Source organism: Myotis lucifugus, unplaced genomic scaffold (genome assembly GCF_000147115.1).
Source record: "Myotis lucifugus unplaced genomic scaffold, Myoluc2.0 scaffold_9, whole genome shotgun sequence".
Taxonomy (NCBI): domain Eukaryota; kingdom Metazoa; phylum Chordata; class Mammalia; order Chiroptera; family Vespertilionidae; genus Myotis; species Myotis lucifugus.
In genome coordinates this window covers 10,252,256-10,315,468 of record NW_005871057.1, presented here as the reverse complement: position 1 = coordinate 10,315,468, position 63,213 = coordinate 10,252,256, and the positions used below count along the sequence as shown (strand labels likewise).

The following is a 63,213-nucleotide window of genomic DNA, read 5'->3' as shown; positions in this document are numbered from 1 at the left end:
AGACATTGAAACCCTATTTGAGAAATAATGACAGGAAATTCCCCTACCTGTGAAAGAAATAGACTTACAAGTCCTGGAAGCGCAGAGAGTTCCAAACAAGAGGAACCCAAAGAGGCCCATACCAAGACACAACATAATTAAAATGCCAAAGGTTAAAGACAAAGATATAATCTTAAAAGCAGCAAGAGAAAAGCAGTTAGTTACTTACAAGGGAGCTCCCATATGATTTCCAGCTGATTTCTCAACAGAAACTTTGCAGGTCAGAAGAGAGTGGCAAGAACTATTCAAAGTATTGAATAGCAAGGACCTACCACCAAGATTATTTTACCCAGCAAAGCTATCATTTAGAATTGAAGGTCAGGTAAAGAACATCACAGACAAGGAAAAGCTAAAGGAGTTATCACCACCAAACCAGAATTACATGAAATGTTTAAGGGTATTCTTTAAGAAGAAGGGAAAAAAAAGATTAAAAATATGAATAATAATATGGCAATAAATATATAGTTATCAATAATTGAACCTAAAACTCAAAATAAATGAACAAGAAATCTAATGAACAAAATAAATTGATGAATAAAATAGAACCAGAGGTATAAAAACATGAAACAGACTGAGAAATCTCAGAGGGAAAGGGGTAGGGGGGTAGGGAAGAGATTAACCAAAGAACATATGCATATGTCCATTACCTATGGACACAAACAATAGGGTAATGAAGGCCTAGGGTTGGGAGGGAACTGGATGTGGGAGGGTAATGGGGGGGAAAAGGGATATATCTGTAATATTTTTACCAATCCTATCTAATAAAAGAGAAACATGGTAATTAGCAGTACGGCCGCTACCCTTCCATTTGGCTAATCAGGGCAATATGCAAATTAACTGCCAGCCAAGAGGGCGGCCGGCAGCCAGGCAGCTTAAAGCTAACAGGAGGCTTGCTTGCTTCAGTGACGGAGGACTCCAACGTTCCCCACCTGACGCTGCCGGCCTCTGAGCTTGCAGTTTGAAACATTGTAACAAATATAGAAGCTAAACAAAACCCCAGTAACCTGTTTTCAGTCAGCCGGGATCTCAGACCTGGAGTCGCAACAAAGTTTAAAATACAGAAGGTAAACAAAGGCCAGAAACTTGCTTTCAGCAGCTGAGCCTCAGAGAGAAAGCCGGCTCTCGGCTCCAGTGACAGCCATAGAAGGTAAATAAATGCCAGAATAAAAAAAAAAGAAAAAAAGGAGAGGTTTGGAGTTTCAGTCTCCCGCCAGCCTGAAAACAGCCCTCAGCCCCTCACCCAAACTGGTCAGGCACCCCAGTGGGGACCCCCACCCTGAAGCAACAAGATGGCCGCTAATTTGCATACTGAAGGCAGGCGACAGCAGGCAAGGCTATCTGCTGTCTGGGACCCGGATCTGTGACCCTGCCGGGCGGGGGCAGTGCTTGAGGCTGTCCGCAGTCTGGGACCTGAATCCATGTCCTTGCGGGCGGGGCGGTAGTGCTTGAGGCTGTCCGTGGTCTGGGACCTGGATCCATGTCCTCGCGGGTGGGGCGGCAGTGCTTGAGGCTGTCCATGGTCCCAGGACCTAGATCTGTGTCCCTGCCAGACGAGGGGCACTGCAGGAGGCTGTCTGCAGTCCAGGACTAGGATCTGGGACCCTGCCAGGCGGGGTGGCAGTGCTTGAGGCTGTCCGCTGTCCCGGGACCTGGATCCGTGACCCTGCCAGGCGGAGGGCAGTGCTTGAGGCTGTCCGCGGTCCCACGACCTGGATTTGTGACCCTGCCGGGTGGGGGGCAGTGCTTGAGGCTGTGCATGGTCCTGGGACTCTGATCCGTGACCCTTCACGGCGGGGAGGCAGCCATGAGCGCCCAGGAGTGACTGCACAAGATTCGCCTCCTGACCCAGAAGGTGCAGGATCACAGGAACAGTCACCGTGGTGGGCCAGACTGACGTCCCCCTGGCCGCACCACGGGGGTTTGCGGATCTGCAAAGCCAGAGGCCTCCGGTGTGCACATACCCCCCTGGCGTGCGAACATCCCCCAGCACACTGTCACCCTCCCACGACTGCTTCAGTTGCAAACCAAGGTGTGCACAAGTTCCCCCCGCCTCTCCACCACACTTCCATCAACCCGGCATGCCTAACACCCCCACAGGATGTGCACACATCCCCTCTGATGCGCTCATGTCCTTTGGAGAGTGTCTGGGTGTTCTGGGTGCTGAGAGTGGGCGCCTGTGAGATGACAGTGAGAGGGTGGAGTGGTGATGCCCTGTTCCCACGGAGGCCAGTGCAGCTACGAGATCACCTCTGGGGGGTTAATGCAGGTGCTGAGGCAGGAGCAGGTGCAGACAGACACACCTGGTAGGTTTGGGCGGCCCTCTTTGAGGTGCCTTCCGTCAGCATTCAAGATCAAGAGCCCAGAGGCAGAGAGGAATTCCGTCCTCTCAGTGAAACAGTGGGATAGTCGGGGTGACTGTAGAGGAGGAATGTGCATTTTGGGTGCCAGCACCCATGAGTGAAGGCTGCCCTGACTGAGCCTCGCTTGCTTGGGGCCTAGTGCACTCCTGCCGGGCAACGGGTGACAAAACGTGCTTTTCCGAATTAATGAGAGAAAACATTGATTCTCCTGCTGCCCACGAAGGTGGAAAGTGAAGTGGGGAGACATGTGGGGAATGAGCAAGGTTCCCTGTCTGGGGGTTCCAAATCTGCTGTTGGTTTCTTTCACCACTGACTAGAGATATACAGGGTGTCCCCCCAAAATGTATACACCAGGGGTGGGCAAACTTTTTGACTCGAGGGCCTCAATGGGTTCTTAAACTGGACCGGAGGGCCGGAACAAAAGCATGGATGGAGTGTTTGTGTGAACTAATATAAATTCAAAGTAAACATCAGTACATAAAAGGGTATGGTCTTTTTTTTTTTTTTAGTTTTATTCATTTCAAATGGGCCGGAATCCCGCCCGAGGGCCGTAGTTTGCCCACGGCTGGTATACATACTTTGAATACCTACTAATTCCAATGGTTTTAAGCATAAGAAAGGAATAACAATGGAGCTGTTATCTGTTAAAAGTGTGGGCATAAACAGGTAGTTGGACATTCCCTGAGGTGTCTCAGATTGGAGAGGGTGAAGGACAGACTGAGGGGCCCCTTCTCCCCGCCTACCCCAGTGCACGAATTTCGTGCACCGGGCTACTAGTCTATACTAATAATAGAGGAATATGCAAATTGTCTGGGACACCATCATGTAACAGCCAATCAGGATGGGGGCAGGGCTGCGGCAGAGAGCTCTCAGCATGCCTGCACTGGGGGTCCGAAGGGCACAGAGAGGAAAGGAGAGCAGATAGGCAGTTAGGGTGATCAGGCCAGGAGGGGAGAGCAGTTAGGCAGTTAGGGGGATCAGGCCAGGAGGGGAGAGCATATAGGGAGATCAGGCCAGGAGGGGAGGGCAGTTAGGGCCATCAGGCAGGCAGGCAGGTGAGTGGTTAGGAGCCAGTGGTTCCAGATTGTGAGAGGGATCCTGGATTGGCGAGGGTGCAGGCCGGGCTGAGGGACCCCCCCTCCCCTGCCCCATGCATGAATTTCATGCACTGGGCCTCTAGTAAATAAATAAAATGTCAAGGATAATTTTTCTATAAATAAATAAATAAATAGTCACATCTTACAATCTGCATATTACTAAGTCACATTTAGCTGAAATATTTGGTCTCTGGGAATGTGACAGTAGTTTCCTGATATTAGTGAAAATTATTTTCATTAATTAAGTTGTGCTTGCTAAGTTGGTTGTTATTATGTCAATTTATTCACGTTTCTACAATAATAGAATGAAAGTTCTGATGTAATATGAAAAATTAAATTACTCTTATAGTTCTGTCTCAAGGTTAATTTGGTTTTATAGCAAAGATCACTTCTGATGACAAAAGCCAAAAGACATAGTCTCCAACGACAGGTTGACTTATGATGATTACAATTGCTTTTCTGTTAAATAAATATTACATTCCAGAATTCACTCACTTTGGTTCTTATTCAAGGGAACACATATCTTTGAACTTCTCCTCTCAAAACAAGTACACAAAAGGATATTGGAAAAACTACAAGATTTTTCAACTACCCAAAGAAATGATACATTCCATCTTACTTAAAAGAGGATTGATAAATTTCCCATTTGCCCTATTAAATATATATTTTAAATATGAGTGAACAAAACATTCAAGGGAATTGCTACACTGTACCTAATTTTCATCAAGAAAGAACTTATTGCTGATAGATGAAAACCATGGTAGAAAGTGATATTGTAATTTCAGAGATAATAATAACCAAAGAAAAAAGTACACTGGACATGTCAGTGGAGTCTTAAATCATTGGCACCCACACAGGGTTGTTCCTCTAACCACTTGGGAGTATGTTGAAACATAGATCCTCAGGATCCTCTTCAGATGGACGGAAGTCAGAATCCTTGCAAATGAAGAAAAGGAAACTATATTTCCAGATTTCCCACAGATAATCCTGCTGGGGAATCAGGTTTCCCAAATAATTTTTTTTCTAGGAACTGGTAGGAATTTGTCTCCCAGATTAAAATGGTTTATTTTTAATCACCTGTACTCCAGCTCTGTTCAGCTTTCTAGGAGTTGCCCTGTTCCTTTTGTTATGTCAGAAATCAGGCTGGCGGGAAGTGACAAACCATATGCACTGGTAGGTTCAGAAAAGGACTGTTTATTTGCACCGGTGCCGGCCCAGCGGAGTCCCCTCCAGAGGCTGAGCCCTGAATGTGGCAGGGTTTTGCCTTATATACATCCCTAGGTTCTTTGTCTCCCATATATGACATACACATTCTAGACATTCTTTCTACCTTACATGATAAGCTTCCAGGTATTTCGCAGCTTTCTACACCCATTGGAGCTCTCGATGAAGGCCTGTTGCCTAGGCTACAGAGGGAGGACTCGGTTCCCTATCTGCGCCTAAGGGAAAGTCCCCTGACGGAGAGCAGAGTGTCCCATGCACCTCCCCTGCCTCTCACCTTCAATCTGCCAAGAAGCCAGTGAGATTATAAAAGCCAGGGGCGTGGTTACCGCGGTGCAGCCAAAAGGAGGGATTTATCTGCTCTGCACTTACCTTCTCACCTTCGATGCAGCAGAGGTTGTATTGAAAAGGATTTAAGGATCAGACTTTTGGCTATCTAAAAGCATCACACACCCCAAAATGAGATAGCTTCCCAATATTCTGCAGACTTTGGTCTTCAGTTTGTTGTTTTGTTTTGTTTTGTTTTTAAGGAGAATGACAGAGAGTGGAGAAGAAAATAAATCTCACCTTTTCTACTTTCAGGAAATCAGACAAGTGTAGCCCAGCACGGGGAGGCTCTGGGCTGTATTTCAATGCAGTTCTCTCAGGCTTTTACCTACAGAAAATCCTTCCCGCAGCTGGAAATTGGCTGACTGTCAGTCATAGTGTTTGCATTGGGAATTGTAAAATATTTCTGCCTTTTATGTGTATATTAGTGGAAGTTGGAAGAGGACCCATTCGAGACTACCAGCCTGATCTTATTTTACAACTAATCTCTGCCTCATTGATTCTATGTGACAGATACAATTGTTTCCCTTCCATTGTCTCTGTCTTGAAATGCCCTGTTGACCACGAGGAATTGAGAAAGAAAGGAACAGGACTGTGAATATGCTGTGTGTTTGTATAAATTTTGGTCTCTCTAACACATGTAAAATAAGATGTTACTGATTGCATTTTTGAGGCTTTATTTGGCTAAATGGAATCAACAAATACAATTGCCCTTTGTAGTCACCATCTCCTAAGTTTACATTTTGCATTGTTAACTTAAAATTTACAGAATGCCTTTACTTACATCATTTCATTTGATGACATTGATTATTCCCTTTAGTTCCCCCACCAAAAGGCAGATACGATGATACCTGGGTCCAGAGAAGTAAAATAACTTGCCCAAGTCCACACAGTGAATAACTCCATGTATATTTTTACCTGCCCAGAGAAGATTCTTCTTTGGTATTTGAGAGTAATTGAACCAAATACTCATTGCACAGATAAGATATATATAAAGGTAATATGCTAATTGTCCGATACGGTGTCCCAGTAATGACCAGTTTGCATATTGACAGACCAGCAGGTGCACACACAGCAGGGGGGCTTGTGTGAGGCTTGCTTTCCTGACCCCCGCACTGGAGTCCTCTTTTTCTCCTGGGTGCACATGCCCAACAAACACCCCTGCAACACCACACCTCATCCGAGAGCACTCTGCCTGGGGGCACCACCAACCCCCCCCCAGGTGGGGGGAGCCAAGGAGCAACAGAAGGCCGGTTCTCTGGGCGTGGTTGGCAGACGCCAACCGTGGGGTGTGTGCCTCAACAGTGACCCCTGGGAGGGGTCACACACACAAATCGAGAGGGTGTGGATCCAACACCACAAAGGAAGGGCCCAGGCACGACAATAGAGAGTGCACAGGCGACCCTCACACCACAGGGAAACCACCACGGCTTAATCCAGCAGTCCATTCATTCATCTGCCTGGTCCGACCTGGACGGGGGGAGGGGGGGGGCTTGCATCCTGGGCGGAACACTTCCCGAAGGACAAGCCAGGCCCAACCATACCTGCGCAAGCACCCTGTCACCTGCAAATTCAGGAGGGGAGTGGACAGAGAGCCGCGGGAGGCATGGGAGCAAGCATGCTGGGGGGCGGGAAAGGCCTCTGCGAACTCCCCCTCTTCAGCGCTCAGTGAATGCACACAGGCACACACGTAGCACAGCGGTCCCGCGATGGATGGTGGCCCGGGCCAGCTGGACCCTCCCCCAACTCAGAGGGGGGAGGCATGGGCCACTGTAGACAAGACACAGCTGCGTCATCGCTGACCCCTCAAAGCCAGTGTGAGAGGGGTCCGAGTGCCCAAACAGAGGAGGCTACAGGTCCCAGAGAGGAAAGCAGTCAGTACTAAGGACGAAAAGCATAGAATTTTTAGTTAGCCTGTAAAAAACAGTAAAAGAGTGAGGGAGGAGGGGGGAATATGGGGAAGATGGGGAAGAAGGGAAGGAGGGAGGGAAGAACTTTATAAAGAAGTCAGTAGAGAACAGAGTTAAAGAAGGAAAGAGGATTATGAGTGAACTGTAGGAGTTATAATGAAAATCAAGGATACTTGTGTACTGGGGACAGATTTTAAAACTATGAGTCATAAAAGAAAAAAGATAAATGATAGTGAATAATTAGGCAGGTAGATAGATATTAAAACAGTGGAAGTAAGTAGAGAAGAGTGTCTGGGAAAGGTAGGATGGGAGATAAAGAAGGAGGGAAGAAAATTTTTAAAGGGGAGCCAGTAGAACTTAAAAGGAGAATGGGAAGAAGAAGAAATGCGGCAGGCAGAGTGGTTAGGGCAGGCAGGCAGGTGAGCAGTTAGGAGCCAGAGATCCCAGATTGCGAGAAGGATGTCCAATTGCCTAAACTGGCAGTTGGACATCCCCCGAGAGCTCCCGCATTGGAGAAGGTACAGGTCAGGCTGAAGGACCACCCCCCCCCCATGCATGAATTTTGTGCACTGGGCCTCCCTCTCTCTCTCTCTCTCTCTCTCTCTCTCTATATATATATATATATATATATATATATGAGCTTTAAACAATTTTAAAAATCAGTTTTTATGAGTATAAATTTTTACAAATTAAATAGAAGTTTCTTAAACTTGAATGAATTCTGTCAAGGCTTTTTGAAGTCTTAGATGTCACTACAGAAAGACTATATCTTGTTTCTATCTTCTGACATCTGATGTATGTCTTTGGAAAAAAGTCAGATAACTGTGGGCTGTATGGATTGCAAACTTAATGGTATGTCAGTTTGAATACAGATTTCCACTGTATTGGATATAAATAATTGTATTATTCCTTTGTCAAAGTGTTATTTATGATAGCTGTGTGTACAATTGTTTTTTTTACCTATAATGGTAAAAGAACAATTTTCTATAAAAAACAAATAACAATTAAGTACTTCATATGTAGTGAAGTTGTTTTAAAAAAATGTCAAATAATAGTCAACATATATTAGTTTCACAGAAAGTAAAATTTTATTATTTATTGTCCGTTCTGGCCAGCCACTGTAAAAAAAGGACTGGACTTAAGTGATCTGCATTTTACATATAATTTTGCCATTTAACTCATTTTCTTACTTGGTCTTGGTTTTCTTTGTTTCTTTGTCCTTAAAATGCATGTTGAAGGTTAAGGAGAATTAGTACACTGGTCTTTTCATACTCTGCTCCCATAGGAACTGTTAGCCTGTGAGTTGCTTAAATTAAATGATAAGTGTTTTTGTCCAGTTTGCAGGGTATAGAGAAAAATATTAAAATTGAGATAAGATTTTTCTTGCTATAAAGCTTTCTTCCATAAATTTTTACTTAATTCCTTATCACTAGATACCTCTTGGTCTGCTAGGGAATACTCGAAGGTGATAAAATTAATGAGCAAGTAGTAAATTGATATTAAGTTAAACTGCAGAAAAGGGAAACACGAGAGAGCTCACTGTAACCTTATGTGTGTCATAATTTCTAGATTAAACTCCACGAGGAAATACACCATTACATTCATCACAAAACCACTAGCACCAACCTATTAACTACTACCGATTAGAGAATAGTAAGATAAATTGACTTACTAATAAGATAAATTGAGTGACTAACTATAGTGCATAAAAGTAGTATAGCAGATTTTCAGTGTCTGGATCTGCACGTAAGCAGTCTGGAAGTCACCACTCTGTCCTAAGAACAAGTACAAAGCTGAACATACAGAAAAATCAACAATTCTTTTTGGATCCATGTGAGAGGAGAGGATACAGAACAAATGACTACCCCCAAGATTAGAAAGTCAAATAAGTGAATGCAGGGAAGCATGGCTTACTGGAACAGAGAATCATGAGCAGAAACTTCTATGCAGTGGTTCTCAACCTTCCTAATGCCCCGACCCTTTAATACAGTTCCTCATGTTGTGGTGACCCCCAATTTCATTGTTACAAATTGAACATAATTAAAGCATAGTGATTAATTACAAAAATAATATGTAATTATATATGTGTTTTCCAATGGTCTTAGGCGACCCCTGTAAGAGGGTCATTCTACCCCCAAAAGGGTCTCGACCCACAGGTTGAGAACTGCTGCTCTATGGGAAAGAGTGCCTGGGTAGGAAAATCTGAACTTTAATTGCAGAATTCCTGGAGGTTCGGTATGGACAACTCTGAGAGTAAAAAACCTCTGGGGAACCTAGTCATCAGGGTGTACCCACAAAACCCAACTTAAAAACAAACACACATAAAGGTTAAAAGTAAAAGGAAGGAGATAATTATACCATGTTCACACTAATCAAGAGAAAGCAGAAATAGCTATTTTAATTTTAGAGAAAGCAAACTCCAAAGCAAGGAAATTTATCCAGGATAAAGAAGGGCATTACATAATGATGAAGGAGTCAACTCTCCAAGAAGATATAAAATTATTAATATGTAAGTGGCCAAGAAAAGAGTATCAAACAGTGTGGGAATGACTCAGCACAGGAGTCCAGGTAGCTGCCCTCTGAGCTCCATTTCCAGGGCTACCAGCCCTGGATCCTCCTCACACAGCTCTAGTCCACTCTGCCCTCCCTCTGCTGGAGCCTAAGATAAGTGGCTGTCTATGAAATTTTGTGCACTGGCCCTTTAAGATGGTGCCTGCATTTCTGATTGGTCATTTTTCAGTTTCTACATCTTTTCTCATGCTGTTGAGCATCCTTGTAACCATTACTTTGAACTCAGTATCTAATTATCTCCATTTCATTTAGCTTTTCTTCTGGAGAATTCTCTTATTCTTTCATTTAGGCCTCCCCATTTTGGTTGCCTGTTTGGAGTTTGTTTCGATGTGTTAGGTAGATCTGCTATGACTCCCAGTCTTTTTGGAGGGTCTCTGGTGCAGAGCAATATCAGACACTGTTTGTGACTGGCCCTGAGTACCCTGTTTGGAGCTATCAGCAATCCATAGCTTGTGGCTCCCTCTGCTGGGGCTGGGGCTGGGTGCATTGGGAAAGGACCAAGATGCACACCAAGGTCTGCTTTTCCTAGCCCTGGGTCCAGAAGCAGATCAGGCAGACTCAAAGCACCCGATATCTACCTCTGCCTGCAGGCTGATTATTATTCTTAGTCTCTTAGTGAGCCTCAGGCTGTAGATCACAGCAAGGCATAACCTCCACAGAGTGAGGCGAGAGGTTTTCCAATTGCTTCCCACCTGACTCCAGGCAAAAGCTGCCTGAATGATAAAGGTCTGCCTGAAAAAGGTGGTTGCTCTTCGAGCTCTGTCCCCAGAGCAACCAGCCCTGGATTCTCCTCCCACAGCTCTAGTCCACTCTGCCCTCCCCTGCCAGAGCCCAAGGTAAGTGGCTGCACACAAAATTTTGTGTGTTTGCCCTTTAAGATGGTGCCAGCATTTCCTGCAGTCTCCTCCGGGCAGGTGGAAACCCTGCTGCTTTTCACAGCCAGATGCTGTGTGGGCACTTTTCTCAGTTCTGGTGCTCTGGGCTGGGGAGCCAGCTTGGACTGTAGACCCCAGAGTTCTCAGTGGGAAACCCCCACAGCTGAGATATCCCTCCGGAACTTTAGCTGCTGTCTGTGGGATTCCAGCCAGCCCTCCACACTTCCTACCAATCTCTATCTGGTCTCCACTTTACACCTTGATTACCAGGGTTCTCTCCAGCTGGTCTTCAGTTGATTATTCAGGATGATTTTTCTATATTTTAGTTGTAATTCCAGTTTGTCCTGGGAGAGTGTCAGTGTAGCTTTCACTTAATCCACCACCATCTTGGAATTGCTGAACTATATACAAATGACTGCATTTTATTTTATGCTATACCTAAATGATTATAAAATATAGTTTCTAAGTTTGTAAGCAAATATACTTAAAATTTTTAACGATATGGATGAAATTATAAAAATATATAGATAGTAAAACTGGAAATTAAATTAAAATATGTTAATGAACCAAATGTCCCTGAAATTTAAATAAAATATTAATATTATTAATAATATATATACTTGTCCTGTTCTAGATGTTATTCACATGAGGTTTCATATCTCCTATCTGTCTATCTATCTAATTTTCTCCTCCCCAAAAAATGATTATAAGAGAAATCATGAGGGAGAGAGAGAGGGAGAAGTATGTGTCCAATGCTTTTTATGAATCTGTAATATTACTGATATTAAAACAGTGCAGGAAATAAACATTATGATCTAGTAATAACACAATAAACTGTTGACATTGCTAGTGGGAAAATTGGTAATCAAATTAACTGTGTATTTAAATATATGCAAACACATGTTTCATGATCAAGTTAGTTTTATCCCAGTGATGATACAAAGATGGTTCAAAATCAGAAACTATCAATGTAATTTACTGTAATAAAGAACTAATAAAATAAAATAAACTACTATAATCTCAGCATTTGCAGAGAAAGCATAACTTTGACACTTATTCATTATTATAAATGTTGGAAGGAAATATAAAATTTCCTTAACTAAAAGCCCACACACCAAGACCTACAAAAAACAGCATTCTCAAAACACAGACAATTGTTTGGTAACTTTTTACTGAAAGAATAACTTCTAATCGCATTAACTTTCAACATATTCTTAGGAAAGCTACCCAATATAGTAAAAGTTGAAAAATATAGGAGTAACCATTATAGGAAGATAAGGGAAATATAATGGCAATTTTTGTAGGTTATGTGATTATCATTGTAGAGAAGTACTACAATTACAGGGGAACCTTGGTTGTCAAACTTAATTTGCTCCGGAAGGCTCCTTGAGAAGTAATTTGTTTAAAAATCTAATCATTTTTTCCATTAGAAATAATGTAAATTGAATTAATCTTTCCCAGACCCCCAAATGATTCCCTGTTTTAACCTTTCTTATATACAGTACATGTCTAATGTACTGTTTAATTTATAAGTAACACTTCTTTCCTCAAATTTATTGAACCACCCCTACTAGCCTTAAATGTATCACTTCCAGCACTCATTTCAGGGGTGTCTTTCAGGAAGACAGCATGTGGAAATGATCTTCACATATCACTGCCTCCAAAATGCAGTCATCAGCTAACTGCTTTTCCTTTATCCAAATCAACAATAGTTTTTCCACCTATTCAATTGCCTGTAATCATTGTTTCTTTCACACCCTTAGCAGCACTAGCACTCTTGATGGCTTCTTTATATTTTAAAATTGTGCTAATTGTCCATTTTGCCAACAACAAAAGAAAAAAAAACTATTCACAGCACAATTTCCTGAGATATTAACAACAAGAGGTTTAGCAGTAAACTGATTTGCATTCTCTCCTTTGTTTTTAGCCTGAGAGATGCTTTCTGTTATGCTGATGTATCAGCATGAGAGGGTTGTCAGATTGAAAATCAAAGTTTGGTTCAACAAGGGAGATATTTTTTTTGATGAACAAGTTGGTTAAGAACTAAATTGTTTGAGAGGGAGACATTTGAGAACCAAGGTTTGACCATAATTGAAAAACTTGTATAGGATGGAAAGAATATAAATTGACTCAAATTACATCTCTTCCACCCTATAACAGACCTTAAGTTCCATTACAGAAAATCATGAAGTGAAATTTTTATAGAGGTGACATTATGAAACAATATTTACATTTGTTGCAATTTATGTCTTTCACCCCATTTTTATTAGTTTATTTTAGCTATAGCTTGGCTAATTTATCTCAGTTCTTAGACAATTATTATAATATAGAATGTTAATTATCATGGCTGAAATATGTATGTATATATACATGTCATATGCATAACATAAATATAGAAGAGTTTGCATTTTCTCAAGATAAAAATGAAATGTATTTAGGTAACATATTTTATCTTTGGTCAGTATAAAATCTGATTCTTCACTTGATGTATTTATAGCTTCTAAATATGGTCACAATTGTGTGAGCTACATTTTCATCTTTCAAGGTCATCCTATATAATAAAAGCCTAATATTCTGAGTGTCCAGTCATCCAGTCATCTGTTCAACCAATCAAAACATAATATGCTAATGATATGCTAAGGTCGCTCAACCACTTACTATGACGTGCACTGATCACCAAGGGGCAGACAGTTGACTGGTTGACCAGTCGCTATGATGTGCACTGACCACCAGGGAGCAGACACTCAACGCAGGAGCTGCCCCCTGGTGGTCAGTGCTCTCCCACAGGGGGAGCGCCACTCAGCCAGAAGCCAGGCTCACAGCTGGTGAGCACAGCAGCAGTGGCGGAAGCCTCTCCCACCTCCATGGCAGCAATAAGGATGTCCAACTGCAGGCTTAGGCCCGCTCCCCATGGGAAGCAGGCCTAAGCCCGTGGTCGGAAAACCATGGCTTGTGAGCCACATGCGGCTCTTTCGCCCCTTGAATGAGGGTATTCCACAAAATACCGCCACACTCAAGGGGCCAAAGAGCCGCATGTGGCTCGCGAGCCGTGGTTTGCTGAGCCGCAAGGTTGCCAACCACTGGCCTAAGCCATCAGTCAGACATTCCCCGAGGGTTCCCAGACTGTGAGAGGGCGCAGGCAGGCTGGGCCCCCTGCCCTCCCAACTGCACAGATTTCATGCACTGGGCCTCTAGTACTTATAATACAAATAGTACTTTACAGTTAGCACCTATGGGCTTTTTATTGCCTAAGTACTTTACCAACAATTAATTTAATGCTCTTAAGAACCATGGGGACCCTGTGTTTTTAGTATAAAAGGAAGGTTATACTAGTCTCTTTGGGAAGGAAATTCAATCAGGCTATGTTTTCACATACATTTGTAATATGCATCAACATAAGCGGTGGAAATAAAAGAGGAAAGCACATGTAATTCAGCTCATCTTTATTGTGAAGCAGTTGATTTCTAGGGGGAATATGTCCTATTTTCTTTACACTAAATTAAGGTACAATAAATTAAACTTGAAAAAGTGTCAAAAATATGGAATTAATGAGAATATATACCATGTCCATTAATTGGAAATATTGTGAATATGATAAACAAAATAAATAAATGTAACAAAAACAAACTCATAGATACAGAGAACAAAATGATGGTTTTCTGCTGGGAGGAGGTTGAGGAAATAGGTGAAAATGGTGGAAGGGATTAAGAAGTACAAATTGCCGGTTATAAAAATAGTCACAGGGATGTGAAGTACAGCACAGGGGAATATACTCAATACTCTTGTAATAACTGTATGGTGCCAGATGGGTACTAGACTTATTGGGGTGATCACTCTGTAAGGTGTATAAATGTTTAATCACTATGTTGTACACCTAAAACTAGTATAATATTACATGACAACTATAATTAAAATTAAACTTAAAAAACCAATAAAAAATAAGCTCCAAATGTATAAAACTCCAAGTTAAGAAGAGCAATAAAATAAAGAAAATGCAAAATACCTCTGTTACTTTGTGGATAGCAAAACTCTTTTAAATAATACTCCAAGACCATATGCATTAATAAAAGATTGAAATAAATACTTTTAAAAACTAATGATTTCTGATCAATGAAGAAAGTGATAGATTGGGTGAACAGATGTTACTGAAAGATTGACATCTAGATTTTTTTAAGGAATGTCTGGAAATCAATAAGGAACAAAATGGACAAATATTAAACTAGAGGCCCAATGCATGAAGATTCGTGCAAGAATGGGCCTTTCTTCCCATGGCTGCCAGCACTGCCTTCGCTCCAGCCCGGAGACACCTTTCTGCCTTTGTTCCGGCCCGGAGCCACCTTTCCGCCTTCCCACGCAGCCCAGAGGCCTGGAGCAGCTGGGGCAGTGTGGAACGCCTGTGTCGTCACCATGGCGTCCCACCCCGCCGCCCCCGCCGCTCAGTGCCTGTGTATGCAAATTAACCTGCCATCTTTGTTGGGTTAATTTGCATGCTCACTCCTGATTGGCTGGTGGGAGTCATGCAGGTACAGTCAATTTGCATCTTTCTCTTTTATTAGTGTAGATAGTTGAATCACAGAACAGGAAAACTGAATGAAAACTGAACAAAGTGCTCAACCTCTCTGAAGCTTACATTAAAAAGAAGACAAAACAACCTAAAAATAAGAAACATTTTTACTTCTGTCAGATTTAGAAAAAGATCGAATGGGAAATGACACCAAATGCTGGTGTAATTTTGGGAGAATGAGAACCCTCATGACTTTCTGGTGGGACTATAATGGCACCACCTTGGTGAAAGCAGTCTGGCAGAACCTTATGTTAGTAATTAGTGACGGTGCTTTAAGATCCAGGAAATCCACTGCTGGTTAGCACCCAATAGTAACTTGGACAGTACACCAGAAGGCATTTTTATAAAATCCATCATTCTGGTGGTTAGAAATTAGTAACAGGTGTGATAGCATTATCTGTTTATTTTCCTTCCTCCCCAACCAGCACGGCCTCCCTGGGGGCAGAGGACACTTCCGTGCACCGCTGACTTTGGTTGAGCTCGGCAGAGGCATAATTGCTCTGGGGACCCATGGGCAGAAAATAAGCATGCTGTAAACCACTGAGAATTCACAGTTGTTTATTCTATAGAATTATTGCAGAACAACTTGACCAATACAATACATAAATTGTGGGGTTTACATAGGTTTAAATACAATATAACAAGAACTAACAATGATTTAGAGTTTTAAACTGCAAAAGGTTAGTTCTTAAAATAGTTTTTTTTCCACTTAAAGTAAGAAATTATATTTATAGCAAAGTATATAGCTACTATATGTTCTTGTCATATGTATACAATTAGGCATATGTTGTATTGATGCTTATCAGGAACTCGTTGATGGGGATGGTGTTGGGAATGACTAAATTAAGTAAAATAAGAGAGGCTTTGCACAGAATGATGGACAAGGTGTATCAAGAATCATACCTGAGATCCAAATTAAACACAAACATATAACAAATATAGAAAAGCATTAGCTATTGTTATTGCTGGGTCTTGGGAAAATTGATAGTTATGATATTATTTTTTTTTTATAGTTTAACTAGAGGCCCCGTACATGAAAATTCATGCACTGGAGGGGGCGTCCCTAAGCCCGGCCTGCCCCCTCTCACAGTCCAGGAGCCCTCAGGGGCGGGAGGCGTCCTGGCGGTGACGCCCCATCACAATGGACAGTCGGACATGCCTCTCGCAACGTTGTTGCTGCTGCTGCTGCTGTTGCTGCTGTTGCTCCGTGGCATCTCTCTGAACTGTGGTTCATACTTGCCACGCTGGGGTTACGCCCCGGGTTCATGATGTTCACTGGGGGTTCAGGCCCCCCATTGCTTGCTGCTGCGGAGGGACAGCAGGTCATGGCCCGCTGGCTTGCATGGCATTCAGAATCAGCAGGCTGGGCTAGAGCTGAAGGCTGGCTGGCTGACCACTTACTTGGCCGTGTGCTATTTGATGAGAGCTGCCATCAGCTGAGGGTTTGACTTGAGGATGTTGAGCACATGCTGCTGCTGGGGGAGCTGGGAGACTTCAGGGTCTGCAGCAGGTCCTGCAGGGCACCTGGAGATGTGCTCTGAGGTGGCTGCACCTTGGGTCTGCATAGACATCATGGGTCTGGGCATGCCTCACATTGACTGTTGCTGGGGGATGGGTGCCGGCTGCCACTGCCAGGAGTCGGGGGGCAGAATAACAGGCCCACTGACTTGGTTGGGTCACATTCAGGCCCATGGGGGCCATCTGGCTCTCAGGGGTCACGGTGCCTCAGGGGCATACCGTTTTGGTGCTCACCCAGTACAGATGCTGCTGCTGCTGCTGTGCCTCACATGCAATCTGCCGGGCGCCTCCACTGCTGCAGGGGGGCCTGGGCAGGGGCAGTGGGGCTGGCACCTGGTTAGTAGGCTTCCCAGTGCGAACTGTGGTGGGGGGCTGAGTTCTGGCCACGCTGGAGAAGCCAGCTAGTGGCATGCTCACAGGCGAGGGCTGGGGCAGAGTCGGGGGCTGTGGTGTCCAGGGTGTGCTGGGATGCAGTGTGGGGGGCCAGAGTGGGGGGCTGAAGGAGGGGAAGGCAGACTCGGCTGAGGCACGATGTGGATGTTGATGGTGGCATCTGCTGGCGCATGAGCTACGCGTGCTGCCGGCGGTGCTGTGTCTTCTGCTGGCAGAGCTTCTGCTTGATGTTGAGGTAGTAGGGAATGGGGCATGTGTTTTCTTGGCGGTGTTTGGCATGGTAGCAGCAAAGGGCCCTGAACTGCTTGCACACTCCGCAACCTCCATTGGTCTTGCGCTGGCAGCCCTTGGTGTGCTGCACAACCCACCTCATCTTCTGGCAGGACGGCTGCGGGCAGTTGGCGTCACGGTACTGGCGGGCATGCCTCAGGGATTGGATGCAGCACTGGATGGCCTGGCGCTGCCACTCCGGAGGCTCCTGAACTGGGGCTCACCCGCCACCCCTGCGGGAGCAGAGGCAGCCCCGCCTCCTCAGGTCCGGTTCCTGTGGCTCCCCCACCTCCTCTATTCCGGTTCTCCCGCCTCCTCTGCTCTAGCTCCCCCGCCTCATCCGCTCTGGCTCCCCCACCTCCTCTGCTCTGGCTCCGCAGTGGCAGTTACTTCCTCCTCCCCAATGGCTCCCTCGGCAGAGTCAGTGCTGTTTCCTGAGCAGCCAGCAGAAGAGCTCTCAGGACCCCCTCCTGCCTGGACTCGCCAAGAAACAGGCTGTTTTGGAGCCAACTTTTATTGTACTTTCCGTGGCGATGAAGTAAGCATTCTGCCAGGCCGCTCACGCTGCCTGCTCTCAACCCCCCCCTTCCCCCCCTCCCCCCTCCCCCTCCCCCCCCCTACTGGAGGACTCGGGCAGTGCTGAGAGGATTGGGCACTGCCATCTTTTGTGACGGAGTCATGGTTAATTTACCCTTTTATTAGATAGGATGTTTTTAAGAGTAAGATTTACCTTTTCTTTTTGTCATTCTCAAATTGCATAGGCACTTATCCTCTCTTCTCTTTATCCCATACTTCCACATATTTTGCTTAACTTTTAAAATTCATATTATATTATTTTATTGCTCTTAGTATTTTGTAACTTATCTAAGACTTCCTAACAACACAGTGTTTGGCAGTATCACTTTCACTGAAAATGTTCTTAAATTGAGTAGAATTGAGTTAAATATATTATCCTGATGGTTCTCTGGTATATATCAAATGAATAGTAATGTTTTAGATTCAAAGGAAATATAATTTTTTGTGAATATAGATCTAGTAGGTTTTATTTAAAAATTCATATTTATTCTCTTCTGCCACATTGTCATTTGTCATTTCATGCTGTATGAATATACCTAACAATTTTATACAGTTAACATCAACTCTTTCTTCCAACCCTCATTATAGGCAAATCTTTAGATGCCTTGTTTACTTTTGTGCCTTCAGAGTATGAAGATGCTTGCTACACAGAGGTCACTGAATACAAATTAACTGAATAAATAAATGAATTATAATACTTAACAATGGCAAAAATAACCAAGAGTAAGAGAGTCGTTTGCAGTGCAGAAAGTTTTCAGTAATGTTGACTTTCACAATATAATTTTTAGGTAATTTTTGTGATTGCCATTTTGCAGTGGAGAAAACTGCACACCAGGAAGGCTTCGTAACTTGCTTGAGATCACTAGGTTAGTACTTCGAAAGACCCATCATGTGTTCTTGTCTTATGGCACCAAGATAGCCATAGATACTTTAAGTATATTTTCAATTTCAATATAGAAACTCTCAAGGTAATAAGTAATGCGTATTTGAGAAAATATAACACAACCATTTCCAACTTTATTCTTGGCCATTTGGTTGTCTCTGAAATTTGTGTTCTGCTTTTCTTTAGGCTGTTAGAGGAGATAAGCAACAAAGCATTATAAATTTATTAGTAATATAATTGTGGAAAGTTCTATGTTCTTCCATAACTAGTTAGATCCGAAGGACTAATTTCAGTGTTGTAAAAAATATATATATACTTAAACATGTAATAAAACCAGAATTGGGTAGAGAGATATTATAAAAAATAAGTGAACCTTTCAAAAATAGCTTTTTAAAAAGTCTTTAAATATAATGCTAATTCAGTTGAGTTTTTCTTTTCTTTGTTATGAATATTAAAGGTATACCATAAATTTAAAGTTTTTTCCTGTCATATGTAGAAAAAATATTAAGATTATAATGTATAAATGTTAATTATTAATGTTCTTAATTGTATTTGCTATTCAAGCAATTGAGCAAACCTAAAATATTTAACTATAACACTTTAATGTTACAGTCATACCAAAAATTATAAACATATACAATATGATAAATAAACTGACTATAAATTGATTTAAGGTAAATTCTTTCCCCTGAAATAGAGGCCTCTTTAAATTATTTTAATTTAGAGGGTTTTTAATCAGAATGTTGAATATCCCCAAAGAGTCGATGGATAGACGATCTAACAACTGGATGGGGGAAAAAATTATATCTCTATTTTCATTAATCTCTAAGTGAAATTTAACTTTTCTTCAATCATAAATATTGACAAAAATCCACAGTAGATTTTTAACGGGGAATGAATATGCTATATTTGTATAAAGCTACCCATATTGATCTTAGTAAATGTTAAATCCAGCTTATTACTCTAACCTTATTTTTCCTCTCAAAACTAGAGCTTACACATTAAAAGTTTCTTCTTTAAGTATACTTTACAGAATCAGCCATTTCAGTTCCTTTGTGAACATAAGGAGCAGCCTGACCTCAAGGCCCCCAGACACAGGAGTTCAACCAGATGGCCAACTCCTGACCATGAAATCCGTATCAGGACTAGCAAGGACACCGCCTGCAGCCCCTGCCCTGATCTCTTGGTTCTGCTTTCCCTCTCCCTCCTAATAAAAACCTCGGCCTGCACTGAGATGTTAAGACAGGTTTTTGAGGACAAGAGTCTCCCATTTTCTAGAGATGCCGGCACTCAAATAAAGCTCTTTCCCTTTGCACCAGCACCTGTCTTATGAGCTTGGCTTTTGTTACGACTGGCAGCCAAACCTGGATTCAATTATAGGATTACCAATATTGATCAGATGTTTTCATATCTCATTACAATTGCTACAGATAATCTTGAAATACTTCTACTTTAAAATTATGGTAATTATTAGACCCACATTAAGATATTACTATTTAATGCACTAATCAATAAGTGTATATATTATTTTACTATATTAAAATATTTTGATAACTATTTCAATATATTCTTACATATATTATAATCTTACTAGAGGCCCAGAGGTTGAATTTGCGCATGGGTGGGGTCCAGCCGGCCCCCCCAATGGGGGCCAATTGGGCCGGGCCAGTGGGGGGAGAGGCCACAGGAGGTTGGCCGGCCAGCCCCACCTCCAATTGGGGTGTTGGGGGCCAACTGGGGGTGGGGCTGGCTGTGGGGAGGGGCCGCCCCCCGCAATTGGGCTGGTTGGCCAGCTGCAGTGTGCATCATAGCAACTGGTCATTCTGGTCATTCTGTTTGATTGGCTTTTATATAGAGAGATGTATTTTATTTAATGCCTTTATATGATTATTCTGATTTGAGGTAGGTTCTTAAGCTATACAGACTGTCAAAGAACTGAAATGCTTTTTAAGTGATATCTAACTCAGAAATATTAATATTTAAAAGCTTAGAAATAAATATACAAAAGGAATTAAATATATATTTATTCAAGTAAAACAATATATTTTATAAATATGAATTATATATTTTTCTTATTATCATGGTTAACATTATAATCTGCATCACGATTTTTAGGAAAATTGAATATATGGTAGATAATAAGTTGACTAGTGTTTGTTGTTTACAGATATTTGCTTGAGGTTTTTTTGTTTGTTTGTTTTAACAGTTCGCTCTATACAGTGGCACTTCCTTTAAACTGTTATTTGGTTTTCTAGTGGTAGAGTTCATATAGAAAAGGTAGGACATTCATACTTTACTTTTTTCTCATTATTTTCAATTGTCAAGGTAAGGAATGTTTCCTTATTATTATTAAAATGTGTTATTTTAAAGTTTTGATGAGTTTAAATTCATTGCAATGGTTTTCCATCTTCGACCGGTGGGCACCTTTTAGTGTTAGCCCTCAATTTTTTGGACATGACCCCAGCAATCTTTGATGACTTGCTTGCTAGCAAGGAATATGACAAGATATTTTATAATAAGCCTGTGCATTTACTGCTCATTTCATAGAAGTAACATTTTTTTTTAAAGGATCCTGATTTCTTTCAGTGGAGAATAACATTTAGAATCTGGATGTTAGAGGTACTCATTGCTATTGGATTGCTAATTTCATCCAGGCCTTTCAAATAGAAAGAGTTAGGATGCGTGTGTAGGGGGATAATACAATATGATACAAGTAAACAATGATACTACCAAATTAAATTCAGGATTACAGGGTTTACACTTAACCTACTCTATATTACATTTGTATCTTTTTTGTTGTACTTATAGAATACTCTTGTACAGGAGATAATACAATTAGAAAATTTCATAATTATGCATTTACTTTATCCTATATCACACTCACCATTATGGCCTGAATTGTATCCCCTCACAATTTATATGCTGAAGCCCAAACCCTCATTGTGACTATATTTGGAGATAGGACCTATAGAAAGGTAATAAATGTCATTTGAGATCAAAAAGATGGCATTTTAATTTGACAGGACTGTTATTTTAATAAGAGGAGGGAGAAACACTAGAGATCTCTATCTGCACAGACACAAAGAGAGGAGGCCATGGGACAAAACAGCAAGAAGGCACCCCTTTGAAAGCCAGAAAGAGACTGTGAGAAAATATATGTCCGTCATTTAAGACACACAACTTATAGCCTGCAGACTGTGAGAAAATATATGTCCGTCATTTAAGACACACATTTGTTTTATTTTTATAGTAGCTCTGGCTGATTCACTCAAAAGCATCTCAAATTGAAAATTTAATAATAATAATACTTATATGACTCAGAAAGTGTTAACAATTTTTGCATAGGCTCTCCCCATTCTCCACACATAGTTCATGGTTCACTATTTATACCTTGTCAGACATATAGCCATTAACTCACTACATTTTCTCCATTTTAATTATCAATTATTCATAGTTAAATAAGGAATTATGTATTTTGTGCTCATTGCCAGTCTTTTTTGTTGTTGTTGTACCTAATTTCAAAGTCACAGTAATCAAAACGGTATGGCACTAGCATAGAAACAGACACACAGACCAATGAAACATAACAGAGAACCCAGAAATTAATCTATGCATATATGGCAAACTAAACTTTGACATTGGCACCAAGAACACACAAAGTGGTACAAATAGTACCTTCATTAAATGGTGTTGGAAAACTGAATATCCACTTGCCAGAGAATGAAACTGGACCTTCATCTTACATCATTCACAAAAATCAACTTGAAATGAATTAATCACATAAATGTAAGACCTGAAACCATAAAACTCCCAGAAAAATAATAGGGGAAAAGTTCCTTAACAGTGGTTTTTGCAACAATTTTTTTGGGATATGACACCAAAACCATAGGCAACAAAAGCAAAATTAAACAAGTCAGACTATATCAAACTAAATGCTTCACACAGCAAAGAATACAATAAACAAAATGAAAATCATTGCCAGTCTTTATATCAACATTTCTACAGTCATGTTTGCTGTCTGCAGCTTGTTGTCTAGTAGATTTAAAAAAAAAAAAGGTCTCTGGAAATGGTAATCCATATATTTTTAATAATAATGGTAAACTCTCTACACTTTGTACTTTAAAGTCAGTTTTTCTGGATATAAAAGTCTTTGAGTCACATATTTCCTTCCCCCTTGGGAAATTTAAATATATTAATCCATTTATTTTATGGAATATTGCATTGCTTTATATGAATCTGATAATAATAAACTCCCCTTTCCCTTATAAATCACTTGCTTTTTTTCCCTAGATCTGCAAAGACATTTTTATTGTTATAGTTGAGTGATTTTATAAGAATATGATTTGGTTTTTGGTAATTCCAGGTGGATGTTCCCAGTTATATAGACTAGTATTTCAATATGTAGCTTTAATTTTTTATTTAGAAAAGTTTCTTGAGTAATCTTTGTATTTGTTCTGGTCTCATTTTTTTTCAGGACTGCTATTATAAATCTATATTTGATTGTTCTTTGCCACTTGTTATTTTCTGCCAAATCATTCTTATCTTTTTCTTATTTTGTGATTTAAGAAAATAAGATCTATATCATCCTCTAATTTCCTTATTGTTTTTGTTTTAATTTATTTGGTAGGTTCTGGAAACCCTAGGGTAGTATAGTTTTGTTTTTAGGATATGTTTTCATTGATTATCGAGAGAGGGAGAGAGAGAAAAACATTGATGTGAGAGAAGAACTTTGATAGCTGCCTCAGCATTCCCCCTACTGGGGATTGAGTCTACAACCCCAGGCACGTGCCCTGACCAAATCCAACCAGTGACTTCTCCATGCAGAAGACTGGAATAATGTCAACAAACTGAGCCACCCTAGCCAGGGTCCTATTGTTGCTTTTATTGGCTTAATATTTCTTCTATCTTAGTCTTCATTTCTGAAAATATTGTTTTGTTTTATTTCTGTTTCTTTTCTTGAACTTTTTATGTGAAAACAATTGCATCAGTTACAGTTTTATTTTATTTTGTGGTTATGTCTTCATAATATGATGTCATTGTTTGCAGCAATTCTATTTTCTTCCATATTTTTATTTTTCTTTGTCTATGTTTCAACTGCTATATTTTCTTATGCTCATTTTATTAACTAGGTTAATTACAATGATATCACTAGCATAATAGTCCTCTTTCACCTCTTAAGAGATAACACTGAAAGTCTAGAAGACAATACTAAGGATGAGACTTGTACAGTGGGAATAAAAGTGCTAAAGTTCTTTCTTTCCCTCCTTTGGAAAAAGTTAGGGGTGTTGATTACATTTAGAGTTAGTTAAAAATGTGTATAAAATAGTTACAGTTACTATAGAAGGAAAATTTAAGTAGCAGACTTATTTTAAGGATGGGATGACTTATCTCATTTAGTCATAAGTCTAAAAGAGATTTTGAACTAATCCAAGTCTATGGTGGGTTATGAGATCAATAAACATAAGGTTATTTATTGATCTCCTATTTGGTATATCAATAACATAGATTAAATAAATATACAAGTTAATATGGTAAAATATTTCATAGGAAAAATATCTGGCCATCAAAAACCTCTGGCTCAGTGTTAAGAAAACTAAAAAGAAAAATATAAAAAAAGACTTTTCTATAATTTATGTCAAAGCATTAAACCAAAATTATCTTTATGATTCAAATTCCCCCTTTATGCCTTCTACCTGAATTTTCTCTAAGCAGTTTCCCTCTTCTCTAAAATATTGCTACTTCATTTTATTGAGATACTTCTCTTATTAACATATTTAGAACACTATAGAATATATTATCACATTAACTAGAATGCTGTCTTATGTTAAACTTAGTCAAAAGTACAATAAGACGGAAATACTTGTATCTGTTTATATGCTTTCTTCAATATTTATATACAATTGAGAACAATACATACATGGATTTCTTTACGGATTTATTCATTCAACCAACATGTATTGAGAAATTCATGTGTGTCAGGAATTGTTTTGTCTCTAGGGATACAGTAGTGAACAAAACTGTCAAAAATCCCTGCCTTCCAAGAGTTTTTCAATTTGTGGGATGAAATAGAGTATAGAAAATTAATAAGCAAGCTATATACTATATTAGAAGATGCTGAGCAGTTTGGAGAAAAACAAAGTAAGCCTCACTGAAATGGTGATGCTTCAGCAAAGATTTAGGAAGGGAATTTGCAAACCTTGTAAACATTTTAGAAGAAAAGCAGAACAGTGAATGTAAAGATGGGAACATGTCTGACAAGCTCAGAGAACAGCAAACAAACCAATGAACTCTGTGACTGTCGCACACTGGATGAGGGTCAGGTTATTGAGAAATGAGGCCAAAAAAGACAAAGAGCAGGAAAGCAGCAGATCTTGTAGGACTAGTCGACACACAGAAACACCCTGGTTTTTATGCTTTGTAAGCCTGGGGGTGGGATAGTATGGGCATCATTGAAGAGTTTTCTGCAAAAACAAACAAACAAACAAAAAGTGACAGGTTTTCACTTATATTTTAAAACAATCATGCTCTCTGTTATATTGACAAGATATAATAAGAGGGCAATGGTAAGAAGCCAAGAGTCCGGTTCAAAAATAATTTCAATGACATTTTCCCAAATGTTATTTCTAAAAATATTATTTGAGGTTAAGAATATATATAATCTATACATAATAATCTGTAATGGGCTACATGGTGCACCCTCCCCTCCCACCGCCACCACCAATGATACATCTAGGTGCTATTCACTGTAACATGATTGTTGCTTTATCTAAAAAGAGTCTTTGTAGATGTGCATACATTGAGGGTCTTGAGATAGGGAAACAATCATAGATTATCTGGTAAACCCTAAACTTAATGAAAATTTCCTTATAATAGAGAGACACACAGAGGGAATTGATAACACTGGAGAAGGAGACAGAGGCACAAGCCAGGAATACTGGCCATCACCAGAAGCAAGAAGAGGCAGGGGACTAGTTTTCCCCTACGGCCTCTGTAGGGAGGGTGGCCCTGCCAATGCTCTGATTTCAGACTTCTAGTTTTCAGGACTGCGAAAGAATACATTTCTGGTGTTTCAAGCCACCCAATTTGTGGCAATTTATTATGGTAGCTACAGGAAAGTAATACATCATTCAAAATCAAGTTCTTAATGGGTGAACCTTTTTTTTTAATTCCAACAAACAATCCTATATAATAAAAGGCTAATATGCAAATTGACTGAACAGTGGAACGACCGGTCACTATGATGCGCACTGACCACCAGGGGGCAGATGCTCAATGCAGGAGCTGCCCCCCCTGGTGGTCAGTGCGTTCCCACAGGGGGAATGCTGCTCAGCCAGAAGCCAGGCTCACGGCTGGCGAGCTCAGCAGTGGTAGCGGGAGCCTCTCCCGCCTCTGTGGCAGTCAGACATCTCCTGAGGGCTCCCAGACTGCGAGAGGGCACAGGTTGGGCTGAGGAGCCCCGCCCCCCAAGTGCATGAATTTCAAGCACCAGGCCTCTATATATATTTATAGCACATAGTATCTTTAATAATACAAGTATCCCTGGTTGGTGATGATTATTTCTGCTGGATACACAGATGAAGCATCCATCTTATATTAAAACTGCTGTTTGAAATTTTAACCATGCTATTTCTGGCTTCTGTAAATACTTGCTGGCTTAAATAATAAGGAAAATAAGACTACTCCCATTTCAGAGCGGCCACTAAACCTTCTCCAGAAGAAGTTATCAGTGCTGGCAACAGGTCAAGCCTTTGGTCGAGGTCTCAAAGCCCCAGCACATAGGGCCCTTTAAGAACTTGCAAAGGGAACCGGAAAAACCAAATATTTGGGAGAAAAAGAAGGTAAAATAGTATAAATATGGGAAACTTCGTGTGTGATTGCACCCAGAATTTGAGAGACATTTTCCTCTGGGCCCGTGCGTAATAAATGTACCTCCATCTCTCTAAGCATTGCTTGGTTCTTCTCCGGTTTTTCTGTAACACAGAAAGCAGCTAAATTGCTGTGGAATCTTCTCAGGTTATGGTATGGCTCTTAACAATAAACAAAGTATTAAACTTCAGAGGTGTTACCTCCTTATAATGAGTCTCTCTCTCTCTCTCTCTCTCTCTCTCTCTCTCTCTCTCTCTTTGGTTAAATATATATAACATAAAATTTACCATTTTAACTATTATAAGTGTACAGTTCAGTGATATTAAGTACAATCACATTGTTGTGCAACCATCACCATCATCCATCTCCAGAACTTTTTCATCATCCCAAACAGAAACTCTATCCATTAAACATTAACACCCTATTCCTCTCCTGCCCTAGCCCCTGAAGATCACTATTTTACTTTGTGTCTCTATGAATTTAACTATTCTATGTACTTCCTATAAATTTAATTATACAATACTTGCCCTTTCCTTTCTGGTCTATTTCACATAGCATAATGTTTTCAAGGTTTATCTGTCTTGTAGTACATTTCAGAATTTCCTTCCTCTTTAATTATGGACGAGTCTTGTAATAAGGTGCTTAGTGAGACTTTCCCTGCTACCTAGAAATTTGGCTAATGGATTATAACTCAAATGGCAGAAATAAACAAAAATGGCACAGATTGGCCATATTTTAAAGTGAGCCCCAATACCTCACCAGCTGCACATCTCTTCAGGATTTATGAAGAGGCTGCAGAATTGGCCCTATTGTTATCTCATCATTACCATGACTTTCCATCCTGGTCTACATATTCATATTCTGAGCTCCATGTATTTAATAACAGCAACATTTGGGAATCATTGGTCTACAGGGGAATTGCTGTGACTTTTCTCTTTCTTCTGTGTTTGCACTCCGTAACCCCACTCTATGCCAAGTAAGTAGGTTGCCAAGAAAATCCCTTCTGAAGATCAGTAATGGCTGTGAGATACATAGAATAGCAACATGTTCTCAAGTTGGATCTTGACAGCAAACTTGGGGTTTTCCCTGTGTATATTTGAGCAGAAATAGACTGCAGAAAAATGAGAGGGCGAAGAGCGGATAAAGCATGGCCCTCCCACCATGTGATGCGTCCAGGATGTATAAACTTAAGGTGGGTGACACAAAAATACCAAGGCTTGACCCATCTTGTAGAACCTCACCCAAGTGGAAAGTCTTCCAGGTGAGGAAAACCCAGAAGCAAGAGGCTACAAAACAAATATTTGTTGAGTACAGTGACATGGTCCAGAAATGTCAAACCAGATCACATCTCCTGTCCTTGGAAATACGCAGAAGGGAGGTTTCTGTTCTGAACCCAAAAGTTATGGTGTGTGCTCCATGCAGCAATTAACTATTCAGTCTGCCTCACGGGTTATGTATTAATTATGTATTAATAACCAGTGATTGCAAATAAAATAAAACCACAACACCTAGTAGGTTTTTATTTTTTTTTTTATTTTTTTTTTTAATATATTTTATTGATTTTTTACAGAGAGGAAGGGAGAGAGATAGAGAGTTAGAAACATCGATGAGAGAGAAACACCAATCAGCTGCCTCCTGCACACCTCCTACTGGGGATATGCCCACAACCCAGGTACATGCCCTTGACCGGAATCGAACCTGGGACCTTTCAGTCTGCAGGCCGATGCTCTATCCACTGAGCCAAACCGGTTTCGGCAATAGGTTTTTAAAATAAGAAAAAATATATGTGTTGTCCCTTTTCCCTGATTTCTGCTCCAGCGGCGTCACCATATTGGAGGAGGTCGGCTATATAGGGGTGTATGTGTCAGTGTTATACCAGAGAACCAGACCAGTAGGAGATATACATTAAGAGGCTTAATGGAAGGAATTAGCTTACATGATAATGAGGCAATGCTGAAAGCTGGAGGTCAGGCTGTCTGGACGTGTAGACTGAAGCAATTGGGCACAGCCTGAATCTACTCTCCTCAAGTCAAATTTCTTCTTCTTAGAGGAAACCTCAGTTCTCCTTGTAAGGTCTTTCAATTGATTGAATCAGGCACATCCGGACTATCCAGGCTAATTTCACTTACTTAAACTGATGATAGGCTTCAATTATATCTACAAAATACCTTTATAGCAACACCTACATTAGTGTCTGATTGGATAATTGGTGACTGTAGGTTAACCAGGTTGACCCAGAAAACTGTATATCATTGAATTAAGAGAATAAAATACCCAGGGATAAAAGCAACTAACAAAACAAACAAAACCTGGCCATCACCGGATTGAAAAGTAAACTACCATACCCTCAATCAAAATCTCGTAGGCTGAAGAATAGTAAATTTTGGACATAAGGAATATAAGATTGAAAGTTTAAAATGTATTACACTGGCTTGATCTTTTGTTTTACTGAAAGGTTACTTGGAAATTAAGTCATCCACCAAACATAGACTTACTGTACATCATAAGCATCCATAGATGCAAGCAGAGGACCTTCCCCACAAGCCATGCGCAAAAAAAAAAAAATTCCCTAAGTGGCAGCTGACCAACTTTAAAATCACATTTTGTGAGAATTTTCAGCTGAAAATATTCAAGAACAGCCAAATTGTAATATATTTATTTTTATAATATTCATTGCAAATTGATTTTTTTTTTAAATTAAATTCAAAATATCATGGCGTGTGGGGACGGTTTCCGTTTTGGACGTTAACTGGTTAAAGGATAGGAGAAATCATCCATTTATCGAGCACATGCTAGCAGCTAGACATTGACCTGTTCTGGGAGATTTGGATGAAACACAGGACAAAACAAAGGTCCATTACATTGCAGTGGGGAAAGATAATAAATAAGAAATATAAAAATAGGTAAGTTGAGCCCTGGCCAGTGTGGCTCAGTTGTTACAGCATTGCCCTACACACCGAAGAATCACGGGTTCCATTCCCGGTCAAGGGCATGTACCTGGGTTGCAGGTTCGCTCCCGGCCCCCCAGCTGATGTCTCTCTCTCTCACATTGGTGTTTCTCTAAGTTGCATTCTATCTTAAAAGGTGGAAAGAGCTTTGGCCCCCCAAAAATAGTGCAAGGTGAGGGAAATCAAGTATTTGATGAGAAGATATATTTCATTTTTAAGTAGTATGGTCAGGGTAGATCTCAATGAGAGGATGGGATTTAAAGATACAAGGAGTTAGTCGAATAACGTTCCAGGAAGAGGGAACAGCTGAGCCAAGTCCTGTAGAAGAAGCATGACTGTCATGTTGAATGGAGAGCAAGGAGGTCAGCCATGGGAGAGGAGAGCAGACAGTAGCCAGGGCGAGGAGGGGAGGCTGGAGATGATGCAGTCATTTTAGACCATTGTAAGAGCATTGGCATTTAATCTGTTACAGGATTTTGAGCAGCTGTGAGTGGGAAAAATAAAATGCTTCATGTTTTTACCACCACCTTCCTACTGCCCATAATTCAGGCTGTTGTGTAAACCAGTTATACACATGTGCTGTAGTCTAAGACCCAAACCAACACCAATGTAGAATTAAAGACCTTTTAGCTTCCAAATATTCAATTTTCTTATAAAATGGAACAACAAGTATTTAAGAAATTCACCTGTTTAGTCTACACTAGACACAATGTTGCTTATACTCACAAGATAAAGAAAACGTACCCTGTGAGTCATTAAAAGGACACAACTTGCATGTATGAAACCATTGTGGTGTTTATAGCAACTATACCTCTCAGAGGGAAATGTACTACAGAATTAAGCAGAGCTGAGGCAAAGTGGCATATTTTGGGCTGCTCTTTTTGTCTAAAAGCTCTGAAAAGTTTAGTGGCAGAAGGAATTTCCTTCAGCCCCCAGCCCCCACCCCGAGGCTTGCTTAAGTGTCAGCATAGTGTTGGCGAGGCTGCTGCTGCTCTGCTGGCTTTTGACCTTGAGGGCACTCAGCAGAGGGTCAAAATGTATCAAAAGATGGAGAAAAGCCTCACTGATTTCACCCCTTGGCTCTTGTTCTCAAATTGACCTGTAACTAACATGCCAAATCCTCATTTTTCACTAAGCTGTCTCCAGTGTGGCTTGGGAACATTTAATAGCTGGTTTGCAGAGGGTCAAATTGTGAATGCGAGCACACAGACATAAACAGGAAAGGGCTCTAGCATCCTCAGGGCCTGCGAGGTAGGTGGGTGGATTCCACACAAACAAAAGCAAACATTTTCTGAAATCCTGTCTGTCATGGCAAATAATGAGCCTCCACATTAAACTGGTTTAGAATTTTGAATTAAATTCGAGTTGTTAATGTGTCTTTAGGACATAAGGGCTGGAGCACAATTCCACACAGGTGTTTCTTTACTGCTTCACCACTCCTTTTCCTGACAGATCTAACAGCGTATTTCAGTCATTTAAAGCTTGTAAAGAAGGTCAACATTTCCCAAAAATACTATCCAGAAAAAGATGGTGGATTTGTGTAAAGGAGGGAAGGGTCCTGCTAAAGTAATACAATGAAGAGCAAACCTGTGCCGTTGAGCCCTTGTTCGAGGCACCGTTAGAACTCAGCACACACTGTAATGCAGATGTGCTGTGCTCAGAAGATGCAGCCTGACTGACACGTGAGGACATTTTTTACTTTAAACTGTAAGACTCTTTATTTACATTATTTACAGACTGATTCGGTGCATGTATGTGAACTTATATTGGGTTGCCCACTCAGAAAACAAATAACTTATGTTTTTAGAGAAATTAGACTTTTTCTTCTTATATAATGTGTCAGATTTTTTTAATGATTTTTTTTGTTTTGAATTACAGAATAAATGTCAATCTTGAAAAACTGTTTTTAAAGATTGATTTCTCCTTGATCTGGAAAGGAATAAGGTACAAAGGGAATCGTGAAAAGAACACCAACATAGCATTCAACAGAACTGAGGTTGCAAAAAAATTTGAAGTAACTGCAATCATTTTTTTTTCCCCAATGTGACTCAAACAACTGGGGGAGAAAAAGGAATTGTTAATTCACTGTTGCCTGAGTGATGGCCTTTATCCCAGGCAGGCAGGATTCAATGATGTTTGTTCTTTTAGCTGTATGGTACTTGCAAATGTCATAAACATTACACCAATACTAAGCCTTCTATCCCTTTTCACTGCCACCTCCCCCCACCCCTCAAATGAAATGCTAAGTTCTGTCACCTGGGGGTAGTTATAATAATCACAGCTGAGGATATTGCCAGCGGCAGGAACAGAACTGGATCAAGGAAAATGTGACCCAAAGTACATGAGTTTAGCTCCAGTTGCAACAGCTAATGCAGTCACTGCGGGAGGGAAATGAGTCCCTTGACTAAACTCACCCTGATTTGTTATCCGATTTAAAAATATCTGGTGGATGGAAAAGGCAACAATTGTGGGCATACTCAGTTGTTACACATAAATTTGATGACTGAGAATTGACAATGACCCTTGAGATACTATAGACAGTGGGATCTCACATATACTTTAGAATATATTGCATGTTGATAACATGACTATTAGAGCTTAGATTTCTTTTATGGTAGAAACAAAGGCCACAGATGCAGAATTGGAACAAGAAAAAAAGCCAACATGTTGCCATGATTAAGAGCCGTATTTCAGAAAGGAGATAAATATGCATGAGCCACCATCACACCCTAGTTCTATAATTCATCAACATTACAGGCTTTTAATATTTATACATGAGTACAACCGGAGGGCTTTCCCAAGCATCACCCATGGTTAGTAGACAAGGCTCTGTGATTCTAGAGGAGAGAAGGAAATGTCTTGTGATACTCCTCAAATAAAGGGAAATGCATCTTGAGTTAGTAAAGGTCAGAAAGATTATTAGAAACTGTGTTAATAATACACACTTTAAAACAGTTACATTATTCAATAAAATCTGGAGGTTTAGCAATTTTGTTGAAACTTTTCTATTGACAACATTTATGCATTACAGAGGAGCTGATTTCCTCATTAATGCATTGATAATTGCTTCTAAAATCTGAATTTAACATCAAATAAACACGTTTCTATTTAAGTCTGAACACTTCCTCAGCTATTACTTTATTATAGTAATTCTGCCATAGAAGATAATAATTTATTTTTTTGGAATTTAGAGTTAGTGACTCTCAATGGTCAATGACCAAATGTGTCTATAAAGAAGCCGATATGACTTTGTTGTGAAACCTGTAATCTTATTCAGAAGTCAGGTTTTTTTTCAAGAATTTTTTGAGCAAGGGTTGTATCATTAGAAAAAGCATATGGACTCCTGAGTTGATTGCTTTGAATACCAATATTTATTTGGCTAAATTGTTGGAGAAGTTTTGCTCAATATTCAAAAGGTATTTGTTAGCCTACTATAGGCCAAGATTGCTAGATTCTGAGTCAACAGTAATAAAGAATACAGCCTTTATAAAACTACTTACTACTAATTATCTTTTTTTTAAAAAAGGAAGTAAATTTAGAATCTATAATGTTGCAAAGCCTTTCCTTATACAAGGCACATATAGGTACTAAAGCCCCAGTGCATGAATTTGTGCATGGGTGGGGTCATAGTTACCAGTTGTTCTAGTTGCTTGGCTTTATATAGAGAGATTTCATTTTTCAACCAGTAGGTATTAAGAATAACTCTTCTGCAAGATAGTGTATAATAGGGAAGCAGCTACCAAGATAAATGAGACATGGCCCCTGATCTCAGGAAGTTTATGACTCCATAGAGAGACATACTTCCATAACTAACTATAATACAAGGTGGTGCAAAAAATAAGGTGAATGGACTTAAAATTGTAAATGGTATTCTGTAATTTATTAAAATCTTCATATAGGAAGAAAATGAAGAGAGCACTCATACCTGTCTCTTCATCACCTAATTATAAATTTTCTTTTATAAAAAGTTACCACTAAAGTTATAACTGTTAGACCATGTTAAAAAAAATTATGATATTCAGAAGGTGGGGGAGATCCATTAGATTTAGAAAAGGCTGATATTCCAGACATAAAATAAAACATAAGCCTCAAAATGTCTTCCTTAAAGAGTACTATTTACATATTTTCAAAGCTGCCACAGTGTCTGCTGAGTAAAACATTATCACTTTCTTAAAGATATTGATTTATGTTTCCCACTGAAGGATTTGCGACATTTTGTTATTATAGTGGCTGATTTCTTTATCAAGAATAGTATATAATAAGTAGGTAAAAGCTGAATTACCTGGAACTTGTCAAGCTCATTTCTACCAAAAGGCCTATACTCTTGCTCTAATCTGAGCCTGGATTATCTGCCCCAAAAGTCCAATTACAGATTTCCTTACTTTCTTCAGCTCACTATTCAAATATCACCTTTCTAGTTGTTCATCAAGTCCTACCAAAAACATTCTCATCTACCTCACCCCTGAACTCTGTTTTCTCTACTTTGTTGCATTTTTTAACTTTATTGTTGACACTATTACAGATGTTCCCGTTCCCCTCCCCCCCCCCCGCCCCGCCATTTGCCCATCCCCACCCAGTGCCAGACCCCCTTCCTTCTTGCCATCACCACACTGTTGTCTGTGTCTGTGGGTTATGCATATATGTTCTACGGCTAATCCCTTCACCTTCTTTCATCAGTCTCGCTCTCCTGTCTGCCCTCTGACAACTGGCAGTATGTTCCATGCACCCATGCCTCTGTTTCTTTTTTGTCCATCAGTTTATTTTGTTCATTAGATTCCACAAATAAGTGAGATCATATGGTATTTGTCTTTCCCTAACTGGCTATTTTATTTAGCATAATAATCTCCAGGTCTATCCATGCTGTCACAAAATGTAAGACTTCCTTCTTTTTTTATGGCCTTGTAGTATTACATTGTGTAAATGTACCACAGTTTTGTTTTGTTTTCTATCCACTCACTTGCTGATGGGCACTTAGGCTGTTTCCAGATCTTAGCTATTGTAAATCACACTGCTATGAACATAGGGGTGCATATATTCCTTCAAACTGGTGTTTCAGGTTTCTTAAGATATATTCCCAGAAGTGGCTGCACAGTCTGCATTCCCACCAACAGTGCACTGGTGTTCCCTTTTCTCCACATCATTGCCAGCACTTGTTTGTTGATTTATTGATGGTAGCCATTCTAGCAGGTGTAAGATGATCTCATTACGGTTTTAATTTGCATCTCTCTGATGCTTGGTGAAGAGCATTTTTTTTTTCATATGTCTATATGTCCTCTTTTGGAAACTCTATTCAGGTCCTTTGCCCATTTATAATTGGATTGTTTGTCTTCCTAGTGTTGAGGTGTGTGAGTTCTTTATATAATTTGGAAATTAACTCCTTACCAGATGTATCTTTGGCAAATATGTCCTCTCATACAGCAGGCTTCCTTTTTATTTTGTTGTTGGTTTACTTTGTTGTACAAAAGCTTTTTAGTGTGGACAGCTCCCGTAAGCCAGCCTCCAGGTTATCCCGAGATCCCCTTTAATACCAAGCATCTGGGTCTGGGAGAGCCAGTGTGAGAGGAAGAGTCAGTCCTTCCCTGCCGCTGGGATAACCAGGAGTTTTGGCTGGAGCTTTAAGCACACACTGAGAGAGTGAGGAGCGAGATGCAAAGCACAGACGATGGCACTGAAGCACTGAAACAGATTAATAAGGAACTTAGTGATTTGGCCCGTGACCCTCCCACACAATGTTCTGCAGGTCCAGTTGGGGAAGATGTTTCATTGGCAAGCCACAATCATGGGATCGCCCATATTAAGGCAGTGTATTCTTCTTGACAATTCATTTTCCTACAGGCTACCCCTACAAACCACTGAAGGTTGCATTTACATCAAGAATTTATCATCCAAATGCTAACAGTAATGGCAGCATTTGTTTCGATATTCTAAGATCACAGTGGTCTCCTGCATTAACTATTTCTAAGGTTCCTTTATCCGTTTGTTCACTGCTATGTGATCCAAACCCAGATGACCCCCACTTGCACAGATCTATAAAACAGACAGAGATAAAATATCTCAGGAATGGACTCAGAAGTGTGCCATGTGATGCTACCTTAAAGTCAGAATAACCTGCATTATAGCTGGAATAACTTTAAATTACTGTTTTAAAAAAGCTTTTTAGTGTGATGTGGTTTCATTTGTTCATTTTTTCCTTGCCCCTGGAAATATATTGGCAGAAATATTGCTCGGAGAGAAGTCTGAGATTCTACTGTCTATAGTTTCTTCTAGGATTTTATAGTTTTTCTACTTACATTTAATAAGTCTTTTATCCACTTTGAGTTTATTCTTTTTATGGTATAAGTTGGTGATCTAGTGTCTTTTGTGTATGTACCTGTCCAATTTTCCCAACACCATTTATTGAAAAGACTTTGTTTCATTTTTATCTTAGGACTTTTTAGATTCCAAAATTGTATTATTTACTATTTTGTATACTTTTTTGTTATTTATCGTCCTCACTAGAATATGAGCTCTGTAAAGGCATGAATTGTATTCTTAGTGCTTAGAATATTGTATGATATATATTAGGTCTTCAATGAACATTGCAGTCATGAGCCACTTCATGACAGGAATATGTTCTGAGAAATGGTTGTTAGGCTATTTCATCATTGTGCAGACATCATAGAGTACACTTACACAAACCTAGATTGTGTAGCTGCACACTTAGGCTCCATAGTATATAGCCTATTGCTCCTACGCTACAAATCTGTACAGCATATTACTGTACTTTATACTATAGGAAGTTGTAGCACTATGGTATTTGTGTATCTAAACATATATAAACATAGAAAGAGTACAGTAAGAATACAGTATAAAAGATAATAAATGATACAGCTATAATAAATGGTACAGGGCACTTACTATGAATGGAGTCTGCAGGACTGGAATTTGCCCTGGGTAAGTCAGTGAGTGAGTGCTGAGTGTGAAGGCATAGAACATTGCTATCCACAACTGTAGACTTTATAAACATGCTATGATTAGGCTGCACTACATTTATTTTTAAAAATCTTTCTTCAATAATAAATTAATGTTAGTTTACTATACCTTTTTCATTTTATAAATGTCTTAATATTTTGAAACATTTGACTCTTATAATAACATTTAGTTAAAACACAAATACAGCTGTACAAAATATTTTTCTTTATATTTTTAGACTATAACCTTTTTCTATTTATCTACTGTTTAGTTCTCTATCTATCTATCTATCTATCTATCTATCATCTATCTATTTTACCTTTTAAACTTCTTTATTAAAAACTAAGACACAAACATACACCTTAGCTTAGGTGTATGCAGGGCCAAGCTCATCATTTTTACTGTCTTCCATTTCCACATCTTATCCCGTTGGAGGATCTTCAGGGGCAATAACATGCATGGAGCTGTCATCTCCAATTACAACGATGCCTTCTTCTGGAATACCTCCTAAGCAGGGGTCCTCAAACTTTTTAAACAGGGGGCCAGTTCACTGTCCCTCAGACCGTTGGAGGTCCGGACTATAGTTTAAAAAAAAACTATGAACAAATTCCTATGCACACTGCACATATCATATTTTAAAGTAAAAAAACAAAACGGGAACAAATACAATATTTGTATTTGCATGTGGACCGCGGGCCGTAGTTTGAGGACCCCTGTAAGGATCTGCCTGAAGCTTATCTTGAGGAGTTGTCACTCTTTTCAGAAATATGTCCGTGCAGTTTTGCTAGGTTTGTTTCTTTTCTTTTCTTTTCTTTTTTTAATTGTAGATTTGCTTGTAAGCAGATAATGCACCAAGAATAGTCCTGTCTATTAATGAGAAACTTTTGGTGCTGGAGTCCATGTTTTCAAACGTTTTATGGAGCTTGTTTATGTCTGTAAAAGTGTCAGGTAAACTCTTTACTATGAAATTTCATATACTTTTATATGACTGGCAGCACAATAGGTTTTTGTTGTTGTTGTTGTTGTTGTTTTTACACCAGCATTATGTTATGATATTGCAATGGCTAGAATGTCACTAGGTGATAGGATTTTTCAGCTCTATTATAATATCATAGGAGCACTGTCATATATGTGGTCCATCATTAACTAAAACATCATTATGCAGCACACGACTATAGTTAAATATCCGAGTGAATTAATATATTTTGAGAAGAAGAAGGCATTAATTATGACTGAAGGGACTAGAGATACATAATAGGTGGCATTTGAGCTCCAATTTACAGATGAAATATTAACAAGTGAAAGTGGGGTAGAAAAATTCAGATAAAAGCATGAAGAAAGAAAGACCAGTGGGGAGAAAAATACAGAACTTTTTTGAGTGAATAGATTCCATGTATATGGCATAGAATGCTTGTACTAAAACCTCAGGTTGAGAGAATGGCTTGAAGTATGATTTATGTGTTCCTAGTATGTTCTGCTTAGGTAGACAATAATGTCAAAGAAGTGACATATAAAGGATGTCTTTAAAAAAAATAAGCCGGTTGCTATAAATAAGATTGGGGAAATCTAGAGGTCTCATGGTCAGGCAAGATTGGCCTTAAATTGAAAGAAGTTAAAACTTCATTATAATCTTGTTTCAAGATAAAGCCCTCTAGCAAACCAATTCTAAGATTCTCTCTTTGTTTTGGAAAATTAGGTTAAATAATCATTATGAGAGTAGAGTAGATATAAAAAGTAAAGACTATCTGGTGAAAGGTGAATACTCTAGGCTCAAATTCAGTTGAGTTTGGACAACTAACTTTCCAGAAATTCTTAACCTCATATACATTTATTAAAACCTTACACATTTTTAGGGACACAGATTTCTTCCCAGAAGGAGGGTGTAAATCCTATGATACACAACATTCTTTCCCAGATCAAGTTAAGGATAATTTTTTCTTGACAGAAGTGAGGAACAGGCAGCTGTTCACTAAGGCATGTTTAGACTGCAAAAGCTGACTGTCTGCATGGATTAACAATTGGGCATAATCTAGAATCTGTCCTTCAGTTCTTTTAAAGACCATATTTTGTATTACATTAAAAAAATATTTGTCTCTCAGGTATGGACTTTCTTACATTAAATCAAGAGGCCAGATACTTAATTTATTTGGCCAGCGCATTCTACCCTAGAAAGCATGCCACTGAGAAGTCAAATAATAATTCTAAATTTTTAAATTAGATAAAAGCTCATTAATGTATCATAAATGCAATGATATTATAATCTTTGGGGTTATCTTTTCTATTGGGCATTCAAAAGTCATTGAATCTTATCCATTTTCTTAATTATGGCAAGTACTGGTTTGGGGTTGATGACATTATTAGAAATTCACACAATCAAAAAGTATGACAATTTTGCTATCTCACCTTCTTATGGACTCAATCCTTTATAGAGTATGTTAGTACTTACAAGAAGTGGTCATGATTAACTTTTAGTTGCCTGGTAGTTTAACAGGCAGGCAATTCAGTCTATTTTAGTTGAATTAGCATACTAATCAAGAAGATAGGGTGCTCACAAGCATCAAATCCTGCCTTCTAGCAAGGTGTAGGAGATAGGATTATAAAGGGGAAGGGGCTAGGGTGAAGAATGTAGCTACCAGCAGGCCTGGGGGTCCGCAGACGTCAGCTATTGTAATTAGTCATCAGGCAATGAGATGATGTTGCAGAGATGATGTTTTGATTCCTGGTGGGTTGGTCTGACCCGGCTTGTCAGTTCTGCTTGCTGGATTCACAGCTGAGTTACTTCCTCAATCGCTTCACACATAGGCCTTGAAAAGGAAACTTTAAGAAAAACTTAACCCCCTATTCACATAAGTATATGTGTTCTAAGATTTAAAATAATGATTACTTTTTTAGATTAATTCAGGTGCTCTATCAGTTTATAAGTCCCTCCTATTTCCCCCCCTCTGATTAGATAAATTGGTTGATGTCTATCAACCTTGTCCTATAGCAGTAAATTCCTTTGTAAAGAAAGCTTTCCCTTTTAATAGACTGGAAATTCTGTATTAGTTTTCTTTAGATTCATTTATCTAATTAGATTTATTATCCAGTATACCTATAATTTCCTTTTAAGATTTCTCTTTATAACCCTTCTATAACCTTTACAAACATTCTTACAACTTTCAAAATTATTCTTAAGTATTCCTACTCTAATATCCTTTCTTCCTGTTATAACCTTTTCTTTATATTCCTTCTCACCTTTTTTATTTCCTCAACTCTAATTCTTCAGACCCTCTGAAACATACCTAGTCCCTTTCTTTCAGTTTGTTAATTTACTTTCTTTTTCCTTTAGCTCTATGCCTTCTATTATACTAAAACTATAAATTATTTCTAATTAGTTAGAATTAAAGGTCAGTTCTACACAGGCTCCTCCATTGCCAGCTTCAGAGCAGTTGGAGTGGAGTGAAGTTTCAAGGTTCCATCTATTACTCCTTCAGTTGGCCCATTGTCCTTGCTCTACTTATGTCTGTTTGATTGCCTACTACATCCCCCTCAAGGATTCTGGCTCTGAATTCTTTCAGGGAAAGGGGACGCAGGGTATCTTCTAAAACTGCTTCCTGCTGATGAGGAGTCAAAGGTTTCTCTCAGAGCCAAGAGATTCTTGCTCTCTGTCAGAGGGACGATGAGACCTGGACATGGAATGAGGTGACAATTGTCCCTAGAAGTGGTATTCCCTAGGTGTGAGTAGGGTTCCCTAGGTGGAGACAAACTGTGTTACAAAATTTAGTATTATGAGGCAAAAGTTAGAACAGTAAGAATTATGACAAATGGACTAGTAGAAGGAAAAAAACATGTAAAACTATTTCAGTTCTAATAATTTCCTGTTGAAACATGATGTTTCTCTCTAAAATTACCCTTATTTTTATTAAAGAGTTAAATTAAAATTAACTTATTTACTGTATTAAGTTTAGTTACAATTCGGCCTGATCACTTGCATAAATATAACAAGAATAACAGTTGATTACATAGGCTATTTTAAAAAATATATGCATTGCTGGAATCTCATAAGAAAGTTTACTCCTAGGGCAAAGAAGCCACACCACACAGTTGTCATCAGGCTTTGCCTGCAATCCCTACATAATTGGGGTTGTTCCTAAGTTGAGATCCCCACAGGTGTCTGAGTTCCTTTCACGCCATCTTTCAGGAAAGCAACCTTCATTCTTTACCTGGAAAGACTGCCATGAACCATGTGACCAAGCAAGGTACCAGCCTATTTATTCAAAGGGTTTATCAGCTTCAAAGTCAGTCTTCATTCCTTAGAGCAAGCATGTCAAACTCAAAGGTTAACATGGGCCAAATAAATGAGGCATGCAGCCCACAGGCTGTGAGTTTGACATGCTTGCCTTAGAGCTTTCTGGTGACATCCAGAGTCCTGGCATGTCTCTCTCAGACATGACATTCCAGTAAAGTTTTGGTTAATAAAACCACAATTGGAAACTGACTTATGTCCTGTTATGAAGAAATCAGATTCTTATTGGATTTATGCAAACACATTACTATGAGAACAATAATTACAAAAACTATAATTATTTTTAGTTCATTTAGTCCTAAAATCAAATTCTGTTTTTCCTGATTTTTCCTGCCAGTATTTCTATAACTCCAGATACTCTATACAGTTATCCAGCCTGAAGAGGATGATCTAAATATGTCAGAGTCCTTTCCTGTGGATCCCTCAGAAGACGTAATTTTTTTTTCAAATGCATCATAACAAAACAGTGACTGTATCTAAATGAGAAGAAATTTAAAATGGCATGGTTATTGATTTGATTATAATGCAAATGACATGGAATATTGTCCTGTAAAACACAATATTCCACAATATTATAACTAATAACAATTAATTAAGAGTGAAAGAATATTAGAACCTATTTAATATGTATATATAAATATAATATAATTGTTATTTCCTTATTTGACAGAGCTTCCCATACATCTTAAGTATAAACTTTTCCTTCATAAGGAGAGAAAGCAAATCCTTGAGGCATTCTAGGGCCCATTGGAATGACCGAAAGCCAATTCTAGGTCAAGAAAAAGTTTCTTGAAATTCAAACTCTCTGAAGGTAGTCAAATACAGTATTAAAAATTTATTATTAAACATCACATAAACTAGTAAAACTTCAATTCTTATGATTAAGAAGATGGACTTTTAAGTAATCAAGTTCCTGATTAACATAATATAACCATTTTAATAATATATATAAAACCTTTGCTTCCTAGGCAAATACAGGATAAACTTTTTTTTCTCCCTTACTTTCAGAAACAGGCTTATTTTTCCCATGGAAAATATACTCACATTCTTAAGAAGTATAACAGAGATAGTAAATTTCTTAGCCGAGAAACAATCCCCTCGAACTTAGAAATCCCCAGCAGGCTCCAATAACTTACTGCGCAGTTACTTTCTTTATCGAGGTTTCTGCCACATCTCATTGCATTCCTCCTCACATGGGGTACTACTTGCTAGGGCTGGCCAGCAGACCCTGAGCTACAGCTAAACGATTATTCTGACCCAAGTTTCTATGAAAGAAAGGGCTAAGGGACTGCCTGGCTAGAGAAACCAAACAGCCCCGTTTGCCTGCCTCCTTAGGCTTTTATTGTAACAACAGCTTGAATTAAAATTAACTATTAGATACTATCAGTAGGGTAAGCATCCTTGAGAAGACACATGCATCTGTAGTGTCCTTTAAGCAAGGACGTCTAAAGACTAAATATAAAAATTCCAGTAATTCCACCCGGGAGCTCAGACTTACTTAGTAATGTCAAGGCAGGGACAGTTGCCTTCAGCCAACTAAGTCCCATGCTTCCTCACACAATATACATACTTTAATTAAAAATTTCTTTATCATTAAAAAATGCTAACCATCACCTGAGCTTTCAGTGAGTCATATACTCTTTGCTGGTGCAGGGTTTTGCCTCAATGTTGAGGGTTGTTGAATGATCAGGGTGGTGTTTGCTAAAGATTGGGGAACTGTGGTAATTTCTTAAATAAAAAATGAAGTTTGTATCCTAGCTAGTTTGGCTCAGTGGATAGAGGGTCAGCCCACGACTGAAGGGTCCCAGGTTTGATTCCTCACATATACCTGCACATCAATTGGTTGCAGGGCACGTGTGGGAGACAACCAATTGATGTGTTTCTCACACATTGATATTTATCGCTCTCTGTCTCTTCCTCTCCCTTCTACTCAATCTGGCCTTTATAAAATTGAAGAGAGAATTAGGTCCTTACTTTGTTTGGACTTTGGCAAGACCACCAAAACTTTCTCCCCATTAGCAACAAGACAATTTTGCTTTTTTATCATTCATATGTTCACTGGAGTAGCACTTTTAATTTCTTTTAAGAAAATTTTCTTTAAAAAAAAATAGGAAATTTTTCTTTACATTCACAACATAGCGAACTGGTGCAAGAGGCCTACCTTTTGGCCAGTTTCAGCTTGCAACATGTTTTTCTCACTAAGCTTAATTATTTCTACATTTTTATTTAAAATGAGAAATGTGTGACTCTTTCCTTCACACAAAAACTTAACAGGCCACTATAAGGATATTATTAGCCTAACTTTAATGTTGTGTGTCTCAGTGCCCAAAGAGCGGGAGAGAATTGGGGCAATAGGGTCCGTAGAGCAGTAAGAATACACACAACGTTTATCAATTGAATATACCATAACATATGGGTGCCTTTGTGGCACCTCAAAACAATCACAATAGTAATATCAAAGATCAATGACCACAGATCACCATATCAAATATAATAATAATGAAAAAAATTAGAAATGTTAGAATTATGAAAATGTTACACATAGACACAAAGTGAGCGTACGCTGTTGGAAAAATGGTGCTAATAGACTTGCTACACACCAAACTTTTAATTTGTAAAGAAACCCACAATAAGTGAAGTGAATATTGTTATGGCCCCAAATTCATATGTTGAAGTCCTAACTTCCAGTATGGTGGTATTTGGGGGGAAATTAGATTTAGATGTGGTCATCAGAGTCAGGCTCCCATGATGGCATTAGTGTCCCTATAAGAAGAGAATGAGGTCAGAGCTTGTTCTTTCCCTGACATAGGAGAACACAGAGAGAAGATGGCTGGCCATTTGCAAACCAGGAAAAGGATCATCACAATGAATTTTATCTGCTGTCGCCCTGATCTTGGACTTTAAAACTCCAGAATTGCCCTAGCTTGTTTGGCTCAGTAAATAAAGCGTCAACCTGCGGACTGAAGGGTCCCAGGTTCGATTCCAGTCAAGGGCATATGCCGGGTTGCGGGCTCGATCCCCAGTAGGGGGCATGCAGGAGGCAACCAATGATTCTCTGTCATCATTGATGTTTCTATCTCTCTCTCCCTCTCCCTTCCTCTCTAAACAAATAAAAATATATTTTAAAAAATAAGAAAAAAAAAGACTCCAGAATTTTGAGAAATACATTTCTGTTGGTTAAGTCTCTCAGTCTACTGTTCTCTATTTTGACAGCCTGAGCTAAAATATCTTCAAACCCAAATTAAGCTGTAGCTCAATATTCTATGACCCGGAGCTCTTGCATTTTTATGATAGTGCTATCCCATTATCTTACTTAATTCTTTACAACAACCCTCTACTTTACTTGTATTTTATGGAATGAGACTGATTTCTACAAACCAAACCAAAACAAAACAAATCTGACTGAAAGATGATAAGTTGTATTTAAAGAAAATTGCTACAATCTAGGGTCTTGTGGCTATGTTAGATGTAAACTAGAGGCTGAATTTGTATAATTTAAGTCCAAACCCAAAAGAAAGCATAGTTTTAAAAACTTCCTTTTACATTTTACATGACTTGTATACATCTAATTATATGAGCTATTGTTTCAAATTTATAATACATTATGTCCCAGAAGACAAAAACTTAGCAATGCTGAAATAGTTTTATCAAATTGTACAATAAAAAATCACATTCTTGTTAAATTGAAAGAAAAAAGTCCAGGTGCTATAACTTTTAGTTTTAAAAATATATCAAAATTAAAATATGCAGCTTGGTGAACTGCTCACAGGTGTTAGAAATGATAGCAGTTTACTTACCAGAATGAGTTACCAAAGTACAAACCAGGGACAGCATATTTCCTGGGATACCACAGCTTGTCACAACAATGAAAATGCCTAAATAGTCATGAAGCTTTACAAAACCATATTTCTAAAAAAAAAAAAAAAAAAAAAAAAAAAAAAACTTTAAAAATTTTTTAAATTCTGCCCTGGCCAGGTAGCTCAGTTGGTTGGAATGTCATCCGATATGCCAAGGCTGCAGATTCGATCCCCGTCAGGGCAAATACGAGAAGCAACCAATGAATGCATAGGGATAAATGGATGGAATAATGAATCTCTCTCTCTCTTTCAAAAATTAAAAAAAAATTCTTTTTTTTTTCCTGACCCAAGGATATGTTTATTGATTTTACAGAGAGAGGGAAGTGGGGAGAGAGAGAGAGAGAGAGAGAGAGGAAGACATCGATCGATTGCCTCCCCAACATGCCCCATGTCCTGACCAGGGACCAACCTGCAACCTAGGTATCTGCCCTGACCAGGAATTGATCACACATCTTTTAGTGCCATGGATGATGCTCCAACCAACTGAGCCACCCAGCCAGGGCAAAATTTTCGGCAAAATTTTCTTAATTCTGTAAAATGTTAAGAAAATAAGATTTTTTAAAAACAATACCAGAATTTTCAGGTAATAGCAGACTATGATCTTCTTTGTCAGTGCAATGTAAAACTTGCAAAGACCTAAATGATTGTAATTACAAGAAGGACCTGATAATGATTTCCTTCTTTGACAGTTTAAAATCTTGTGAGACAACATTTGATAAACCAGGGTTAGTCGGGCTGTCCTTGTCAGGTCCTGGCCGATTGATACTGTTTCCCATCTTCTCTGTAGTGCACTGGCTCTACCTCATCTAACCCCAGATTTGTCTTGTAAGAGTTAGCATTGCAGATCACCTCATCTCTCCATTACCAGAAAGCTCCCAAACCATCACCCATGGTGATTCCTATCTAGAGTCCCAGCAGCTCCTAGCACAGTGTCCAGTCCACAGTGGGTGCTGTGTATGGTATCACACTGCTGATGACCGTAAGAATCTTAACTACATTAATAAGATAATCTGCCTATAATGTGGTTGTTCTGTCTCTAGGTTTAAGGTCATTTGTTATATAGCTCTAGCAACTGAAACAGAAGATGAGGTTAGGGGAAGGAAGAGGGATTAAATCCCTATTAATGAAATGCCTAATTGAAATATCTTAGTATATGTGTACTTTAATGGGAATTTTTACCATGTCAGAGATAGATATTATTATGATAAGTCTATTTTCCCTGAATGTAAATTAAAGCACTTTTCTTATTGAGAATAATACAAAGATTTTTAAAGACTAATTACATCATTATGTGTATCAACAATAGCTGCAAGACATCATGGTGATTAGAATGTTAATGAACTGTTAACTTCACTGCTGTGCCATTGATTAAAGTGAAAAAAAATGGGATAGGCTACTAGTGAAGGGGCTTGTGTATAAATTATTTGAAGGTGAACCCTTGGTGCCTCTATATCTATCTAATTATCTATCTATCATCTATCTATCTATCTATCTATCTATCTATCATCTATCATCTATCTATCTAATCTATCTATCATCTATCGTCTATGTATCTAACATCTATCATCTATCTATATTTCACAGTTTATTTAATAGCTTATGGTTGTACATGACTCAAGTTACTTGGCAAAATGTGATCTCATTAGCATGAGAGAGTTCAAGAGATCTGGAGAAAATCCAGGTCCCATAAACTGTAATATGAAAACTCTTAGGCTTAGCACTGATGTTAAATGACATAAACACTCTCAAATTATGCATTCTCAGAAGAGTACCACTATAACATAATTCATCTTGACACATCATGAACAGGTCAAATTACATGCACCAAACAGAAACTGTTACAAGAAAAGCAAAGTACTACAACATAGTCCATATTTTAAATGGCATTTGCCCTACTGTTTAATGTTTTATAAGATCTTTGTCCTATATAAGAACCACTGTGGTTGTTTTCTTCTGAATTCCATACTTATTAAATTGATTTTAAAATACTCACTATTTTTATATAAAAATTTACCGATCTGTTATATAACTATGTGAAAAATGGACCACATTTATTTCATATATAAAGTTAAAGTAGAATGTGTTTAAAAAACTCTTCTGTCACAAGGCATAGAGGTTTATTTTGAAGTATGTATAAATAAAATATAGTATACCATACGTTAAAACTCAACATCTTTAAAAGTGATTAAATTATATACAAATAAATCAATAAGTCTGATGCAAATTACTTTAAAAAGGATGGTACAATTAAAAATTATTATTCTTTGTTATTTTTTTAAACTTTATGTAGTAGAGTGAATTTGTTTTTTATCTTTAGAAAAGAAAAAGTTCAGTTTGTTTTTAGCTTTGTCAATTATTTCTTAAAGTTGAACCTTTATATTTGTAATATTTTAAATACCTTAAAGGTCTTTCTCTAATTATTATTTTGTAGATAGGCAAATTTTGCTGCTATATTACTAATATTTTGGTATCTTTGAGAATATACTGTGAGAGGGTAAGTAATACATAGTTTTGATGTTAATTTAATGATTAAATATAGTTGCATTGAGTTACGTTATGTATATCTTAGAAGTCAGCACAGCTAAAGTTGTGCAATTCTTTCACACAAATGAAAGGGCGAGGGCTACGCCCTCCATCTTGCCCCGTATCCTCCATTTTTGGGCAGCCATGTGCTCAGCAAGCAGCTTCTTCCAGGAAGCCCAAGCCTCTGCTAGCCATACCCAGGATTTCTTTAAACTAACCAATGACAATCAAGGGAAGTGTGCGCCATAGATATGACCACATCCTGTATAACGAGACACTGACTTGCGCCTGGCCAATCGGCAGGGCCCACAGTCCCCTCTCCTCCCCTTACTCCACCGCCCTATAAAACTCCTCTTCCCACTGGGCTAGCCCTCTCTCTACCACTTGCTGCTGTGCCAGTAAGGAGGATAGGGGAGCCAAGCCCGGGTTTGAATAAAAGACTCTCTGCTTTTGCATCGGACTCGGCTGGCTCCCTGGTGGTCTATTAGGGATCTTGAAATCTGGGCATAACACAAACACAAGCACACACACTAACACACAAACACACATGCGTGCGCACACACACACATGTAAATTTCAGCACCCTACCCACATCCCTGTCCAATGACCTTCCCCATGTCTTAGTGAATTCACAGGGCATCTTCAGCTCACAAGTTTCTGATGCTGCTGAAAATCCCTGTGTCTCATCTCTGAGGCCTTTCCTGTCTCCTTTCTGTGCCCAAATTGGAAACTCAGCCTTATTTTCCTTGTTTACCCAAAACAGCATAAAGCAAAAACCTTCAGAAGACATTTGCATTTTTAGATGGCCTTAAGGTTTTGGATTAATGGAGGGGTTCACTTCACAGCAATGCTAACTTATAATTAAAAGTAGACATGAACATCCTTAAACAACATTTGGTTAATCCATGGACAGAAATTATGAGACACTTTTACCCATAGGCTCTAACTTTTTTGTTTTTGTTTTGTTTTGTTAAACCTTACCTGAGGATATTTTTCCACTGATTTTTTTTTTTTTTTAGAAAGTAGAAGGGAGATGGAGAGACACAGAGAGAAACATCAATGTGAGAGAGACACATCAACTGGTTGCCTCCTGCACGAGCTCAACCAGGGCCGGGAAGTATGTGCCTTTGACCATAATCAAACCCAGGTCCCTACAGTCCTGGGCCGAGGCTCTATCCACTGATCCAAATCAGCTAGGGCCCCTAGGCTCTAACTTGATGACAGTTTTTTGAGTCTATCCCTTCATTTCTCCTATCTTCTCTATTTTCTGTATTCTCCAATTGCCACCAACCCCTAATTATAATTTATTTTTATTCACATAAAATATGCATTTTATGCAGAATAATTTACTTCTTCTTTTAAAGTTAAGCCCTAAATGCAGAAATCATTCATGCATCCATTAATGATCTTGTACTATTAGAAGAAGCTTACAATTTATCTCTTTTCAAGAACATGTAGGGCAGATCAGTTTGTATAAGCAGACACAATGAATATAAGAATGTATTGTCTCTTGTACAGACAACCTGGGTATGGCAGGGGTTGGAGGCAGTACATACACTTTTATTTATACATTTATTCAGCAAATAATTGTGGTTTTTTTTATTTATTTAGGGAAATTAATTTTTTTATTTTTTTCTTATCTAAATTTTTTAATTTTTGTTTAAATGTAGTTGGTATGCAATATTATATTAGTCATATTAATTTCAGGTGTACAATATAGTGATTTGATATTTTTATACCTTACAATGTGACCATCTCATTAATTCTAGTAATTATCTGTTACCACATGTTTACTCATCACAATATTATTGACTATATTCTTCTTCGTCTTTCTCATCCATTTGCCCACACTCCTCCCTTCTGGCAACCATCCTTTCACTCTCTATTTCTATGAGTCTGTTTTTGTTTTGTTTTGTTTGTTCATTTGTTGTTGTTTATTTTAGAATCTACATTTAAATGAAATCATATAATAAACACACACTCACAGGTGCACTTAAATCTCAAAAAGTCTCCCCATTATTCTCTACTCTGAAGTGACAATAAAGCCTCTGCCCATAATCATGAGACCTTTCAGCCTTGCATGACAGCTATCAAACAATGACACTGAAGACAAGGAAATTAAAGGTAAGAATGTTTGTCTTTCTCTGTGTAGGTTTGAAAACCAATCACAAAATTCCTCTATTATAGGGTCACTAGCGGTCAATGTAAAATAAGCTATTTGGGGCAACCATTAAAACATTTAACAAACAATTAACGAATGAATCCGTGTTCATAAAACAGGTGGTAGGAATTCAAAGTTTAATAAAGTACAGTTCTTTCTCCAAGGAATTCCAGGGTTCTTATGAGGAAACAATGAGTAAAGAGGTAATTACAGTTAACATGGTGAGTTAGATAAATTCAGATGGAAACAAATCAGGAAGGGAAACAGAAGCTCTGATATGGGTATCGGGCAATATATACCTATTCAGGATGCAATGAGGTGAGGGTAGAGTGGGAGAGGGTATCTTCAGGAGACTGCCAGACAAAAGGTACATCTAAATGATATCAAAAGAATGAGCTGGAATCATTAGGTAAGGATCAGTACTCTGAGGGTTTTAAACATAGAAAGTAATTCGAACAAATTTGTTGAGAAAGTGCTTAAGTATAGGATATATAGGAAGGCGTGGCCAGAGGAGGGGATAAAGCAGTAGGTTAGGGTGAATCATAAAAATTGTGTTTGCCATTGCAAGAATTTTATTTTATAGTAAAGTTAAGAAAAATATTGATAGTTTTGAATTAAGAGAATAATTTATTGGCTATTTTTCTCTATTAAATATTTACCTTTATTAAAATTAAATAAAAAATTTTAAAGGAGAAACCATAAATGAAATACATTTTTATTAATTTATGCCTCAAAAGATGTTATAAATATTAGTTTGAGAAAAAATGTTTCTACTATAAAATATAACTTTTATGGCCAAACATGACTGTCCCTCATAGATGATAGAGTAATGCTATTTAAAAATCCATCTTGATCTTAACTATTGTAAATGATGCTCTTATGAACATATGGGTGCATATATTCTTTCTAGCTTCTTAGGATATATTCCTAGAAGTGGGATCACTCAGTCAAATGACAGTTTCATTTTTAATATTTTGAGGAAACTCCACACTATTTTCCATAGTGGTTGTACCAGTCTGTATTCCCACCAGCAGTGTACTTGGGTACCATTTTCTCCACATCCTCGCCATAGCTAAGATCTAGAAACAGCCCCAGTGCCCATCAGTAGACGAATGGATTAAAAACCTGTGCTACCATAAGAAAGCCCACTGCATGGGAGAACATATTTGCCAATGTTATATCTGGTAAGGGTTTAATCTCCAAGATTTACAGGGAACTCATACAACCTAACAAAAGGAAGATAACCCAATCAAAAAATGGGCAACGGACCTAAATAGATACTTTTCAAAAGACAACATACAGAAGGCCAAGAGACATATGAAAACATGCTCAAAGTCACTAATCATCCGAGAGATGCAAATCAAAATGACAATGAGGTACCATCTCACACCTGTCAGAATGGCTATCGTCAGCAAATCAACAAATGACAAGTGCTGGCGAGGATGTGGAGAAAAAGGAACCCTCCTTCACTGCTGGTGGGAATGCAGACTGGTGCAGCCACTGTGGAGAACAGTATGGAGTTTCCTCAAAAAACTAAAAATGGAACTCCCATTTGACCCAGTAATCTCACTTCTAGGATATATGCACCCCTATGTTCATAGCAGTACAATTTACAATAGCTAAGATTTGGAAACAGCCTAAGTGCCCATCAGCAGATGAGCGGACTAAAAAACTGTGGTACATCTACAGAATGGAATACAACACTGCTGTAAAAAGGAAGGAACTCCTACCATTTGCAACAGCATGGGTGGACCTGGAAAGCATTATGCTAAGTGAAATAAGCCAGTCAGAGAAAGATAAGTTTCACATGCTCTCACTCATTTGTGGAATATAATGAACAACATAAACTGATGAACAAAAATAGATCCAGAGACAGAGAAGCATCGATCAGACCGTCAAACCTCAGAGGGAAGGTAGGGGCGGGTGGGGGTTAGGGGGAAAGATCAACCAAAGGACTTTTATGCATGCATATAAGCATAACCAATGGACACAGACACCAGGGGGGTGAAGGTATGAGCGGGGGTGGGGGGGACAGAAGAGGGATAAGGACACTTATGTAATACCTTAATCAATAAAGAAAAAAACACGGTGTTACATTTACACAATGGAGTATTTTGCCTGTAAAACAGAGGGATCTCTTGCCCTTTGAGACAAAACCTGGCAAGTATTATACAAAGCAAAATAAGCCAGTCAGAAAAAGACAAGTATCACATGATCTCACTTATTTGTGGAATCTACTGTACAAAATAAATTGAGGAACAAAATAGATTCAGAGACATTGAAGCATGCAACAGATCGAGGTATTTCAGGGGAAGAAGGGATGGGGTGGTAAGAGATTAACCAATGAATTTACAGGCATATATGGGTAGCCCAGGGACAGACAATAGTTCAGGGAAGGTCTAGGGATGGGGTGGGAGTGGGGTTGAGGGGTAAAAAAGGGAAGGAATATCTGTAATACTTTCAACAATAAAGATAATTTTTTAGTAATTCACTTTGAAAACTCAATGCTCTGAATAAGCCAGGTGTCCTTTGTAAACCTTCCTTTAGCTCTTTCTGCAGTGCTTTTTTCAAATGGAAAGTGGCCTCAAGTTTTGAAAACTCAAAACTTCAAAAATTTCACAAAGTCAACATGTGCAAAGAAAAATCTATGCAGTGATTTTCTGTCCAAATACTTCAGTGACTTTCATAATTTTCTCATATTACAAAAAATACTTAATTTACCCAAATTATTATTTTTTTAAATTCTATTATGAATTCCTTTGACACTATTTTATTTGGAACAAATAGCCCATAAATACTTTTATGTGATTTGTTAAAAAGGCTTTCAGTTAGCTTTAGGTTTAGCAATGGTAGAACCAATGCTATTCTGCATAAATAACTTGAGTTATTCTCCACTCAAGTGATGACATAATTGTTTGGAAACTAAAGCCAGACAGCCCTTCTAAACCAACTGTTATAGCAACCAAAGGCTTGAAAGCATAGATTGATTAAACCATAGCTAAAACGTCACACCTGCCAAGAAGCAAGTTTATGCAAATTAAAAAAGTTAATTTTATTTCAACAATTTTTTCTCTAGCACCTGTAATGCCTCATAATGCTTAACCCCTTTTTACTATGGAGCACCTGTCACAAACATGTGCCAAGGAATAAAAATGGGAGCACACAGAAATGCCTTTCATAACCAAAAACTGAAGTTGGAATGCAACAGCTGGCAGTGGAATCAGTGATCTGAAAGTCATTTGAAGTCTTAAAAGCTGCTTTTATGGGGAAAATGTACAAAGTCAGAACAATGACCTGACTAAATGCTCCATCATAAGGCCAAATTCCATGTCGGGAATGAATGGGATGGATTTATTGTTGTTCTATCTACTGGAACTAAGCAGATGAGATTTGAGGGAAAATATTTTATTCCATATTTGTACCTGGATGGATTTTATCTCATCCTTTTATCTGGGTTTTATTCCTGTGGGAATAAACATATTTTTAATATTTCCTATTTATTCTTAAGTGAAAGAAAAAAGTACATTTGGGGAAATGTTTTTCTAATAATTATAGGTGTCTCAAAAATGTATAAATACTTAATAACTGGTAGCTCAATTGATGTTTCTTTCTGTTCAGATTTAACCCCTTGGGATTAATAACTATTCAAAAGTGTGTATACATTTTTTTGAAACCCCTTGTATGTTTGTGGATTATAGTTTTTTCTTTATCAGGTACTTCTGACAGGTTATGAGGTTACCTATCCTTACCAGTACATATAATGACATGCAGATTTTTGAAGCTGGAGCAACTTTTAAACTTCCTGCCCAGTGGTGTCGAAGTTACTCCAGGATGGCATCTGTTTTAGGAATGTATGGGTGAGGGAGGATGATCCAAAAAGCAGTAATTTTGACTCTAGAACCACTGCCCCACTGATACAAATAACTACACATATCTTATTTGAAATGTTTTTACTTTTAAAAAGCTTTTTATTTCTAAGGTTCCCTTCAAAGTTTAGACTAAATTCTGAAAGAAAAAAATTGATTGTTTTTCTTTTTTTAATTTTTTTATTGATTAAGTTATTACATGTGTCCTTATCCCCCATTACCCCCCATCCCCCTACTCATGCCCTCACCCCCCCCTGTTGTCTGTGTCCATTGGTTAGGCCTATATGCTAGCATGTAAGTCCTTTGGTTGATCTCCCCCCCTTACCCTCACCCTCCCCTACTAAAGAAATTAAGTATGTATCACAAATGCACTCTTTATTTATTTATTTTTAATTTCAGTTGACATTTAATAAATATTATGGATTTCATGTGTAAAGCATATTGGTTGGACATTTATGTAGTTTAAGAAGTGTCTCCCCAATAAGTCCAGTACCCACCTGGCACCATACATAGTTAGTACAATATTAATGACTATATTATCTATGCCGTATATTACATCCCCAATACTATTTTGTAAATACTAATTGTATTTCTTATTCACTTTACCTTTTTCACCCAGCCTCCCAAACCCCTCCCATCTAGCAACCATCAGCTTGTTTTCTGTATCTTTAAATCTGTTTATGATTTGTTTGTTTGTTTCTATTGTTCTTTAGATTCAAAATATAAGTGAACTCATATGGTATTGTCTTTCACTATCTGACTTATTTCACTTAGCATAAATACCCTCTGGGCTGATCCATGTTGTCACAAATAGCAAGATTTCATTCTTTCCAGTGGCCAAGTAGTATTTCAATGTATGTACCATGTCTTTATACATTTTTCTGTCAATGAGCACTCAGATTATTTCCATATTTTGGTTATTGTACATAATGCTTCAATAAACACAGAGATGGATCTAACTTTTTTGAATTAGTGTTTGGACTTATTTGCATAAATAACCAGAAATGAAAATTCTGGGTCAGAAGGTAGTTCTATTTTTAATTTTTTGAGGAACCTCCGTACTATTTTCATATTAACTGTGAAACAGGAATTTTGGGGGTGAAAAAGACAGGTTTTAGGAAATTTTAGAAATTAAGAGGATCAGGGAAAAAAGCACAGGGCTGCAGAGCAGCAGAAGGTATATTTCCATGGAATAGGGAAGCTGAAAAGCTGCAACAGGTACATTTCCATGAGGGAGCTGGGAACAGCAAAAGGTCTATATTTACAAAATAAAGAAAAGGAAGCCCTTCATCCAGAAGGAGAAGAAGAAAGCCCAGAGGGAATAGAGAATGCAGGGAGAACCTCACATGCCTGGGGAGATTCAACTTTTGAGCCCAGGAGTTACTATAGTAACCAGTCTAAGGGAATAGTGACCAATCAGAGGGGATATCAAGGCACCAGGATCTGCAGCCTTTCTAAGCCATAGGGAAAAGGAACTCATTGGGACCCTTTCTACCTCCCAACGTGGGAGCCCATTCTGTGGGACGTTTCTCCCTCCCTTCGTGGGAGTCTGTACTTGTTCTTTAATAAATTTCTACCTTTGCTATACCATCTTCTGTCCGTGGATTCATTCTTCGACTCTGGCAGACAAAGAATCCAGATCCCAGTCCAAAAATTCTGTTTCAACTGCACTAATATGCAATACACCAATAAAAAACTATCAGAAAGAAATTTAAAAAACAACCCCATTTACAACTGCATAAAAAAACACACCTAGGAATATATTTAACCAAGGAGGTAAAAGACCTATACTAGAAAATATAAGACATTGAAGAAAGAAATTGAAGAGTCAAATAAATGGAAGCATATACTGTGCTCATGGATAGGAAGAATTAACATTGTTAACATGTTCATAATACCCAAAGCAAACTATAAGTTCAATGCAATGCCTATCAAAATATCAATGGCACTTTTCATAGAACTACAATAAATAATCCTGAAATTTTTGGAACCACAAAGGACCCAAAATCACAAAGAAATATTGAGAAAGAACGAAGTTGAAGATATCACGCTACCTGATATCAAGCTGATAACCGGAAGGTGAGCCGAGGTGTTTTCCCATGGTCGTGTCTCGTGATGCCTAAGAATGAGCTCTGCAGACCAGAAGATTTAAGCAAAAGTGTGGAAAATTTATTACAAGCAGATTCAGACTCCTTGCAAGGGACCCAATAGTGGGCTGCTTGTTAAAGCTTTGTAGTCCAGAGTATGTATTTGCTACAGCCTGTTTCTATATCTATCCGTTGTCACCCGATTGATTCCCTCAATTGTTCTTGCCCAGCAACAGACCTGAATTTTCCCTGTTTCTATGTGTTCTTTCTCTGTTCCCATGCTGAACTTTTTTATACATATTTTATTGATTTTTTACAGAGAGGAAGGGAGAGGGATAGAGAGTTAGAAACATCAATGAGAGAGAAACATCGATCAGCTGCCTCCTGCACACCCCCTATTGGGAATGTGCCTGTAACCAAGGTACATGCCCTTGACCAGAATCGAACCTGGGACCCTTCAGTTCACAGGCCAGTGCTCTATCCACTGAGCCAAACCGGTTAGGGCTGCTGAACTTTTTCTGTTTCTCTGCGTTCGTTTACCTTGTGAATGCAGGCCCTTCGTTGCTTTCCCATGCCTCCCACTTTGAGTCCAGGAACATTTTATTATTTCTCCTTGGTTGGTTCCTGTGATTAGGCTTGCTCAGACTACCATGTCTGCCCCTGTCCATGTTCTACCTGCTTTTTTACCCCCCACTGGATCCTTCCCCTATCTGCCTGCATTTCAAGCTAACTTCTCTCAAAACTGTAATATAAGGGTATAGTAATCAAAATGGCCTGGTACCAGCATAAAAAGCAAACACACAGATCAATGGAACAGAACAGAGTGCCTAGAAATAAATGGTAATCTGTATGGTCAATTAATCTATGACAAAGGAGGCAAGATATATGCAATGTGGTAATAAATGGTGTTGGGAAAATTGGACAGATACATGCAAAAAAAATCTAGACCACCCTCTTGCACCATATATATAAGAATAAACTCAAAATGGATTAAAGACCCCAAACCACAAAAAATTCCTAGAAAAAAAATATGGGCAGTAAACTCTCTGACATTACTCTTAGTAATAATTTTATTGATATATCTCCTTGGGCAAGGCAAACAAACAAACAAAATAAACAAATGGGACTGCATCAAACTAAAACGTTTTTGCACAGCAAAAACACACACACAAAAACCCCCACAAAAACCATCAACAAACCAAAAAGAACCTACCTATCGGGAGAAGATATTCACCAAAGATACAACCAATAAGGAGTTAACAGCAAAAATTTATAAAGAACTCATACAATGTAACACCAAAAACAAACAAACAACCCAATTTAAAAGTTGGTGGAGCACGGCCACAGACAACAGGATGGTGATTAACAGAGGAAAAGGGCCTGGGGGCAGGCAGAAGAGGGTTAAGGGGGTAAGTGGTGAATTTGAAAAGTATGAAAAATGAGAATTCATTTCAGATCTTTGTACTTGACATATTTTTCTTACCACTTAAAATTTAATTTTATGTGTCAGCTTTACTGCGCCACAGGATACTCAAGTGTTTGGTCAAACATTCTTCTGAATTTGTCTGTGAGAGTGTTTCTGGATGAGATTAACATTTGAATCATTAGAAAGTATTCAGCACATTATGGCCCTAATGTAGGTGGCCCTGAACAGAACAAAAAGGCTAAGTAATGGGGAACTCTTCTAGCCCGGATGCCTTGAATTGAGATACAGGTATTTTCCTGACTTCAGACTCTAACGGAAACATCATCTTTTCCTGGGTCTCGAGACTGTCACTATCTAGACTGGAACTTACACTTTTGGCTCTCCTGGTTCTCAGGCCTTCAGACTCCAATTACAGCTACATCATCAGCTTCCCTAGGTCTCCAACTTGCCAACTGCAGATCTATGGACATCTCAGCCTCCACAATTGCATGAGACAATTATCATAAATTTATTCTTATATATCTATATGCACAGACACACATACATATACCTATTGATTCTGTTCCCATGGACAACCCTGATAAATACACCGTTATTTAAGAAACCTATATTATATGACTTTCTCTTATAATCAGTGACATTTCCTCATTTTAATGTCCCCATTGTGGCTTCTGACTCATTTTTGCTTTACCCAATGTCAAAAGGAGGAAGAGGTCCTCTCTAAACCATCTCTGGTATTATCGTGTGGGGATATCTGTGAAATGTGTATTTTTGTACCAAATTGGGTCATGCACCCACCAATTCATGACCTGGGAAAGCTCAGTTTACTCTCAGTGTGTTCATGAACCACCTGAGGTCCACCAACTGTTGTTACTAGTCTACAAGCAGATTCAGAGTTTGTGCCAGGAGGAACCTTACCTACGCTGCTGAGCATGCTCTTTAGTTCAGCTGTCTGTTTTCCTTTGCAAAGCGAGAATTCCTTGATGTTGTTGATTTACATCTAGAACATGCTCCATGTCTCTTTGCATATGTCACATGCCTATCAGTAAGATAGGCAAGATAAAGTGATTGGCAGTTCTAATGGGGGAAAAAAGCATATCCATAAACAAAGTGGGAGATACTGTATTTAGAAGAAGAGAAAAACTATTCAGGAAAGCACCACCTCTTAAATAAACTACACATATACTCAAGAAACAAAAATGCAATCAAATAGCCATCAAAAGACATGGAGGAAATCTTAAATGCATACTATTAAATAAAAGAAGCCAAGCTAAAAGGCTAAATAGTATATACTAACATTCTGGAAGAGCCAAAACGATGGAGATGGCAAAATGATTATGGTTGCCAGCTGTTGAGGGTGGTGAGAGATGAATAGACAGAGCATAGAGGATTTTTATTGAAAATACGGTACATGATACTATAATAGTGGATACATGTCATTATACATTTGTGCAAGCCCATAGAATGTACAATACAAACAGTGAACTTTAGGCTAAACTATGGATTTTGAATAATTATGTGTCAATATAGGCTCATCAATTATAGCAAATGTACCACTCTCATTGGGGCTGCTGATAATGAGGGTCAGGGGTTATACTGGAAGAAAATTCTGTGATAGCAGTGAGATTGAGAGATAACCACTGTTAGCCTTTTAATGCATTTCATACTCATTTTTGTTTCCTTTGCGTTTCTTTCTGTATTATAATAACACACTATTATATATTAATCTGTAACCTATGAGTTTTATTTATAAATAAGCTGCATAGTAATCATTTTTATAAATGTGAGTGACTCTCCTGTCATTAATATTAGAGGAGTTTCTAAATTTCTCTTTTGAGAAATAATGTTTCAATAAATACATTGGTCTGTAACTATTTTTTTTCTTATTGTGTATTATTCCTTAGTATAGACCAGAAGAGGTAGGATTACTCAGGCAAACACTATAAGTATTTGTAGAATTCTTTATTTCTAAATTGTTACTGTGGTAGATTATATAAATTTACACCTCCAATAGCAACATATTAAATAATCAATTATACAGAATTTTTGCATTATACTTACAATTCTTTTATTTCTTCTTTTTTCTTTGTCCTCCCTTCCTTCCTTCGTTCCCACCTTCCTTCCTTCCTTCCCTCCTTCCTTCCTTCCTAATTCATAAGATGAAATTAATAATGGTTTTTACTTGGAAATATTTAATTTGTTTAAGCGGGTGACATAGCATTGTTGTGTTATTTTAGCCACCTGTATTTTTGTTTGTGAATTTTAGGTTTATTTTACTTCTGGAGAGTTCATTTTTGTTTGTTTGTGTGTTTCCATTGTAATAGCTCTCTAGGTGAAAAAGACACTGACATTTGATTTCATTAATGTGGCATATGCTTTTCTTTAGTTTTCTTTTTTTTTTAATATATTTTTTATTGATTTCAAAGAGGAAGGGAGAGGGAAAGAGAGATAGAAACAACAATGATGAGAGAGAATCACTGATTGGCTGCCTCCTGCATGCCCCCTACTGGGGATCGAGCCCGCAACCTGGGCATGTGCCCTGGCCCAGAATCGAACTCAGGACCCTTTAGTCTGTAGGCCAACACTCTATCCACTGAGCCAAACTGGCTAGGGAGCTTTTCTTTAGTTTTCTATTTATCTTTTTATTCTGTTACAATAGTGGAATTTTGATAAGCTTGTGTTTTTATTTTTATTCAGTCAATTTTATCAATAGTTATTTTATATTTTCTGATTTGGGTGCTATTTCATTATTTTCTTTTTCAGACCTCATTTTTCTCCTGTCTTCATTCCAGCAGCTTTCTTCTGGGGAGGAGTGAACGTGGGAGTAAAGACAATGTGGCTTTTTTCAATAAATGTATCTACTTGTTGAAATGACACTACCAGTGCTGCCATGTGATGCCATCAATTCCATTTGCTTTTTAGTGTGTTGTTTTCCATGGATCCAAGTCCCATAGTCAAGCACAGACTGACTTCCGCTCTGGATGGGCGATATATTTTGGTATCTGAAAAGCAGTATTTGCACAACATAGGGGCAGAGGCTGAATATTTTCTTTGGCACTATTACCATGTTAGGCTGGGCAATCCTTATTGGATGGGGCGGGGGTGTCCTATGCAGCATCTGAGGCCTCTAATCTCCATGCCAAACATGTCCAACTCGCTGCGCATGGGCTGCTTGCAGCCCACAATGAATATTTTTGCAGCCCAGCCAATATAACGGTATGTAAGAAATGTTTTAATAAATATTTCGTAACTTAATTTTTACAATGTCCTGTTATACATAACTATTAATAACAAACTACAACACTCACTAATGACTGATTACTATAATTGTGTTGCATTTATTTCCCTTACGCTCCTTACCCACAGGCACACCATTTCTCTCCACTAATACTAGCAGTGAATATTTTAATAAATAAGCTGATTACCACATCATTAGTCTTGGACTGACTTGTTTGGTGTGTGCAATAGGAAATATTTCACTTTTGGAAAACAAGAAAAATAGGTTTGTTTGCGTTATGCTTATTAATTTGTGCAGTTATTCAGTGTCTGGTAAGTTAATGTTCAAGAAAAAATATTAATTTTTATTAAAATGTTCTATTATTTTATGTCAACAATTACTCATTTATTTCAATCCTTTGTATTCAGCATGTCTCTATCAATATCAACCTACATTTCTATGAAAATTGAAGCTTTTGCTTTTTTGTGGCCCACATAAACTTAAACCTTGTTTATTTGGCCCGTGTTAGCCTTTGAGTTTGACATGCTTGCTCCAGGTTGTGGCAGCCATAAATGCCCCACAGGGCAGTTTGAGCAACACTGATTTGGCATAAGAGTTCTATTCACACTTTATCCTAACATTTATAATAGAAATGAACACTTTACAAAGGTAATAGTCTAATTCAGTAGGAAAAAGATGGGTTGCTCAATAAATTGTGCCAACACAACAAGCTATCTCATTTGCCACACAAAATGATAAAATGTAGATGGACCAAGTAGTTAAATATTAAACATAAAGTTATTATAATACTGTAGTAAGTACAGGTAATAATATGCAACATATAAGAATAGGAAAAACCTTTCTAACAAAGACTGAAAACTCAGATTCCATTAAGAGGAAAGATAGAAATATTGACCATATTATAATTTTAAAATACAACATGTCAAAAACCATGATCACAAAATCCATATATAAGTGAAACTATGGATAAATATTAGCAATATAGGTAACAGTGAAAAGATTAATGCATATATTATACAACAGATTCTTACAAATTGACAAGAAAAATATGATATGTAATAAAAAGGCAACTATAAATAAGCTTTTGGAACAATTCAAAAAGCCAATAATTTTGTAAATAGCTACCTAACTTTAGCAATAGTTGAATAAGTGCAAATTAAAGTAACAGAAATATGACTTATTTTCAGATTCTTAAAAATTAAATTAGTAATAAAAATATATTACTGTTGTGCTTTTATTGGATCATATCTTTATGGCATTGGAAAATTGAAGTTTTCTTTCACATGGCATTAAAAACATAAATCATAATGGTATGCCTTACTAATTTTACTTAATTTACAGTAAAACTGAGAAAAAAAATTTTATTACCCAATCTACTTTTAGAGAATATATCACATGCACAAAGATATATATACAAGCATGTTCATAATAGTATTCCTTGTAATAGAGAAAATTTAGAAATAATCTCATTATATATCTTCAGTAGAATGTACAAAATTCAATTTTTCATATGATAGAATATTATATATCTGTGATATATATGAATCATGTATCAAAAAGGATACATTTTTAAAATATAATATTGAATAAAAAAACAAGTAGCCAATTATTATACCATTATGTAAATTTGAATGTTTTAATATTTACATATAGAGCATAAACTACATGGATTTTAACTTCAAGAAAAATATTCTGTCAAAGCAACCCAGAAAAAGGAATGGAGTTTCCCTAAGCTATATTCATTCATTCATTTATTCATTCATTTCTTATAACAGGCAGGACAGTTTTAATGAGTGCCTAACAATATGTCTGTCATTATTCTAGGAGATGAGAATATATCTGTGGGGGAAAAGAGGCAGAATTTACCTTCTTTTGTTGTATAAAATTTTGTTTTGTATATATCCAGTGAAATATTTACCAAATTTATGTCTTAGTGGTTGGTACCTGTGTGTTTGATCCTTCTACTAAAGGCACTATAGGAAGGCAGTTATGAGATTGGCGCACTGTTAAAACCACCAATAGCTTTATGAACTAAATGTTAATCTCACTTCACAAATGAGGCAGTAGGCTTTCAGAAAAAATGCAACTTGTCCAGAGTCACACAGATAACGAGCAGTGGAGTTGGATTTGAGTTCAGATATTCAAAGTATGGTTGTAGAACTTCCATGTGATACTACGGGAAGAAAAGTGTTGGCGGCAGTTCTGTAACATGCTCTCCATGCCCAAGGATGTGAAAGACATTTGGATTAGATCTACTAGTGAGAAGGCTAACCCCTATTTTGTAAAACTGCCATTGGAAATTCTCTGCTTTTTAGATGGTCCCTTATTCTGTAAATTAACTTTACTTTTTAGCTTACTTGAATAATGAGGAAGATAAGCTTGGCTGTCTGACCTTGCAAGCTGCTTTTCTGCATCCCTGGCTACTCCACCCCCTTGCCAGGTGTCTCTTAGTTATCTGTGCTCAAGATTACAGGCTTCCAGTGAGATATCTACCAAGCATGCATAGGGTTCTTTTGAAAACATGCAAAAGGGAGGAAACTCCAAACAAAAACATTAGAAAAATATAAAAAGAGAAAGCTTCCTCCATGTCTTTGCTCAGAATTTGAGAAATCTTTCTCTGGGCCCGCCGGCGTAATAAACAGTGTAACTCCATTCCTCTGGGCGTTGCTTGGTTTTTCTCCGGTCTTCTGTAACACTAGTACTTGTCAACACAACATAGTGCTAACCAATGAAGTTATTATATAAGAATTATTTTAGCAAGACTTGTCTGGTCAGTCTCAATAGCTTACTTTAAATACACCTGAACTCATGGACTTGTAGAATACAGTTGGTTAAAGAATAAAAGTTGTTCACAGAGGCTCTGAAACTGAATGGGTAATGAAGTGTAAACACCAACAGGCTAGAATCTGAGCAGCTTTGTCTCTAAGTGGTACGGCACACATCATTATAGATCTCATCTGATAATCTGAGATGATGACAAATATGTCTTAAGGCAGCAAAGGGGGCTTTGTTTTGAAGCCATGTTTAATAGCTCAGATCTCTTCAAGGGACCCATGCTTTGATGCTTCACTTGTGTCTGCTGTTTGCTTGTATACTCTTCTAACCATTAGTGGATTTTTGTGTTGGTTAAGATCATGATTTTGTGAGTTTGCTTTGACTATTTAGTGCCTTGTGTTTCTGCATGCAGCTTCCTGGCATAAGTCAGGAGGAACAGACCTATAATTCATTTCAGAGACCTTATGTGATTACTTTTCTAGTTATGTGACCTAAAGTTTCAAAACTGTAAGCCTTCAGTCTTCTGGTTTATAGATATAAAAGCATTTCAATGCAAATGGTTATACTTAAAAAATGATCAAATGCAAAATTTTATGATATATATATATATATATATATATATATAC

At 38.3% G+C, this 63,213-nt stretch overlaps 2 pseudogenes; one reads left to right on the top strand and one right to left on the bottom strand.

Moving 5' to 3' along the window:
• Positions 1 to 16,065: 16,065 nt before the first annotated feature.
• On the bottom strand, positions 16,066 to 17,891 carry LOC102438967 (annotated as a pseudogene).
• Positions 17,892 to 35,064: 17,173 nt separating this feature from the next.
• Positions 35,065 to 35,503, top strand: LOC102440338 (annotated as a pseudogene).
• The last annotated feature ends 27,710 nt before the right edge of the window (positions 35,504 to 63,213 follow it).